We start from the raw sequence: 72,089 nt of genomic DNA, 5'->3' as shown, positions 1-72,089 counted from the left end.
TGTTAATATATTATGCATGTATAACCTAGATTGATGCTATTTAACATGATTTGAAGCCAAAAACTTCAAAATTTTTAGAAATCTAGGGTTTGTGTTCTTGAGTAATTTGGGGCTTTTTGATATAAACAGGTTATGGCCAATTTTTGTCATGAATTATTGCTAAATTAAGTAGTGTAACATGTTTAGGTAGCTAAATGATCCAAACTTTGATCCTAAACATGATTTTTGAGAATTAAAGTGGACTTTTTAAGTCTAAAATTCATGAACTTGATTAAATTGATGTAAATGCCATTTGAAACTTGTTTAATTGATAGTAATGATTATTTTGACATGTTATTTGAGTAGAATGCTTATGAACTTTGTAAACATTTTCATATATGCTTATTTGAAAAAGTGTAGAATTGTTAAAATTGTGAAAATGTGTATAAGTTTAATTTTGATTGAACATATTATTGTAATTGTTTCAAGTTGTTATTTTGCTAACACTAATGCATATTTGGATGCACAAATTTTGTGTTTAATGTGTTTTGCAGAGATTTACCGATACTGATGGTGCATCATCATCATCTAGGCAACTTGCTCCAGAACCTGAACAAGAAATGCAATATGAACCGGAGCAACAACAGGAACAACAACAACCTGATCAACACGTACCATACTATGATCCGCAACAAGAATATGTTAATGCCTACGTAATTTTTCCGATTCATCCGATAATAGAGCACCCAATGATTCACGAAGAACAGGTGCATCCTAATCTGAGATTTGATCGAAGCTGGAGAGATTACCTGACGTATCAAAGTAACAAATTCAAAATGGTAATGAAAAATGTAGAAGTACCGAGGGTAATCGATTGGGAGCCTTTGGAAAGGGTCCAACTAGTTAACTCAGTTAAGCAGCATCTGATATAAAGGTATGGAAGCTCTTCTTTTCCCGATTGGGAACATTTATTCACCATTCGTAGGCCTGTATATAAGGAATGGTGTGTTGAGCTTATGAGTACTATATCACTTAATGCGGATGTAGTTAGGTTAGATGATAGAAGTTTTCTTAGATTTTTTACTTGGCCGTAGAATGTACAGGATGTCCATGCTGGACATGGCCAGGGCTTTACAGATTTACACTCCTGGTGAATTACTACTACCCGATTGTATAAATTTGATTTATCATGGTGAGCAGGTAGATAGGAATTTTGACGCGGACGCCGTCTGGAGGCGTATGTCAAATTATAATGTTTTTTCGCTAGGAGGAAGACACTCCTACTTAGATATTAACAAAGCAGAGCTACGTATTATACATAGATTTTTAGCTAATTCGATTACACAAAGAGGTAAAAACAAGGAGAAGATGACCTTACACGACTTATTTTACCTTAAGTGTATTCGAAACACTAGAAGCTTTGTTAATATCCCCTACTGTGTTAGTTTTTATCTGTCCAAAATAGTAGCAGGAATACAGGACAGGGGAATAATAGGAGGAGGTATTTTTGTTACTCTCATTGGAGAGTATTTGGGTGTAGATAGAGATCAATGAGGCCCACTGATGGTGTGTAGGGAACAGGTTGATACTTTAGGATTGAACGTCTATCAGGGTGCAAAGGTATTAAAGAGCAGACGCAATCAGGCAATACCATATGATGGCCGTCATCCACAGGTAGAGAAAGGTTCAGATGAGGAAATGGAGGAACCAGATGACATTAGGAATGTCATTAGGGAGGCTATGACTGACGTCTACCAGCGTATAGATGAGATAGAAATGACAAACCAGGATAGATATAGTCGGTACGAGCAGTGGCAAGCCGAGAATGTGTACGAGCATTCAAGGCAATGACAACATGATAGATGGTACTATCATCAGCATCAGATCATGAGCCAGCTATCACCTCAGGTACCAAATAACTACATACCAACCCGACCTGCTTACTATCCTCCACACCAGCCCGATATGCGACCACCATTTACTCTCTACGACCCTAACCAGGCCTATCAGTACACCTATAAACAACCGTGGAACCCGCCCGACGACATGAACTGGAACCCCTATCCAGATTGATATAGTTCCGTTGGTGATTTCTATGATTTTTATCTTTTTATTATTTTTATTTATTTATGTTTAAACATATAATATTATGATACTTTTATGTAAGTTTTAACATTTTTATTATGTTGTACTAATATTTCATATTTGATTTGAAAGTGGGATGTTAAGTCCCATTTCAAATTACAATGCATGTTATTATTTGTATGTATGTATTTTGTCAATTGTACACAACAGGGTAAAACAGCGCATTTTCAAAGACTGGCATTAAGTTCAGCAAAAGCTACTAATTTTGACGACAAAACGAAAAACAAATGTGATGTAACAACAAGACGGAATGAACAAATGATGTGCACCATTTATCATTCAACAAACAAACGCCAATATGTTTGGAAACTTTGGTAAAATTTAATCATTTTTCTACGCTAATCACCCTCAATAATTTAAATTGTTACTGATTTCTTGCAAATGAGGGCATTGCAAGATCTTAAGTGTGGGAAAGGGTTAAATTCTTTCGGATTTTTAAAATTTTTAACTTAAACACTTGATTACCATTAAAAAATACTAGTAACGCAGTAGTTGTATTAGAATCTATTGCTCTATGATAATAAAGAACAGCCCTAGTCTTATATACTGACTACCCAATTCTAGTAAAATTTTTCAAAATTTTCAATTAAATAAATTCAAAATCATGTTTATACAAATTTATGAACGATAAAACTAGGTGTTAACACCGAAATTATTGTTACCTCGGAAAGGACATAAATTGAGAAACAACCCAAAATGTTAGAATTCATTTAAAATGGAATAGAGGACAATAAAAAGGCAAAGAAAGGAAAATAAAAGCCAAGTGTGGGAAAAATTTACCAAGTTATTTAGAACATATGTCACATATTTTTGTACAAATAATTGAAGATACTTTTGTTTTGGACAATTTTAATCAGTTTTACCCAGTTTATTGTAATATAAATGAAATTTAAAAGGAAGTAAAGTCTTCCGAAAGAAAAAGAAACGCGCTTCTTGATTTAGGTCAGGAAGTTGTCGTCCAGACCAGTTGTAGAGTCTACGAAAAACCTTGAAAATTTTCTCGAAAATCAGCTGGAAATCCACGGACTTCAGCATCAAACAGGGTCGCCAAGTGGTCAGACTTATCCTAACTATGAGAGGATCTGTCTCGTACAATGGGGGCACCGTGCAAATTAGCTTATAAGACTAATGAATCAGATTCCCAGAAACGATAATCTCCTTAGAGATCAAAAATCAGCTTTTAAGACTGATATTACTCAATTCTTGAGATTGACTTTAAAGATTGAGAATTACAAACTCATGAAATTCGATGATATCTAAACTCGAGCTTGAACGAGAAAATATTTTGATCAAAATTACAAACCGATTTGTTTTCTGAAAACCTATTTTCAATGCGTTCATTACCATTGAACGTAAAATCCTAGGAATTCACCTGGAATTCATTAGGTCACCTGAACCAAATCGGATGTCAACCGTAAGAACGGTGGTTGCATAGCATGGTCGAAGACAGGACCTTGTGCCAGACCGAAAAACTATAGGGTGATCTTTACTATTGCTCCTACAATGGATAGTAATTGCATCCGACACGTTATAGACCATAATCAAAAGCATGTCACGGGACATTGCCTTAACAGTTGCTTGTTCAACGCTTTCCTTTTCAACAGGACGGTAGTTTACTGAAAGGTAATATACGGAGCAAGTATACTGGACGTGTTGCTTTCCTAATACAAGGTTAGCAAGCGGGTGACACAAAACCACAAGTTTTTGAGCTAAAATTTTCAAATCTGAAACCCACAAAACCCACAAAAACAATTTTGCAAACACCGGTGAAGGGTTATTCCAGAAAACTTATCTAGGTTAAAATCTAGATTGAATTTTCAAAAAGATCAAATTTTAGTCATGTGGGACTGTAAACCACATCGTTACTACCATTGTTCATACCGCCGTATTAAAATCATTGATGTACAAAGTGTGAAGAATAAAGAAGTGATTCTAGTAAAGTTATATTCAAGTTCTATATTGCTTGAGGACAAGCAATGCTCAAGTGTGGGAATATTTGATAATGCTAAAAACGAACATATATTTCATAGCATTATCCTTCAAGAAAGACAAGCTTTTAGTTGCAATTGTTCTATTTACAAGTGATATTCTTTTAAATAATAAAAGGTGAAGATAAAAGATAGATTAGACGAATTGAAGACGCAAACGACCAAAAAGCTCAAAAGTACAAAGTACAATCCAAGAGGTTCAAATTATTGATGAGAAACGTCTAAAAATTACAAGAGTACAAGCCGCAAAACGTAAAATACAAGATATTAAATAGTACGAAAGGACGTTCAAAATCCGGAACCAGGACCAGAGTCAACTCTCAACGCTCGACGCAACGGACTAAAAATTACAAGTCAACTATGCACATGAATATAATATAATATATAATTAATTCTTAAAAATTATATATATATTATATTATATATTAAAACCGTTGGCAAACAAGAAAACAAAGTATGTGAGCTGGATCCTACCTCCATGCGATCGCATGGCCTGGAGGCCTAATTTCCATGCGATCGCATGGCCTACTTTTTCTGGCCACATTCCTATAAAAGGCAGTCTGGTGCTCGAGTTCTATACATCTTTTTTTATTCTCTCTATCTCTCACGTAATATATATATATATATATATATATATATATATATATATATATATATATATATATATTATAATTTTAATTTTAATTTTAATTTAATAATAATAAGGGTATGTTAGCGAATGTTGTAAGTGTGTAAGTCGAAATTCTGTCCGTGTAACGCTACGCTATTATTAATCAATGTAAGTTATGTTCAACCTTTTTAAATTAATGTCTCGTAGCTAAGTTATTATTATGCTTATTTAAATTGAAGTAATCGTGATGTTGGGCTAAAAATTAAAATTGGGTAATTGGGCTTTGTACCATAATTGGGGTTTAGACAAAAGAACGACACTTGTGAAAATTAGACTATGGGCTATTAATGGGCTTTATATTTGTTTAATTGAATGATAGTTCGTTAATTTAATATAAAGATTTACAATTGGACGTACCTATAAATAACCATATACACTCGATCGGACACGATGGGCGGGATATTTATAAGTACTAATAATCGTTCATTTAACCGGACACGGGAATGGATTAATAGTCAATCAATGGACTTATTAAAACAAGGGTGAATTACATACAAGGAAAATTAGTGTAATTATAGTTTAAGTCCCCAATTAGTTGGAATATTTGACTTCGGATATAAGAATAATTTGACGAGGACACTCGCACTTTATATTTATGACTGATGGACTGTTATGGACAAAAACCAGATGGACATATTGAATAATCCAGGACAAAGGACAATTAACCCATGATAATAAACTAAAATCAACACGTCAAACATCATGATTACGAAAGTTTAAATAAGCATAATTCCTTTATTTCATATTTCATCGCACTTTTAGTTACTGTCATTTTATTTAATTGCACTTTTAATTATCGTACGTTTTAATTATCACAATTTTATTTATTGTCATTTTATTTATCGCATTTTAATTTATCGCACTTTAATTATTGTCATTTACTTTACGCTTTAAATTAAGTTATATTTATTTTTAATATTTTACATTAGGTTTTAACTGCGACTAAAGTTTTAAAATCGACAAACCGGTCATTAAACGGTAAAAACCCCCTTTTATAATAATGATAATACTTATATATATATATATATATATATATATATATATATATATATATATATATATATATATATATATATATATATATATATATATATATATATATTTATATATTTACAAATATAGTTTTAAAAATATAGCGTTAAACTTGGCTAGCTCCCTGTGGAACGAACCGGACTTACTAAAAACTACACTACTGTACGATTATGTACACTGCCTATAAGTGTTGTAGCAAGGTTTAGGTTTTTCCACTCTATAAATAAATAAATAACTTGTGTAAAATTGTATCGTATTTAATAGTATTTCATAACAAATATATAACTATTTCGTATACACCTCTACGCACATCATCCAGCCGCGTGGTTGTGACTGGTGAGTTTGCCCTTTGCGGTGTAATTCCATCCGGATATATCGGCTTGTACCTTTGGAAAGGCTCGCCGGACACTGGTGGAGGGTAAGGCGTATATCCCGCCCCCGTAGTCATAGCTTACGTCTGCTGATTACCAGACGGCATGTTTTGATTGTCTGTTTGAGTACGTTCTGATGAGTCCCCGGAAGTCATGACACTGTAAAAGAGACAAAAAAATTCAGAAATTTTGTGAATAATGAGCCTTATAATTCAAAACTTTCTAAAAGAAAAAACAATTAAACATGTCTTGAATTAATTTGACTCTCAATGAAAGCACCACTTGATCATGCATATATTTTCCATAGGATCAATATGTCTGTTCAATAAGCTAAAGGGGGGGGGGGTTTAAGGATCTTAGAACTTGACTCTCCGGTCCGGCTACCGTAAATAACCCTGGCCGACATGATGATGCCAGCGGGGTGGCCAAGGAGACGGTTTAAGTGCGAGTAGGTCAGAATTTTCAGCACAACGTTAAAAGGACATAGTGACGTTCGGAGGGCCATAGATCCTAAACCGTAACTCGGATTAAGACGAATCTTAAACGAAAAATTATCTACTCGAACAGAGATAACTGAAAATCAACTTTAAAGTAGCCCAGGTATTCTGATCAGACCCGAAAAACAGTAGGTTTAGTGTTCCGGTGGGTTCTTGGTGCTCGATGCTCATCACGGTTCTCATCTTTGATGCATATAGCTTCAAGTGTACAACTCGTTGATGTGTTTTCATCATCTTTACTAAGTTTTGACCATCATAACACAAGTGTAAGTCTAAGATAAGTAGCACAACTCAATTAAGTGTTGCAAGTAGTTTGATGAACCAAAGTTACATCAAGATCTTAGATCCGACACTTACATGAACTCTAAAAGTAATATTAAGCTACAAACTTGAAAGTAAACTAAATAATCAAGATCTTAAGTTGTAGAACATAGTTATTAGTTAGATCTTGAAGATCCAAGACCCAAAAGTCTAGATCTATAGTTACTAAGTTAAATCCTAAGTCATAACACTTGAATCTTTACTTTAATGAAACCATAAGTTATGAAACTTAGATTCTCATCTTGTAAAGTGTATGTAAGCTCACAAGCTCTTATTCACAACAAAATTAGAAGATCATAAGCTATAGAAACTTAGATCTTTCATAAGTATATGAAGTTATAACTAGAAAGTTATACTTCCATGTTCTTGAACTTATAAAGTTAACTTTTGTTCAAGAAAAATGAGATCAAGACTAACTAGTAGTTCTTGACCAACAAAGCCATAATCACGAATTCAAAGTGCAAGGAAATGAAGTAATAAACTAAATAAATAAGTAATAAGTTCATGGTTGTTCATACTTTTAAAGATTCAAGCCAAGGCTTTGATCTTTAAGAAAGTAAACCTTAAGTTTATAACATGAACTCAAGTATGATTATAACTCATGAACTTTAAATCTTTTAAATCATTAAGTGTAGAACCATAACTAGAAAGTTTAGGTTCTTGTATGTTCTTGTATGAACAAGATGATATGAAGAACAGACTAGAAAGTTTGATTCTTAACAACAATAAACAACTACAAGTAATTAAACAACAAACAAGATCAAGTATTTTGATGATGAAGGTGGCGGTTTACATGGAAGAAAAAGAGAGAAAACTAAAGCTTGATACTTACAAGTTAGAGAGAAAATGAGAGAAAAGAAGTTGCAAGTATTATGTGTGTGTAAAAAGTGAAGTAATACTTGAGAATATGTAACACAAAAATTGAAACAAAACCCCTCTTTACCCACCTAAAGTTGATGGCTCCAAGGGGTGACAAAATAGGAAAATGTCCACTAGTTTCTTTCATGTATCTAGCTTAAAAATGGAAAGAAAGCAAATTGGTATGGGAAAGTGGTGTAAGGATACTTGTAACTAGTCTTTCACTCACTAATTAATCTAGTTTAAGTCCTTAACATGTCATTAACATAATGTTGGGCTAATTAGTCCATTAAGATAAGTAGGGTGGACTTCTAAGTCCATTAACACAAGCCCAAGTCCAAATAACCAACAATTAAATAAAAAGTCCAAGTAATTAACTACTAACCTTAGTTAATTAAAATGACTAATAATAATAATTAATAATGAATGCAAATAATATCCGAAATATTATTCGTGAAAAGTTCGTGTGTCACAAAGACAAGTCGAGACATGTAAAGTCATGTATGGTAACAAGTAAATGTAATAAAATACATTCATTAAACGCAAGCATTAATAATAAACATTATTAATAAAAGATGGAAAAACCAGGCTCGTTACATTACCCACCTGTTAAGGAAAATTTCGTCCTGAAATTTTAAGCTGAGGGAGATGGAGGAGTCGGGAAAAGGTGAGGATACTTCTGCATCATTTGATCCTCTTGTTCCCAGGTAAACTCAGGTCCTCGTTTGGCATTCCATCGAACCCGGACGATCGGAATCTTGTTGTGTTTTAAAGTTTTGACCTCACGGTCCATAATTGCAACAGGTTCCTCCACGAAGTAGAGTTTGTCATCAATTGTAAGTTCCTCCAAAGGTATGACATGTTCCGGTTCAGTAAGACACTTCTTCAAATTCGATACATGAAAAGTAGGATGAACGGAGCTCAATTGAGTTGGAAGATCCAAACGGTAAGCAACGGGTCCAACACGCTCCAAGATTTCAAAAGGACCAATGTATCGCGGGTTGAGCTTCCCACATTTTCCAAAATGGATCACACCTTTCCAAGGTGCGACCTTCAACATTACACGGTCACCCACGTTGAATTCAAAGTCTTTACGTTTTAGGTCGGCATAATGTAGTGACCCGAACTTTTCCATGTTTATATATATATTAAATGAAATTGTTATTTACATGATTAAGTGTTTCCAACATGTTAAGCAATCAAACTTGTTAAGACTTCATTAATTGAAATAGGTTTCATATAGACATTTGACCACCTAAGCTGACCGGTGATTCACGAACGTTAAAATTTGTAAAAACTATATGATGACATATATATGATTATATATATAGTTAACATGATATTATGATAAGTAAGTATCTCATTAGGTATTTTAACAATGAGTTATATACATAAAATTGAGTTTATTGAATTAAGAAACTCGAAACGATATATATAACGATTATCGTTATAACAACTTCTTACTAAATACATATGACTCATATTAAGATATTGATACACTATGTTTAATCATGATAAATGATAAGCAAACATGTCATTAAGTGTATTAACAATGAACTACATATGTAAAAACAAGACTACTAACTTAATGATTTCGAAACGAGACATATATGTAACGATTATCGTTGTATCGACATTTAAATGTACATATATCATATTAAGTTATATTAATATATCATAATATCATGATAATATAATAATTTAACATCTCATTATATATAATAAACATTGGGTTAACAACATTTAACAAGATCGTTAACTTAAAGGTTTCAAATCAACATTTACATGTAACGACTAACGATGACTTAACGACTCAGTTAAAATGTATATACATGTAGTGTTTTAATATGTATTCATACACTTCTGAAAGACTTCAATACACTTATCAAAATATTTCTACTTAACAAAAATGCTTACAATTACATCCTCGTTCAGTTTCATCAACAATTCTACTCGTATGCACCTGTATTCGTACTCGTACAATACACAGCTTTTAGATGTATCTACTATTGGTATATACACTCAAATTATTAGCTCTTAGCAGCCCATGTGAGTCACCTAACATATTTGGGAACCATCATTTGGAAACTAGCATGAAATATCTCATAAAATTACAAAAATATGAATAATCATTCATGACTTATTTACATGTAAACAAAATTACACATCCTTTATATATAATCCATATAACAACGACCAAAAATACCTACAAAAACTTTCATTCTTCAATTTTCTTCATCTAATTGATCTCTCTCAAGTTCTATCTTCAAGTTCTAAGTGTTCTTCATAAATTCTACAAGTTCTAGTTTCATAAAATCAAGAATACTTCCAAGTTTGCTAGCTTACTTCCAATCTTGTAGAGTAATCATCCAACCTCAAGAAATCTTTCTTATTTATAGTAAGATATCTTTCTAATACAAGGTAATACTCATATTCAAACTTTGATTCAATTTCTATAACTATAAAAATCTTATTTCGAGTGGAAATCTTACTTGAACTTGTTTTCGTGTCATGATTCTACTTCAAGAACTTTCAAGCCATCCAAGATCCTTTGAAGCTAGATCCATTTGTCTCTTTTCCAGTAGATTTATCCACAAAACTTGAGGTAGTAATGATGTTCATAACATCATTCGATTCATACATATAAAACTATCTTATTCGAAGGTTTAAACTTGAAATCACTAGAACATAGTTTATTTAATTCTAAACTTGTTCGCAAACAAAAGTTAATCCTTCTAAATTGAATTTTAAAATCAACTAAACACATGTTCTATATCTATATGATATGCTAACTTAATGATTTAAAACCTGGAAACACGAAAAATACCGTAAAACCGGACATACGCCGTCGTAGTAACACCGCGGGCTGTTTTGGGTTTGATAATTAAAAACTATGATAAACTTTGATTTAAAAGTTGTTCTTCTGGGAAAATGATTTTTCTTATGAACATGAAACTATATCCAAAAATCATGGTTAAACTCAAAGTGGAAGTATGTTTTTCAAAATGGTCATCAAGACGTCGTTCTTTCGACTGAAATGACTACCTCTTACAAAAACGACTTGTAACTTATATTTCTGACTATAAACCTATACTTTTTCTATTTAGATTCATACAATAGAGTTCAATATGAAACCATAGCAATTTGATTCACTCAAAACGGATTTAAAATGAAGAAGTTATGGGTAAAACAAGATTGGATATTTTTTGATTTTTGTAGCTACGGGAAATATTAACAATTCTATACAAATCATATCCTAGCTAACTTATATTATATTATACATGTATTCTAGTATATTATGTAATCTTGGGATACCATAGACACGTATGCAAATGTTTTTACATATCATATCGACCCATGTATATATATTATTTGGAACAACCATAGACACTCTATATGCAGTAATGTTGGAGTTAGCTATACAGGGTTGAGGTTGATTCCAAAAATATATATACTTTGAGTTGTGATCTAGCCTAAGACGTGTATACACTGGGTCATGGATTGATTCAAGATAATATATATCGATTTATTTCTGTACATCTAACTGTGGACAACTAGTTGTAGGTTACTAACGAGGACAACTGACTTAATAAACTTAAAACATCAAAATGTATTAAAAGTGTTGTAAATATATTTTGAACATACTTTGATATATATATGTACGTATTTGTTATAGGTTCGTGAATCGACCAGTGGCAAAGTCTTACTTCCCGACGAAGTAAAAATCTGTGAAAGTGAGTTATAGTTCCACTTTTAAAATCTAATATTTTGGGATGAGAATACATGTAGTTTTATAAATGTTTTACGAAATAGACACAAGTAAATGAAACTACATTTAATGGGTGAATGATCGAAGCCGAATATGCCCCTTTTGCTTGGTAACCTAAGAATTAGTAAACCGATCTACTAATTGACGCGAACCCTAAAGATAGATCTATTGGGCCTAACGAACCCCATCCAAAGTACCGGATGCTTTAGTACTTCGATGTTGTTTTTATCATGTCCGAAGGATTTCCCGGAATGATAGGGGATATTCTTATATGCATCTTGTTAATGTCGGTTACCAGGTGTTCACCATATGAATGAATTTTATCTCTATGTATGAGATGTATATTGAAATATGAAATCTTGTGGTCTATTATTATGATTTGATAATATATAGGTTAAACCTATAACTCACCAACATTTTTGTTGACGTTTTAAGCATGTTTATTCTCAGGTGATTATTAAGAGCTTCCGCTGTTGCATACTAAAATAAGGACAAGATTTGGAGTCCATGCTTGTATGATATTATGTAAAAACTGCATTCAAGAAACTTATTTTTGATGTAATATGTTCTTATTGTAAACCATTATGTAATGGTCGTGTGTAAACGGTATATTTTAGATTATCATTATTTGATAATCTACGTAATGCTTTTTTTTTAAACCTTTATCGATAAAATAAAGGTTATGGTTGTTTTTAAAATGAATGCTGTAGCGACCCCGACAAATCGTCAAATGACGGCGTCATCTACGTATGGTCCCATTACATGGTCGTAAGTCTTTATAACAAAGTTTGACCGAAAAGTATGTCGCATTCATTTCATAAATAAGGGTGTTTCAAAGTTTACAAAAGTAGTTTCCATAACAAGTACATAACAATGTTTAAAGTTTGTATGAAACACGTGCGACACGATTAAAAGTAGTCAAAAAGACGCTCCACGTATGCAAGTATACTCGACATCCAATGCAAGTATCAAAAGTATGAGCGGAAGCATATATCACCTAAGTTCAAGGACCTGAGAAAAACATAGAGAATCTGTCAACGAAAACGTTGGTGAAATCACAGGTTTAAATAAGTAAGTGAGTAAAAGTAAGTTGAACCACAAGATTTGCAACATCGATAAAGTCATAGTACATTCTAAAAGTTAATATTCACGAGCACTCAATTATCAAAGCTTAACATTCCGTCCGTTGAACCCCGTAATAATAGTGTTAGAACATACACTGTTTCCCGAAAATATATTTCACCCGTAGACGGTAGCGAACCGTCCGAAGTGAGGGTTTGTCAAACCCATATGGCCATATAACATAAGTTCTCGCTTACACCATCTGATGTAACTAATGATAATCGAATTGAGGATTTGTGTTCAAACTCGTATGTAGAATGTTTGTTTTCCCTGTACTTGTGTTCACGTAGTTTAAAAGAACGTTTATGTTTTCTCATCCCAAAAGTAAGTTCAAAAAGAGTAAAAGTGGGACTATGATCTCACCTTGTATGCACGAACAAAAAGTACTTCGACAAGTAACGTGTGCAAAGAACAATGCTAGTCTTGACCTAAACAATTAGGTTGTATCAATATCGATAGTCACGAAAGGTCAAAGATGTTCAATTAGTCCTATGGCTCAATACGACTCGATTAATATAGCATGTGAAGCAAATTGTCAAGTTTCATGCACGTTAGAAGTAGTTAAACATGTTAGAACGATTGTATAATTGTTTGGTTAAGTTTGACTAAAGTCAAACTTGGTCAAAGTCAAAGTCAACGGGGTCGGGTCGGGTGTCCGACAATTTTCTCATGATGAGAAATCATATATGAGCATAATAGTCAAGTCTCATGGTAAACAGGATTATAGTTAAGCAGGAACATTTTGTGATATGAAAAACAAAGACAAAAATGAGCTGGACCAAATGCGCGGCGCGCTGTGGGTTGCGCGGCGCGCACCCAAGTGTAAATCCTGGTCAGAAATTAACCAAGAAGGCAGACATCTGGGATTTTTGATTATGCGCGGCGCGCAGGTATGTGCGCGGCGCGCACTACCTGGGAAACATGTTGTTTGCAGAAAATTGGTCTAAGTCACGACCCAAAACACAATTTAACACATTTCATGCACCGAAAACATTTAAAACGCATATCATATATCATTAGAAAGGTAATTTGACAAGGAAGATAACTAAATGCATTTACTCAATCAAAACCAAACAAACTCATATCAAAATCACCATTAATGCTCACATTTATTACTTCCAAGTTCATAAATGCAATTTAATGATTCGGAAATTTAATACACCCATTTAATACGCCGTTGTGTAGGTAATCACGCATACAATGTATCTAAACACTTACAAACAACATTACATGTCATTCAAAGCATTACAAAACCATTTCAAGTTCATGAAACCCTAACCCATATTCACCAAATTTCATAATCAAGTTTATGAACTAATCCATGTCAACCTACATACCAATTTGAAGCTAGTGATGTTAGGAACACAATTAAAACATGATCTTTCATCTTTAAACAACATATGAATACCTAAAACTCAAGATTAAGCAAGCATTCTTTCAATATGAATTAGTTACACCAAAATAGCAAGAACAAGCATACAAAACACATAATCATACTAGACTTGAGCCATAGACACTAATTAACAACCTTTTTAACTCAAAAACTCAAGAACACATAAAATTAGTGATTTTAGAAAGTTACCCAAATTTGATGAGATCGGTATGGAATCGAAGAGGAGATCACGAGGAGTTCAAATATGTAATTTGTTTGGCCCGAAGCTTGATCGATTTAATATGGATGATGAATTCTTGAATTGGATAATTGAAGGAAAATGAGAAAGTAGAGAAAGAAAAGATAAAATGAAAATGAAAATGAGAAGAGGTGGGGTTGACTAGTCACATGCTAGTCACCTCTTTAGTGTATTGGCGAAACTAGTCCCTCAAGTTGCAATCGGGTGCGTTAAATTACCTAAAACAAGATAATTGTAACGCGTATTAACGGGAGATGTTATAAACATATAACGGAACTTAAATAGTTAAACGGAAAATTAAACGGAAAAAGGCGGGATGTTACAAATGCAGTCTTTGAAAAACGTCTCATAAAGAGGTCAAAACCTCGCGACGAAATCAATTAATAGGGAACGTTTATAATCAATATGAACGGGACATTTCAGTTAGTATCTGAGCGTTGGTCTTAGAGAACCATAAAATTGCATTGGTGTGTCTTACCGAGTTTGTTAGGATGCATTAGTGAGTCTGGACTTTGACCATGTTTTTCTTCAAAAAAAAAAAAAACGATTGCTTAACATTTTTTGTTGGAAACTATATATTATTAACATGTAAATATTATGTGATATATTAATCTCTTAACGTGTTTGATATTGTGTGATAGATGTCTACCTCTAGTACAAATCTCATTGATTCACCTAATAATAATGAAGAGTCGAATATATTTTGGGAAGATTCACAAATTCCCGAAGAGGAACCGGAAGAGGAGGAACCGGAAGAGGAGGAACCGAAAGAAGATGAACCAGAAGAGGAGGAATCGGAAGAGGAGGAACCAGAAGAAGAAGAGGTTCCGGAGGAAGAAATATTGATACCTATAGTAAATCGATTAAATAAAAGAAAATCCTCAACCAACGGACCAAAGTTAATAATGGTCAATGGTGTTTCCGCCGAGAAAGCAAAATATTGGGAAGATTACCAATTTTCCGATGAATCTAATCCCGATGAGGATTCCGATGATATTATAGAAATTACCTCGACCCAATTTAATAAAGCGAAAGAAAATAATAAGGGAAAAGGTATAAAAATAGAGAAACCCGATTCCAACCCCGATGAACTTTATATGTATCGACAACATCCGTATTTCCTAAAATGTAACAATGACCCGGGAACCTCTAAACCACTAGGTTTTTCTAAACCATTATATAAAACGACGGCTCGTATTAGAGGAACACCATATACTCCTAGAAAATTAGGAAAACGAACCAAGTCCGAAGAAGAAGAAACCAGTGATTCAGATTAGAGGGTTGTAATCATGTTGTGTATTATATGTATTGTAGTGTGCTTGTATTTTTTTTGTTCTATGTAAAAATTGCTTGTATTGTTTGTTAATTATCTTTTACGAATCTAATTCTTGTCTATTTTACAGTATAAAAACAAAATGGACATTAATTGTAGACAACCGAATATTTTAGAAGACCTACCAGAGGATATGATTGAGGAAATCTTGTCTAGAGTCGGTCAGAATTCATCAGCACATTTAGTTATGGCGAAATTAACTTGTCAAACATTTGAAACACTTTCCAGAAATGCCTTAGTTTATAAAAGGCTTTCCTTTGATAGGTGGGGTATATCACATTGGGGAGACCGTAAGTTACGCCGTGTTTTCTTTAAAGTGTTAAATGCGGGGAACCCAAATGCAATTTTACGCTACGGGTTAAGAACCTATTTTGACTCAACATATCCCAACATAGGATTTCGTGAATTAGAAAGAGCTTCTAATATGCAACATAAAGAAGCATGTTATGCTTACGGGTTAGTGATATTCGCTTCTTACCAAAGTGAGAAAAAGAATATCGGATTGTAACTTTTAAATAAAACCTTCCCACAAGTGACGGATTCAGTAGTTGGGGTGAGAAACAAGGTTTTTAGATTATTACGGGGCTGTTGGACATTACGAAACCCTCGTCCTTTTGACGACGTTACAACATGCTGCCTAGCCAATGGTCATAACGGTTATTTTCCACAAGACCAAGGATGGGAAGTCATCTTAGTAAAACCAGAATGCATGACTTGTTTCTGGACTTATGAATTACGTGTCTTTATTTCCTTTGCTAAACAACTTGCGTATTAACTAGATTTATCTTCAAAACTGTCCTGTATCATAGTGTACTATATTTCATGTTATATGTAATATAGCGAAGTTGTAAGTTTGAAGAATATTTGTATGTGATATATTATTATAATCAGTTTTTCATATGGAATTGTAGTAGTTGAATTGTATATTAGCTACTAAGTATGAACTTAACGGGTAGGTAGTACCCGAATTTAAACTTATAAAATGCTAATATGAAGAAAAAGCTTTTATAAATGAGTTCATATTATGCTACGAAATACTATTGACTACTCTTAATATCCTGTATGATTAACAAGATTCAGTTGTCTATTTTGAAGGAAATGGCACCGACTACTCGACACACCATGAATATGAACGAAGAGGAATTTCGTACCTTTCTTGTTGCAAACATAGCCACAGTACAGGCTGCGCTACATACCAACAATAACGCTGAATCTAGCAATGCAGCTAACGGCGCAAGAAATCGTGTAGGATGCACCTACAAAGAATTCATTGCCTGCAAACCTTTGAAATTTGATGGAACCGAAGGACCAATTGGATTGACACGGTGGACCGAGAAAGTCGAATCGGTGTTTGCCATAAGTAAGTGTACTGAAGAGGACAAAGTTAAGTACGCTACGCATACCTTCACAGGTACTGCGTTAACGTGGTGGAACACCTATCTTGAACATGTAGGATAAAATGCTGCTTACGCACTACCGTGGTCGGCATTCAAGCAATTGATGAACGAGCAGTATCGTCCTAGAAACGAAGTCAATAAACTCAAGGCAGAACTTAGAGAGTTACGAACACAAGGGTTCGACGTTACCACATATGAACGACGATTCACAGAGTTGTGCCTATTGTGTCTGGGAGCATTCGAAGATAAAGAAGAGAAGATCGACGCGTTTGTAAAAGGGTTACCAGTAAGGATTCAAGAAGATGTAAGTTCACACGAGCCCGCTTCTATACATAAGGCAAGTCGAATGGCTCATAAACTCATAAATCAGATTGAGGGAAGAATTAAAGAGCGGGCGGCCGAAGAAGCCAACACGAAACAACTCAAGAGGAAGTGAGAGGAAAACGGTGACAAGAGTCACCAGTACAACAACAATAACAATTACAACAACAATCGCAACAACTATCCCAACAACCGCAACAACAATCGCAACAATAACCGCAATCCTAACAATAACTTCAACAAACATCCCAACAACTACAACAACCGTTTCAACAACAATAACAATCCCAACAACAACCTCAATAACAACAACGGTAACAAAAACCAAAAACAGCCATGTCATAGGTGTGAAGAAAATCACCAGGGGTTTTGCACAACATTTTGCAACAGGTGTAAAAGAAATGGTCATAGCGCGACAAAGTGTGAGTTCTACGGACCAAAGTTTAACAGAACTAAGGGAGCAAATAATGCCGGAACAAGTAATGCCGAAACGAATAGTGTTGGAGTAAGTAATACCAACGCTGTTTGTTATAAATGTGGAAAACTGGACCACATTATTAGAAATTGCCTGAATCAGGGGAATACTAATGGGCAGGGCCGTGGAAGAGTTTTCAATATTAATGCGGAAGAAGCACAGGAAGACCCGGAGCTTGTTACGGGTACGTTTCTTATTGACGATAAATCTGCTTATGTTTTATTTGATTCGGGTGCGGATAGAAGCTATATGAGTAGAGAATTTTGTGTTAAATTAAGTTGCCCATTGACGCCTTTGGATAGTAAATTTTTACTTGAATTAGTAAATGGTAAATTAATTTTAGCAAATAATATATGTCGGAATCGAGAAATTAAACTGGTTAGCGAAACATTTAAGATTGACTTGATACCAGTAGAGTTAGGGAGTTTTGATGTGATAATCAGTTGGACTGGTTGAAAGAAGTGAAAGCAGAGACCGTTTGTTACAAAAATGCAATTCGCATTATACGAGAAAAAGGAAAACCCTTAATGGTGTACGAAGAAAAGAGCAACGCAAAGTTAAATCTAATTAGTAACCTGAAGGCACAAAAACTAATAAGAAAAGGTTATTATGCTGTGCTAGCACACGTCGAGAAAGTCAATTCCGAAGAAAAGAGCATCAATGATATTCCCGTCGCAAAAGAATTTCCCGATGTATTTCCGAAAGAATTACCGGGACTACCTCCACACCGATCCGTTGAATTTCAAATAGACCTTGTACCGGGAGCTGCACCAATAGCTCGTGCTCCATACAGACTCGCACCTAGCGAAATGAAGGAACTTCAGAGCCAATTACAAGAACTTTTAGAGCGTGGTTTCATTCGACCAAGCACATCACCGTGGGGAGCTCCTGTTTTGTTTGTCAAGAAGAAAGATGGTACATTCAGGTTGTGTATCGACAACCGAGAGTTGAACAAACTTACCATCAAGAACCGCTACCCACTACCGAGAATCGACGACTTATTTGATCAACTACAAGGCTCGTCTGTTTATTCGAAGATCGATTTACGTTCTGGATATCATCAAATGCGGGTGAAGGAGGATGATATTCCAAAGACTGCTTTTAGGACGCGTTACGGTCATTACGAGTTTATGGTTATGCCATTTGGATTGACTAACGCACCAGCTGTGTTCATGGACATCAAGAACCGAGTGTGTGGGCCATATCTTGACAAGTTTGTCATTGTTTTCATCGATGACATACTTATTTACTCGAAGAATGATTAAGAGCACGAAGAACACTTGAGAAAAGTGCTAGAGTTGTTAAAGAAAGAAAAACTGTACGCTAAGTTTTCAAAGTGTGCATTTTGGTTGGAAGAAGTTCAATTCCTCGGTCACATAGTGAACAAAGAAGGTATTCAGGTGGATCCAGCAAAGATTGAAACAGTTGAAAAGTGGGAAACCCCGAAAACTCCGAAACACATACGCCAGTTTTTAGGACTAGCTGGTTACTACAGAAGGTTCATCCAAGACTTTTCCAGAATAGCAAAACCCTTGACTGCATTAACGCATAAAGGGTAGAAATTTGAATGGAAGGATGAACAAGAGAAAGCGTTTCAGTTATTGAAGAAAAAGTTAACTACGGCACCAATATTGTCATTACCTGAAGGGAATGATGATTTTGTGATATATTGTGACGCCTCAAAGCAAGGTCTCGGTTGTGTATTAATGCAACGAACGAAAGTAATTGCTTATGCGTCTAGACAATTGAAGATTCACGAACAAAATTATACGACGCATGATTTGGAATTAGGCGCGGTTGTTTTTGCATTAAAGACTTGGAGGAACTACTTATATGGGGTCAAAAGTATTATATATACCGACCACAAAAGTCTTCAACACATATTTAATCAGAAACAACTGAATATGAGGCAGCATAGGTGGATTGAATTGTTGAATGATTACGACTTTGAGATTCGTTACCACCCGGGGAAGGCAAATGTGGTAGCCGACGCCTTGAGCAGGAAGGACAGAGAACCCATTCGAGTAAAATCTATGAATATAATGATTCACAATAACCTTACTACTCAAATAAATGAGGCGCAACAAGGAGTTTTAAAAGAGGGAAATTTAAAGGATGAAATACCCAAAGGATCGGAGAAGCATCTTAATATTCGGGAAGACGGAACCCGGTATAGGGCTGAAAGGATTTGGGTACCAAAATTTGGAGATATGAGAGAAATGGTACTTAGAGAAGCTCATAAAACCAGATACTCAATACATCCTGGAACAGGGAAGATGTATAAGGATCTCAAGAAACATTTTTGGTGGCCGGGTATGAAAGCCGATGTTGCTAAATACGTAGGAGAATGTTTGACGTGTTCTAAGGTCAAAGCTGAGCATCAGAAACCATCAGGTCTACTTCAACAACCTGAAATCCCGAAATGGAAATGGGAAAACATTACCATGGATTTCATCACTAAATTGCCAAGGACTGCAAGTGGTTTTGATACTATTTGGGTATTAGTTGATCGTCTCACCAAATCAGCACACTTCCTGCCAATAAGAGAAGATGACAAGATGGAGAAGTTAGCACGACTGTATTTGAAGGAAGTCGTCTCCAGACATGGAATACCAATCTCTATTATCTCTGATAGGGATGGCAGATTTATTTCAAGATTCTGGCAGACATTACAGCAAGCATTAGGAACTAGTCTAAACTTGAGTACTACCTATCATCCACAAACTGATGGGCAGAGTGAAAGGATGATACAAACGCTTGAAGACATGCTACGAGCACGTGTTATTGATTTCGGAAACAGTTGGGATAGACATCTACCGTTAGCAGAATTTTCCTACAATAATAGCTACCATTCAAGCATTGAGATGGCGCCTTTTGAAGCACTTTATGGTAGAAAGTGCAGGTCTCCGATTTGTTGGAGTGAAGTGGGGGATAGACAGATTACGGGTCCGGAGATAATACAAGAAACTACCGAGAAGATCATCCAAATTCAACAACGGTTGAAAACCGTCCAAAGTTGACAAAAGAGCTACGCTGACATTAAAAGAAAAGATATAGAATTTGAAATTGGAGAGATGGTCATGCTTAAAGTTGCACCTTGGAAGGCATTGTTCGATTTGGTAAATGAGGGAAATTAAATCCAAGGTATATTGGACCATTCAAGATTATTGATCGTGTCGGACCAGTAGCTTACCGACTTGAGTTACCTCAACAACTCGCAACTGTACATAACACTTTTCACATCTTGAATTTGAAGAAATGTTTTGCTAAAGAAGATCTCACTATTCTGTTAGATGAAATACAAATCAACGAAAAACTTAAATTCATCGAAGAACCCGTCGAAATAATGGATCGTGAGGTTAAAAGACTTAAGCAAAACAAGATACCAATTGTTAAGGTTCGATGGAATGCTCGTAGAGGACCCGAGTTCACCTGGGAATGAGAAGATCAGATGAAGAAGAAATACCCGCATTTATTTCCAGAAGATACGTCAACACCTCCAACTGCTTAAAATTTCGGGACAAAATTTATTTAACGGGTAGGTACTGTAGTGACCCGAACTTTTCCATGTTTATATATATATTAAATGTAATTGTTATTTACATGATTAAGTGTTTCCAACATGTTAAGCAATCAAATTTGTTAAGACTTGATTAATTGAAATAGGTATCGTATAGACATTTGACCACCTAAGTTGACCGGTGATTCACGAATGTTAAAACTTGTAAAAACTATATGATGACATATATATAATTATATATATAGTTAACATGATATTATGATAAGTAAGTATCTCATTAGGTATTTTAACAATGAGTTATATACATAAAATTGAGTTTATTGAATTAAGAAACTCGAAACGATATATATAACGATTATCGTTATAACAACTTCTTACTAAATACATATGAATCATATTAAGATATTGATACACTATGTTTAATCATGATAAATGATAAGTAAACATGTCATTAAGTGTATTAACAATGAACTACATATGTAAAAATAAGACTACTAACTTAATGATTTCGAAACGAGACATAAATGTAACGATTATCGTTGTATCGACATTTAAATGTACATATATCATATTAAGATATATTAATATATCATAATATCATGATAATATAATAATTTAACATCTCATTAGATATAATAAACATTGGGTTAACACATTTAACAAGATCGTTAACTTAAAGGTTTCAAATCAACATTTACATGTAACGACTAACGATGACTTAACGACTCAGTTAAAATGTATATACATGTAGTGTTTTAATATGTATTCATACACTTTTGAAAGACTTCAAGACACTTATCAAAATACTTCTACTTAACAAAAATGCTTACAATTACATCCTCGTTCAGTTTCATCAACAATTCTACTCGTATGCACCCGTATTCGTACTCGTACAATACACAGCTTTTAGATGTATGTACTATTGGTATATACACTCTAATGATCAGCTCTTAGCAGCCCATGTGAGTCACCTAACACATGTGGGAACCATCATTTGGCAACTAGCATGAAATATCTCATAAAATTACAAAAATATGAGTAATCATTCATGACTTATTTACATGTAAACAAAATTACACATCCTTTATATCTAATCCATATACCAACGACTAAAAACACCTACAAACACTTTCATTCTTCAATTTTATTCATCTAATTGATCTCTCTCAAGTTCTATCTTCAAGTTCTAAGTGTTCTTCATAAATTCTACAAGTTCTAGTTTCATAAAATTAAGAATACTTCTAAATTTGCTAGCTTACTTCCAATCTTTTAGAGTGATCATCCAACCTCAAGAAATCTTTCTTATTTACAGTAAGATATCTTTCTAATACAAGGTAATACTCATATTCAAACTTTGATTCAATTTCTATAACTATAACAATCTTATTTCGAGTGGAAATCTTACTTGAACTTGTTTTCGTGTCATGATTCTACTTCAAGAACTTTCAAGCCATCCAAGATCCTTTAAAGCTAGATCCATTTGTCTCTTTTCCAGTAGGTTTATCCACAAAACTTGAGGTAGTAATGATGTTCATAACATCATTCGATTCATACATATAAAGCTATCTTATTCGAAGGTTTAAACTTGAAATCACTAGAACATGGTTTAGTTAATTCTAAACTTGTTCGCAAACAAAAGTTAATCCTTCTAACTTGACTTTTAAAATCAACTAAACACATGTTATATATCTATATGATATGCTAACTTAATGATTTAAAACCTGGAAACACGAAAAACACCGTAAAACCGGACATACGCCGTCGTAGTAACACCGCGGGCTGTTTTGGGTTTGATAATTAAAAACCATGATAAATTTTGATTTAAAAGTTGTTCTTCTGGGAAAATGATTTTTCTTATGAACATGAAACTATATCCAAAAATCATGGTTAAACTCAAAGTGGAAGTATGTTTTTCAAAATGGTCATCAAGACGTCGTTCTTTCGACTAAAATGACTACCTCTTACAAAAATGACTTGTAACTTATATTTCCGACTATAAACCTATACTTTTTATATTTAGATTCATAAAATAGAGTTCAATATGAAACCATAGCAATTTGATTCACTCAAAACGGATTTAAAATGAAGAAGTTATGGGTAAAACAAGATTGGATATTTTTTGATTTTTGTAGCTACGGGAAATATTAACAATTCTATACAAATCATATCCTAGCTAACTTATATTGTATTATACATATATTCTAGTATATTATGTAATCTTGGGATACCATAGACACGTATGCAAATGTTTTGACATATCATATCGATCCATGTATATATATTATTTGGAACAACCATAGACACTCTATATGCAGTAATGTTGGAGTTAGCTATACAGGGTTGAGGTTGATTCCAAAAATATATATACTTTGAGTTGTGATCTAACCTGAGACATGTATACACTGGGTCATGGATTGATTCAAGATAATATATATCGATTTATTTCTGTACATCTAACTGTGGACAACTAGTTGTAGGTTACTAACGAGGACAGCTGACTTAATAAACTTAAAACATCAAAATGTATTAAAAGTGTTGTAAATATATTTTGAACATACTTTGATATATATGTACATATTTGTTATAGGTTCGTGAATCGACCAGTGGCCAAGTCTTACTTCCCGACGAAGTAAAAATCTGTGAAAGTGAGTTATAGAACCACTTTTAAAATCTAATATTTTGGGATGAGAATACATGCAGTTTTATAAATGTTTTACGAAATAGACACAAGTAAATGAAACTACATTTAATGGGTGAATGATCGAAGCCGAATATGCCCCTTTTGCTTGGTAACCTAAGAATTAGTAAACCGATCTACTAATTGACGCGAATCCTAAAGATAGATCTATTGGGCCTAACGAACCCCATCCAAAGTACCGGATGCTTTAGTACTTCGATGTTGTTTTTATCATGTCCGAAGGATTTCCCGGAATGATAGGGGATATTCTTATATGCATCTTGTTAATGTCGGTTACCAGGTGTTCACCATATGAATGAATTTTATCTCTATGTATGAGATGTATATTGAAATATGAAATCTTGTGGTCTATTATTATGATTTGATAATATATAGGTTAAACCTATAACTCACCAACATTTTTGTTGACGTTTTAAGCATGTTTATTCTCAGGTGATTATTAAGAGCTTCCGCTGTTGCATACTAAAATAAGGACAAGATTTGGAGTCCATGCTTGTATGATATTATGTAAAAACTGCATTCAAGAAACTTATTTTTGATGTAATATGTTCTTATTGTAAACCATTATGTAATGGTCTTGTGTAAATGGTATATTTTAGATTATCATTATTTGATAATCTACGTAATGCTTTTTTTTAAACCTTTATCGATAAAATAAAGGTTATGGTTGTTTTAAAAATAAATGCAGTCTTTGAAAAACATCTTATATGGAGGTCAAAACCTCGCGATGAAATCAATTAATATGGAACATTTATAATCAATATGAACGGGACATTTCACATAACTCTTTTGATGATCACGGGCCGTCTTGAGTCTCGCTTGAATCTGGACAACCTTCTCAGTGGTTTCATGGACTATCTCGGGTCCGGTGATTTGCGTTTCACCTACTTCGGCCCAACAAATAGGAGATCAGCACTTGCGGCCATACAACGCTTCAAAAGGTGCGACATTAATGCTCGAATGATAACTATTGTTGTAAGAGAATTCGGCTAACGACAAATGCCTTTCCCAAGCCTTTCCAAAATCAATGACACATGCACGTAACATGTCCTCCAGAGTCTGAATCGTGCGTTCACTTTGTCCATCGGTCTGCGGGTGATACGCAGTGCTCATGTCGAGACGAGTTCCCATGGCTTCTTGTAAAGAACGCCAAAATCTAGAAGCAAAACGGGGATCGCGATCTGAGATGATCGATAAAGGTACACATCGTATTTGGTATCTTGGTAATGAAATCCATTGTTATCCTTTCCCACTTCCATTATGGGATTTCCGGTTGTTGAAGTAATCCAGAGGGCCTCTGATGCTCGGCCTTTACTTTCGAGCAAGTCAAACACTTCCCAAGATAAGTTGCAACGTCCTTCTTAAGATTGGACCACCAATACTGTTCCTTGAGGTCGTGGTACATTTTACCGGCTCCTGGGTGAATTGAATATATCGACTTGTGCGCTTCATCTAGTATAAGGTTCCGTAGATCTCCATAACGGGGTACCCAAATTCTGCTGGCATAGCATCGGAGTCCAGTCTCCTTAACTTCAAATCGAGAGACGAGTATGTTCAAATGTTCATGAGGTATATTCTCCTCCTTGAGAGCCTCATCTTGGGCTGCTCGGATCTGGATATTGAGGTTCGAATGAATGGTAATGTTCAGTGCCCGAACACGAAGAGGTGCCATCCTCTCCTTTCGGCTCAAAGTGTCAGCTACAACATTGGCCTTGCCTGGGTGATAACGAAGTTCACAATCATAGTCGTTCAGCATCTCGATCCATCGATGCTGTCTCATATTCAGTTGCTTCTGATCGAAGATGTGCTGGAGGCTCTTATGATCGGTGAAAATAGTGCTCTTAGTTCCATAAAGATAGTGTCTCCACAGCTTTAATGCAAAGACAACGGCTCCAAGCTCGAGATCGTGTGTAGTGTAATTTTGCTCATGAATCTTCAGTTGTCGAGAGGCGTAAGCGATAACCTTTGTGCATTGCATCAGTACACAACCAAAACCACTTTTCGAAGCATCACAATAAACGACGAAATCGTCACTGCCTTCAGGAAGTGATAAGATATGTGCGGTGGTTAACGTCTTCTTCAAGGTTTGAAATGCAGATTCCTGTTCGGGTTCCCAAATGAATTTCTTCCCTTTGTGAGTCAGCGCGGTCAAAGGACGCGCAATCAGAGAGAAACCTTCAATAAATCTTCGGTAGTAACCGGCGAGACCTAAAAATTGGCGGATATGAGTCGGAGTAGTGGCGGTTTCCCACTTGCTGATAGCTTCAATCTTTGTGGGATCAACTTTGATACCCTGGTCGCTCACAACATGACCCAGAAATTGGACTTCCTTCAACCAAAATTCACACTTGGAGAATTTGGCATAGAGTTGCTCTTATCTCAAGAGTTCCAACACTAGACGAAGATGTTGTTCATGTTCTTCTTCGCTCTTGGAGTAGATGAGAATATCATCTATGAAGACGATAACGAACTTATCCAGGTTTGGCTTGCATACGCGATTCATGAGGTCCATAAACACGGCAGGTGCATTGGTTAGACCGAATGGCATCACGAGAAACTCATAATGACCATAACGAGTTCTGAACGCAGTCTTCATCACATCACTTTCCTTCACCCTCAACTGGTGATAACTGGATCGCAAATCGATCTTAGAGTAAACGCTTGATCCTTGTAGTTGATCAAAAAGATCGTCAATTCGGGGAAGAGGATACCAATTCTTGATCGTCAATTTGTTGAGTTCACGGTAGTCGATACACATGCGGAATGATCCATCCTTCTTCTTCACAAATAGAACAGGTGCGCCCCAAGGCGAGAAACTTGGTTGGATAAATCCACGGTCTAGCAGTTCTTGTAATTGGCTCTGCAACTCTTGCATTTCTGAAGGTTCGAGTTGATAAGGTGCGCGAGCTACAGGTGCAGCTCCTGGCACTAAATCGATCTGAAACTCTACTGCTCTCGGCGGCGGTAATCCAGGAAATTCCTCTGGAAAGACGTCGGGAAATTCGTTCACAATTCGCACGTCACCCACGCTCTTCTCCTCAGTTTCTAACGTTTTCACATGTGCTAAAACGGCAAGACGTCCTTTCTTCATGATCTTTTGCTCTTTCATGCAACTAATGAGATTCAGTTTCGAGCTACATCTCTCTCCGTAAATAATCAGTGGCTCACCGTCTCCGTGTGGTATACGAAGAGCTTTATCTCTACAGATAATGTCGGCCCTTATCTTGGTCAACCAGTCCATACCGACAATAACATCAAAGCTTCCCAACTTAATGGGTATCAAGTCAATCTCGAAATCCACACCAGCTATATTGATAATAGCACCTCGGCTAATTGGGTCAACTTTCTCAAGTTTTCCATTAGCTACCTCTACATGCATACTCTCCTTTAAAGGAACTAACGACCAATTTATCTTATCGCAAAAGTGTCTACATACATAACTTCTATCGGCACCAGTATCAAATAAGACAGAAGCTAATAGATTGTTGATAGTGAATATACCTGTGACCAAGTCGGGGTTCTCACGGGCATCCCTTGCGTTTACATTGAATGCTCTTCCACGCGGTGGTCCGCCGTCCTTTCGCTTGTTGGGACACTCATTTCTGAAGTGACCCGTTTGTCCGCATTCGTAGCACTTTCTCGGTCCATTGGGGTTCGGATTCCCAGTCATGGTGGTGATCTTACAGTCTCTGCCAATATGCCCGGTCTTTTTGCACTTTTCACAAACAACGTTACAATACCCGGTATGGTGCTTGTAGCACCTCTTGCACTGTGGTAGAGTACCCTTGTAGTTAGGGTTCGAGTTGGTGTTCGGATTCGGATTCCCACCGTTATTGTGCCTCTTATCGGGGGTTTGATCTTAGACTCTACCCTTGTTGTTATCCCACTTACGGTTATCACTACTACCCGCTTCGGATTTTGCCTTTTCTGGTTCATCGATGATGATTTGATTCATTAAAGTGTGCGCCATGCGCATTGCTTCCGGGATGTTTGGTGGCTTAGATGAGGTGACATTTACCTTAATGGACTTAGGAAGTCTCCACAAGTACCTTTCCATGCGCTTAAACTCCGGGGTAACCATGGTAGGACACATCAGGGCTAATTCTAGATACCTGCGGTTGTAACCATCGAGATAGTTTCCCACAACCTTCAACTGCATAAACTCAATCTCCATCTTTTGGATCTCGGTCCTAGGGCAATATTCTTCAATCATGGCCCCCTTGAAATCTTCCCACGGCGTAGCATACGCCTCGTCAATACCCTTTGCTTGAGCCAGAGTGTTCCACCAAGTTAGTGCACCGTCTGACAGCGTACATGAAGCATACTTGGTTTTGTTCGCCTCTGAAACTAAGTCGAAACACAGATTTTAATTTCTCAAACCACCTAGTGAGACCAACTGGCCCCTCAGTTCCACTAAAGTTGTGGGGCTTGCAGCTTTGAAACTCTTTGTATGTGCACCCATTACGAATGGGCTGGATAACCGGTGGTGGTGGAGCTTGGGGGTTCATTTTCGCTAAAGCTGCGGTGACTCGTTCATTGACCATTTCCTTGATTTGGGCTATGGTGGGTGTTGATCTTCCGTTGGCCATTGATGTTCTAAACAAAAATTTTGACTCAAGTCAAAATCCGGTATTCAAATAGTAATAATACAGTATATGGTAGCCAACATGGAATTAACACATCACATGTTTATTAAGTAATGCAACTAGGTACAAATACCACAGAATCATCATACAATAACGTAAATAGAACACTGTGCAAGAATTAAACAACACAAAGTTCCATTCATTAATAATAAGTTGCACACATCAGCATAGGTTCGTACAATACATAAGTGAAATATGAAACTACAACTAGATTACATAATGAAATCTTCTACAAAAGCCCTAAGGTGATGGTGGGTGTATGATGTCCAATACATGGGACATCTGGTCCTCGAGCTCAGCTACCCGAGCACGGAGGATCTCCACCTCTCTTGTCAGTTCCTCGACAGAGGGAGATGGTGGGGCAGGCGGTGCAGTCGGTACGGGTGGTGCTGGTGGTGCAGATGGTCCGGCTCCAGAAGTGGATGGTGCACAGCGGTAAGGCTTACGGATGAAGGGATCAGCAGGATACGGCACAAGCCGCTTACGGGAGGTAACCCTACGACGCCGACTATGAGCGTCAACGAATGGTCGACCTCCATTAATCCCTGGAATGACGGTACCATCGAAACGGTACCGCTTCTTCGGCGGGGTGGAGGGTGGATGTACAGGTGCATCATCAGGGTCCTCATCTGAATCCTCGTCACTAGAGTCGTCAGAGGATGAGTCGTCAGATGAAGAATCGGCTGATGATGGGTCGTCTAGATCGGCTGGGGGTGGCTGCACGGGTAGCTCTCCTCGGGCGGCCATCATCTGTCGGTATCTGGCAGGTCCAATCGGCACGAGACGTCCATCAGGAAGGCGTCGGCACCAATGGTTATGCTCATTACGGACTGGACCTTCCCCAAGTTCCGCGGGAATCACAGCACCACCGAGATGGTGCTGTGGCTCCGGAGGTCCTGGGGCAAGTGGAGATGGAATCTCCGGTGGGTCCACGTGTCTGTCTGAGGTAACCACTGGGTCAGGCGTATGGCTACTGGCTCCAGAGGATGAAGCGCCTGAGTCAATGGAAGGTGTCGACGACGGCATCTGAGAATCGGCAACAATGGTCGGTGAGGTAGCTGATGAGTCTGTTTCGCTGTCCAAAATGATGACAGGTGGAATATCCGACATCTGAACAAGGAAAAATAATTTTTTCAATGTTAGTAAGTCATAAAGCAAGCACGTATTAGGCAAAGTAACTACGACAGTCTAAATCATGTGTAACAGTAAGTAGCATGGCAATAACGGTAAGTATCATGCAATCGAAAATAGATAATAGCATGCAGTAGTGAAGTCATGTAGTAGCATACGCCATATAGCAGTAAAAGTAAGCAGCAGCATGCAGCAAATTCCGCAGAAACAAGTAAACTAGCAAGTTGTAGATTAGTCCTATTAGTGAATCCTACTTGGTCCGGTCTAGACTCACTAATGCAACCTAATTCCCTACAAGCAATGCTCTGATACCAAATGTGATGCCCCGTACAAAACCATCGTGTACGAATCATCAACAACAGGATCATTACAAGGTCAAATACTATATGCGGTTTCAAAAGAAGTTTGCATTCGTGAATAAAGGTGATGTCTTAACCAACATCAAATGTCTTACAACAAAAGTATGCTTCAATGAACAGAAGCAATTAGTAATAGTACGTAACCCAATGGTCGTTACAAATCATTGTTTCAAAAGGTAACATAGTTTGAATGCAAATAAAACGTGTCATGCGGTGACAACTCTAACAAGCGCAGCGGGTGTCTACAAGGCATGACTAGTACAACAGCGGAAGCAAGCAAACCTTAAGCACATGAGAAAAACATGCTTAAAACGTCAACACAAAGGTTGGTAAGCTATAGTTTAAGTATAATAGTAATGTAAGGTAGGCCACGAGATTTCAGTGCTACAAAGAGCGTTTCAAAACAGTATGTAAAGTATATGTTTAACCGTGGGCACTTGGTAACTAACTTAATGTTTATCACCCCCTAAAAGTACACTTGGCGAGTGCGTATGTTTACGAAGTATTAAACACCCGTTAAATGCTAGCGCTACTAGCCCGAGTGGGGATGTCAAACCCTATGGATCCATATCTAAGATTCGCGTTCACCGGTTCAAAGACCAATGACTAAACATTACCGAGCTAAGGGGAAAGTTTATGCCGTTGTATAACCCACACATATATAAAGTTTAAGTACTCGTTCCTAGTATGTAAAACGTAAAATGTGCATGTATTCTCAGTTCCCAAAATAGTTAAAATAAAAAGGGATGCTATAACTCACAGTGGTAAAGTAGTAGTAAAGTTGGTTCGTGAAAGTAAGCAAGTATGTAGGTCCGGAAAGTCCTCAACCTAAGTCAAAAGTTACTAAGTCAGTAAATCGTCCCAATAGGTTTAAATTTATGTAAATTAGGTCTTAAGTATCATCATCATTCATCATCAAATAAAAAGTATAAAGTAAGTTTCATTCTAGAAAAGAGTTTAAAACAAAGGCTAACTTCGATCAGTCGCCACGGCCTCTATACAAACTGAATTGATTTGGGACCAGTGTCCATGGCTCCGTATATGAGTCCTTTAGTTGCTGTAAAAATTTCAGAACCAAACTCGTCTTTGTTTGACCGTGGAGACGGTTTAAGTGCGAGTAGGTCAGAATTTTTAGCACAACGTTAAAAGGACATAGTGACGTTCGGAGGGCCATAGATCCTAAACCGTAACTCGGATTAAGATGAGTCTTAAACGAAAAATTATCTACTCGAATAGAGCTAACTGAAAATCAACTTTACAGTAGCCCAGGTATTCTGATCAGACCCTAAAAACAGTAGGTTCTTGGTGCTCGATGCTCATCACGGTTCTCATCCTTGATGCATATAGCTTCAAGTGTACAACTCGTTGATGTGTTTGCATCATCTTTACTAAGTTTTGACCATCATAACACAAGTGTAAGTCTAAGATAAGTAGCACAACTCAATTAAGTATTACAAGTAGTTTGATGAACCAAAGTTACATCAAGATCTTAGATCCGACACATACATAAACTCTAAAAGTAATATTAAGCTACAAACTTGAAAGTAAACTAAATAATCAAGATCTTAAGTTGTAAAACATAGTTCTTAGTTAGATCTTGAAGATCCAAGACCCAAAAGTCTAGATCTATAGTTACTAAGTTAAATCCTAAGTCATAACACTTGAATCTTTACTTTAATGAAACCATAAGTTATGAAACTTAGATTCTCATCTTGTAAAGTGTATGTAAGCTCATAAGCTCTTATTCACAACAAAATTAGAAGACCATAAGCTATAGAAACTTAGATCTTTCATAAGTATATGAAGTTATAACTAGAAAGTTATACTTCCATGTTCTTGAACTTATAAAGTTAACTTTTGTTCAAGAAAAATGAGATCAAGACTAACTAGTAGTTCTTGACCAACAAAGCCATAATCACGAATTCAAAGTGCAAGGAAATGAAGTAATAAACTAAATAAACAAGTAATAAGTTCATGGTTGTTCATACTTTTAAAGATTCAAGCCAAGGCTTTGATCTTTAAGAAAGTAAACCTTAAGTTTATAACATGAACTCAAGTATGATTATAACTCATGAACTTTAAATCTTTTAGATCATTAAGTGTAGAACCATAACTAGAAAGTTTAGGTTCTTGTATGTTCTTGTATGAACAAGATGATATGAAGAACAAACTAGAAAGTTTGATTCTTAACAACAATAAACAACTACAAGTAATTAAACAACAAACAAGATCAAGTATTTTGATGATGAAGGTGGCGGTTTACATGGAAGAAAAAGAGAGAAAATTAAAGCTTGATACTTACAAGTTAGAGAGAAAATGAGAGAAAAGAAGTTGCAAGTATTATGTGTGTGTAAAAAGTGAAGTAATACTTGAGAATATGTAACACAAAAATTGAAACAAAACCCCTCTTTACCCACCTAAAGTGGACGGCTCCAAGGGGTGACAAAAGAGGAAAATGTCCACTAGTTTCTTTCATGTATCTAGCTCAAAAATGGTAAGAAAGCAAATTGGTATGGGAAAGTGGTGTAAGGATACTTGTAACTAGTCTTTCACTTACTAATTAATCTAGTTTAAGTCCTTAACATGTCATTAACATAATGTTGGGCTAATTAGTCCATTAAAATAAGTAGGGTGGACTTCTAAGTCCATTAACACAAGCCCAAGTCCAAATAACCAACAATTAAATAAAAAGCTCAAGTAATTAACTACTAACCTTAGTTAATTAAAATGACTAATAATAATTAATCATGAATGCAAATAATATCCGAAATATTATTCGTTAAAAGTTCGTGTGTCACAAAGACAAGTCGGGACATGTAAAGTCATGTATGGTAACAAGTAAATGTAATAAAATACATTCATTAAACGCAAGCATTAATAATAAACATTATTAATAAAAGATGGAAAAACCAGGGTCGTTACAGTCTCAAAGGTAAACATCAATCGTCAATCCACTCCATATCAAAATGTATTCACTGAAACTTCCTTTCTAAAGTATCAAACAATAACTATAACTATATTATATACATAAAAGTATATATATTCACATAACTATAACTATATTGTATAAATCAAAATATTGTATAAATCAAACAATAACTATAACTATATGCTTCCAATAATTATATTATATTATCTAAGTGTCACAATCAAAATATCAAATAAATCTATACTATATAAATCAACAATATTGTCAAGTCTGTTAGTAAATAAAAAATAAATTGACTAATAAGTTACATATTGGGATTGAGAGTTTTAAAATTAGAATTAAAATAAGGAGAATGAACGATATCATATATAAGAATTATTGATTAGAATTGTAGTTCCAAATTTTGTCAAAACTGGAGAACATAAGCGTAATTAGGTGTTCTGGTATTGAACAAACGCGTAATTGCGTAAAGGGTGAGTTTGTTACCCTCAATGAGAAAACAAATAAATATGTTCACTTTTTCATTATATATTTATATTTATATATTAGTTATCAGTGACACATACTATAATATTATAAGTGGGTGAAATTTAATTATATTTAGTGGTCGTACAATTAATTATAAAGATAAAAAATTTATGAGGTCCTACAATTATATATAACGGTGTCTTGTAAAAATGTCAATGATCATTTATAAAAAAAAATTTCCGTAATTAGTGGTGTTTCAAGACCTAAGGACTTTAGGGTAAGTTCGTCACTGAATGTATGAAATGTGAACAATATACGCGTATTATATATTTCATGAAATTAAAAAGCATATTGTAGTTGTTGTAAACAATATTAAACTTATGTGATGTTAGACAAATATATTTTTACATTCAACTTTATATATCTTATATTTTATTTTGGATGATGATATTTTCATTATCAAAATTGATAGATTCACCATAATTGTACATTATATATTTCTATTGTACAAGTAAATAATGCACATTTGTATTGCATTTATCAATTTTAGTGATGGAAATATCAATTATCTTTTTGTATATATACATTCGGTAACTTTTTTTAGAACAAAAAAATATAATAAACCTTATTCATTAGGTCAACTATATATACACTGAATGACATGCACATTGTACACCAGTCATAGGCGGAAATAGCATATGGCAAGGGGGGGCAGATGCCCCAGATGCCTCCAGTCAATTTTCAATTTTTAGTGTAAAATTTTTGAATTTTTTGATTTTGTCACCGGTGAATTTTTTTTTGCCCCACAACCTCCATATTTTGCCCGAAAACCTCCGTATTTTACCCCAAAACCTTCATATTTTGCCTAAAAACTTTCACATATTGGTCAAAAATCACCATATTCTTTCCACAAAACCTCCATATTTTACCATAAAAAATTTGCTATGCTTTAAAAAAAAATTTCACCCCCGATGAAAATTTTTCTGTTTTATGAATACACTTAATGACATGCACAAAACTTAACTGCACTTCTTGCTTTTCAAAAAAAAAAAAAAAAAAAAAAAAAAAAAAAAAAAAAAAAACAAAACTTAACTGCATCAACATCTCATGGGCTCTTTATACAGGTATGCCGAAATGCCTAAGGACGAAAAGAATGACATTTATCAATTATCATCGTCGAAGACCTGTTGCACTTGTGAAATCACACTTTGCTTAACATGCGTATGTATCTTTATACATGAAAACATGCAAATTACTCCATGGTTTTATCATACATCCGAGTCTGCTTCATATTCTACTTCTTAACTAGATATTGATCATGATAGTTATGAGTATGATTTGATCAATATGTACTAGTCGATGTAAAAATTGGTTTTAACAAATGAGATTTTTTATTTCGAATTTATTGACCCACATTTTTTCTATTTTGTTGAAGTATGTTAATAATTATAAATAAATCAAGTATCATGTCAAATGTGTCAAAATTAAGCTTCACTTGCACTTATACAGTTATACTTATATATTCTTTGTAGGTAGAAAAATGCCTTCGTCCAAATGGATGCTCATTTTGTGGTGTAGCTCAACTAACTTCGATTAAATGAACATAAGTATGCAGCTTATACTTTCTTATGCATCATCACGGTTCAAAACTTTTAATCACTAAAGTATTGTGGTTGTCCATTTAAACACTTTGAGCCGTTATGATTCTTATTGTTTTTTGAAGTCCAACATGTTGTAGAAAAATGACTTGATCAAAATAGGATAATTTTAGTTATAAAATGTAATTTACTTTTTAATCTCCGTATGAATTACTTTGCTCATTTAAAAGCTTAATTTCAATTTTAACTGTTTATAGTAACAACTTACCTCTTTGAATAAAACATTTTTTATTACTTATGTTGTATATTGTCACACAAATTTGAAAAAAATATAAAGCCTTGATCAGAACAAGGTAATTGCATTAATGATTTGTTTCATCATTGTAAGTGTATAATACAAGTAATCGGTACCAACATAAACGCATTTTAATATATTTCTTAGAAGCCGTGCAACGAACGTGATCTTAAATCTAGTATCACATATTTTTCGTATGGAAGATGATATTTCCATTATCTAAAATTGATAGAATCACCTTAACTATACATTATATATTTCTATCGTACAAGTAAATAATGCACATTTGTAGTGAATCTATCAATAGTGGTGGAAATATTAATTCTCTCTCTTTTTTTTATATATACACTCTATAATTCTTTGGAACAAAAGAATATAATAAACCTTATTCATCAGTTCCATAACTAAAGGGTCATAACTAATAATAGAAATAATAAATAATTATTATCTTGTTTATTTTGATCGATTTGAGTTAACAAAAGGTCAAAGTTAATAAAAGAAACAATTAATAATTATTATTTTATTTCTTTTGATATATTCGAAATATATGTTGTTTTTTGTTTATAACTTGTGATGTAAGACCTGCTCCGATATTGTGATGTTTGTAATATCATTGTTGAATATACAGAGAAAAAAAAAAATTCAATAACATTATTACAGGTAATTTGCGAGCATCTACTTAAAGGGAGTTCCTAGACTCGACATTGTTGTTCGTTAGGTATGCATATCAAACAAGATCAAATTGATTTCTTAATCACCTGTTAACCCTGCATCACAAAGTATGTCGTACGTTTCCTTAAGACATCTTCGAAATACGATTAAATGTTCCTCAAAATCAGACAAGCACTAGGCCTTGACCGTTCACCATTAGTGCCATTTGAAGACTTTAAATTTATTTGATTTTAAATTCACATTCATATACAGATGACGTTCTTATCTGGCATGAAAGACTTCCAAAAAAAAAAACATTTGAAACACATGTGCTATTGAAGTAGCATGATCAGATATAAATGTCAGATTTGAAATACGTTCACCCATACCAACAGATTATAGATGGTCTCAGAGATTTCCCCAAACTCATGACTAACCTTGGATTGTCACGGCTTCACCAATTCTATATGCAAGTGGCTGAAAGCAGTTATTTCCATCGATTGTACGAAAACTAGGTTGGTACCAAGTACCTCAATTTTAAATGCGCAACGTCAATGATAATTATGGGGTGTGTAAAGTTTACGAGTTTGCTTGTTTTACAAAGTTATTAAAATATTTATCGACGAATATCAAATAAAATACAAAGTATATTGAATTACTTACAGCAACCCCAATGACATGTAACTCATTACAAACTTATCCTCGTCGTCTGTAAGGATATTTGTAACGCTTCTATGATTATGAACTTTAAGGTTATGAACGTACAAGGGAAGCATTAAAAAAGAGTAATCCATACAACCCCGAAGCATTTCTATAGCCTCACACTTTGCCCTCCATGCATGGTTGTACGATATGCTCACATGAACCAGTCATTAACATCACATTGTATTTTCTTTCCCTTATACACTATGTTTTCTAACTTCCTAGCATTCATCAAAAGGTAACCCATAACATTTTTGTTTATATGCAGGTCCATTATTTGGGTTCGTGAGTAAGTGCGTGTAGCAACCAACTTTCACACGATAAAATTGTTTGTCATTTATATTCTTAATGCACTACGATTCCTCTCACGGCCGAGCAGTCACATTTAGCGGTATACCTATTTTTACCGGTCTTTACGAGCTTAATCTTGAAGTTTTCTTTAGATAATTTTATATAGTTGGCGCAAAAATTCCTCCTTACTCGTGAAGATTTTACCCACTATTATCAAATCATATCTTTGATACATGCTTATCATAAGGGGTGTATTTTCAGGCACATCTGCTCCTAGTAATGGTGGCATATCTAAAATATGTATTTATATATGAATTCATCGTCCTCATCTCATTCATTAGATTCGTCCTTCGAATCTTTCAACAATGGGATCGAATAGGCAATCAATATGTTTTCTTTGCCATAGTTGCCCAAACCAAACTCTTTCGCGTTTATTAAAAGCACGTTTAATGTTGAGGTGTACTGTTGTGGTTCAATTGGTGTATGTTGTGGCTCAATGAGATGTAAGCATTGTTGTGGTTGATATGTTTGTTGGGGGTTAATATGTAAGTTATAGTTGATATGTTTGATGTTGTTGATTGTCAAGCTATGTTGATTGATTACCAACTTCGTACATTTTCGAGGGTGTTATTTGTTGGTGATTTTAGTGTCATCAAATAATCATTTTGAGTCATTGTGATTTACTATAAAGCATGAGTAATCGAGTTATACTTAAAAACATGTTAAGAGAGTGTGTGGTACACGTCCGTAATAGTTAACCTGGTAGTGTCGCGGAATTGTGGGGTATCAAGGGGGCAGCGCCCCCTTTGCAGGGGTAAAGGGGCAACGCCCCTCGGCGAGCGGTTTTACAGAGCAACACCCCCATCCAAACCAATCCAAACAGTATATTACTTACTATACACATTTATCGAAAGGTTGGGTCCAAACGAAATTTCCTGCTAAAAGGTGTGATGTTTCGTCAACAGATTTTCCCGCCAAAATGAAGGGTTGTCCCCTTTCGTTTTCAATCGATTAAACTATTTTTCCCTCCAGAAAAACAAAGATTGCTTTCATACGAACAACATAGACAATTTAACATTTCCATTAATATGTTCTAATTTGATTTGTTCTTGCCTACAATCAAATTAATTTCTTGTCTTATCCAAATTTGAGATTTCGTGCAACCCAAGACTTGTAAGTGTCGATATACTTAATTATGAAAGTGATCCATGATTAAAGAAACAATTATAGATTATCAATTTACAACTTGTGTTCTAACATTATTACCACTACTATTGGTATTTGTTTTGTTACTACCCGATACAGTTTAACTTTCTCGACAACATAAATTTCAATTGAGGCATTGCTAATTGCATGATATTTGAATTCTTTAAAATTATTAGCATCATCCATAACATCAAAAAAAAAAAAAAAAAAAAAAATTCTACCTTGTATTTTATACAAAGAAATGAATAAGTGGTAGCTCTAACTTTTTGAAACTCTTTTTAACAAAAAAAGAAAAAAAAAAAAAATTAGTTTATCGCCTTTTTTCTGGATAAACAAATTAGAGTTTCAAAAGAGTTCTAAATACTCAATTGACATATAAAAAGGAGTGCTATGAATGTATTCGAAAACACATCGACAACATATAAGAATAACTAATTTTCATTACATAAACTCATTGTAAAACAAATTGCTAAAATCGTACCATAACCATAGTTTAATCTCTAGAAGTTTGTTGAAAGAATTAGTTGAAAGAATTAGTTGAAAGTGTATGTGTGAAATTAGTAACTAAGGTTTTTATATAAGGGACAAATCATCGTCGAAAAAATCCATGAAATGATAGCAAATCTTATTCGGAAATCTTATATGAATTAGGTTATCCATATATACACAAATCGCAAGGTTGCAAGTCGCTTTCGCCTTGCGACATTGCGCCACCCGCTCACAAACCTACCATGCGTCCTTTGAGACGAGCGGCTTTCGATTAAACTAAGTCAGTCGCAAATCGCATGGTCATTTTGACCGAAGGAAGGCAGCCATGGCCGTAAATTTTGGATCGTGACCAGAACATGACTGAATATCATTTTTGACCGAAAGAAAGTAATCATGGCGGGTAAATTTTCGAGCAGGACTTGAACATGACTGATACTATCAATTTGCAAGTTCACAAGTTCACAAGTTCACAAGTAGACCTTGCATTTTGCGAGGTTGCAATAACTTCTCTTGTCGTCTCGTTATTGAGAAAATGGTTCTTCTCGTTAATAACCATCAATCTTTCCTATCCTACTTAGCAAAAATTTTGGGCGTAGTATTATTAAAGCCCAAATATAGAAAGGCCCAAATATTAAGCGTTATTGGGCTTAGCGAAAATATTACTCGGTACAAAACAAAACCTATCCTTTTCAACTGGGCTTTAAACTTTCTGGGTTATATATCGACCTAGGGTTTCAATTCCATTGAACATCACAACTGCAACTACGCAGAACCGCAGTTATCGTCTCCGGAATCATCACTCAATCTCCACAGGTTATTTTCCGGTATTTGATCGAATCGCTATCATTTCTTCTTAGTTTTTGGTTAATTACTTAGTTATACATGTTTTCAATAAAGTTAATTTTATTATATTCTCTTTGATTTCATTCTATTTGTTCAAAATTGACTTTGTTCTGCTGTTTATGTTTGTTCATGTAGGTTTATTACTTTGTTATAAGCTTTCTTTTCCAGAAATGATATAGTTTATGGCTGGGATTTATTTTTACATTGTTTGCTGCTATAGTGTTGATTTTCTGTTGTAATTACATATTTTGTGTTATGTAGCACTTTGATTACTGGATTGTAACATTACATATAAGGTAGTTACTGGTTAAAAATTAAATTTTTTATTCCAGATGGCTTATTTCAATGGTGCTATCCAAAAAAAAAATTACAGTATCCACCGGTGTAACTAGTTAAAAACCCAAAAAAGTTTCCACTACATCGCGTATTTCAGTGTTGTCATGTGCAACCACTAGTAGTATACTAGGTCCGCCCCTGAATTTGTCAATGATTTATATAAAAGGTGTTAGAATGTAAATATTCAGTTTGACTGAATATATTATGTTTATTGTCGATACAACGTTGCTAATTAGTGTGCAGCTGTGATTATGGTGTAATGTTAGGTTGGTTTGTTTTATTGATTATTATTTGTATCTTACAGAAGCTAGAAGATGGCATACGCGATGAAACCGACAAAGCCAGGGCTAGAAGAGCCACAAGAACAGATTCACAAGATTAGGATTACTCTTTCATCAAAGAATGTTAAGAATCTTGAGAAAGGTTTTTGTTGTTTGTACTTTTGTCAATAGTATAAAGCCATTATTATAGTGTGTTCTTATTTGGTAGATATAATATTCTAATTTATTTGATGGTTGTATTAGTGTGTGCTGATTTGGTTCGTGGTGCTAAGGACAAGAAGTTGAGGGTCAAGGGTCCTGTTAGAATGCCTACAAAGGTTCTTAACATCACAACCAGGAAGTCCCCTTGTGGAGAAGGTAATGATTATTGGTTAATGGGAGGCTGGCATATTCATTGTGAACTTGTACATGCATTTGTTTTTAAAGATATATCTTGATTTATTGTTATATACAGGAACAAACACATGGGACAGATTCGAGCTTCGTGTCCACAAGCGTGTTATTGATCTTTTCAGCTCACCTGATGTTGTGAAGCAAATCACCTCCATCACTATTGAACCTGGTGTTGAGGTTGAGGTCACCATTGCTGACTCTTAGATAGTCACCAATCTTGTCCTTTTATATTATCATGTTCTATTTTGGGTAATAACTACTTTTTCTCATGTAATAGTTTCAATTGATGTAGTATTAATACCTTTACAATTTTGAATTTTTTGTTTGGAAGAAAGTCAGAGTTGTGTTTAATTTTTGTCTTTCTTTTTTCTTTAAAATGAAATGAAATGCATTTTTCATACTGTGCTCAATATCTCAGTTTGTTTTAGTGTCTCTAGTTTGATCAGACATCTTGTAACTTCAGTTGCTTCATAAGTTCATATATTCTACAAAAGTCTAGACTGAGCGCCTAATGTTGTCTAAATTAAGTTTTAAATGCAGTTTTTGAACAAACAAATATTTCAAGTTCCTAAAGCTACAGTGCTTGAGACACTTTAAATACTTGCTCTGTTTTGTGCAACATAAGTTCAAAAAAACAACAATGCACCTTCAAACTCCTGTATTTTTTTGGTACATCTATGAATTTTCACTATGAACAGTGTCCTATATAAAACATAGCGGACTTCATCATCACCCCTTAGTGCTCATTATTCCGAAGATAATCATACTGCGAGGGTATGCTATTGATGCAATGCTTAAAAGAAGGAACATTCCGCAGGAGCTCGAAAAACGGGTCGCATTAAGTTAGCTAATTCTAAAACTCTAGCTGATTTGGTCCCTCTTTTCGCCTCTGCTGTAGCTCTCTCTTCTGATTTCCTTCTCGCTTTTGCTATGTCATTCTGCATTTTCTACCATAACGTTTCAAACACAGTCAATCATATTATCATACCATAGAGCCGATCCTTTGAAGTCCAATGAATCAAATCTTGAAACATCTTATTAGTAACAAAACGTTTATGGCAGGAACAAATGTTTCAAAGGCAACAACCCGTTTGGTATGAAATCGGGTTGGTTGTAGATGAAATCCTGGTCTAGGTGTGTCGCATGTGTTCTTGGTTTTTGCTAGTCCTATTGTCGATGTGTAGGTTCTAGCGAGGTTTTGGATGATAATATTAATCATGTAAAACCTTTCAAAAAAATGAGAGATTGAATAAATTGGTCACGTAGCACATTTTGGTACACCATTTTTTTATTAGATTATAAAATGCATCCTTTAATCTTTTTTAAGTGTTCATGTTTATAAATGGTAATTTGAGATCAAGGAGCATTACTCAACAAAAACAAATTACTCCGTTTTTGTTTTTAGACTGCTAGTTAAATCATTATCGTTTATATATTTTTTTAAACACGATTATCGTCTTTAAATTCCTTTCCGTACATTTTTAGGCTTTGTTCCCGAGTTTGTTTTTGGAGAGAAAAGAGGGTAAGTGAAAAGAAACTAAAAAAAGTTCGTGTTCTCAAGTTTTGACAGAGAGGAAAGGAAATGAAACGGATGAATTATATTATAGTGTATTTTTCCTCAATATTTCCTTTCAATTATTAAAAGGATACCACTTCTCATCTTTCACTTCATTTCTTTTATAATTAAACCGGTGAACAAACCTTAGAGTGTCGGCCAATGGTGAAATGTTTGTCTAGTGGTTCCCACAATATTTACATTCAACTTCGATATGACAAACTAAAATGCGTTCCATCGTCGATGTTAATGTTGCAACAAACACGTCACGTTAATGTTGCTGCTTATCTACAATCAGAATTTTATAACAAATACTTGTCAAACATATTTGCTTAAACGATACAACACAATATCAGCACCAGTGGTCTAGTGGTAGAATAGTACCCTGCCACGGTACCGACCCGGGTTCGATTCCCGGCTGGTGCATTTAAAAGCTATGATGTAAATTGCACTTACTGTCGAGGCTGGTCCCTCACAATATTCTGATTCTCAGATTATAATAACAGTGCTTCTGAGCTTGCTTTTTTGCTCCCTTTAAGAAAAGTCTTTTGTTAATTAGTCCACTACTGTTTATAGTTTTCGAGAGAACTGGTACTTCATTGTATACAAAATACTGGTTACCACATCACACACTCACATGGTCACATGTACTAATTAATTTCGTTTGTGCAGCCACTTGTATTGTATTTCATCAAATCAAATGTCAAACTCAGGGTTGACATTTTCCACTTAATATTTATCTCCAACGTTAAAAACTCAGGGTTGACATTTTTCCGGATGTTTATATTATTTTTGTTATAATTACTGTTTTCTGCTCATAATCAACACTCTTATTAGAACTTGCGAGCATAACCAAACGGTTCTCCCCATGTACTTTGTGTCATGGGATAGGGAGAGGTCATGGATTCGATTCTTAGGGATGACATGATTTTCTTTAAACCAATTGAACACCAATAATGGTGGTATATATTGAGCCTATAGGGAGGTTTTACCGGATTCGTTCACGGACCTCTACCGGAACCACTGCCCGAATGGATGTGTTCCCGGGTACCGTCCATCGGGTTCGGGTTTCCGCCCGAACATGTGTGTTACGTGCAAATGATGAGGGTCGTTGAAAGAAATAATTTACTGATGCCAAAAAAATCGCCGTTCAAAAAAAAAAAAAAATCAACACTCTTATTATTATTCAGCAGATATATTATGCAATGAAAAAGATGTGTTTGCTTGTCAGATCAATCTGATCTAAAACATTTTGACCCATATTAAACAAGACCCATTTCAACCTGTTACCCAACCTGCACATGTTGATATATATATCTAGTCAAACTGCCGTGCTTACTACTTTATCATCCATTGAAAGAGGCTGAGTTTCTTTTGCGTAGACGTTAGACAAGCTATCATCAATTACAAAACGGGTAAACATATGAGGTTTTTCTTGTTCAGTCATCAATTATAAAAGGAACCACAAAGAAACTTACGGGATTATTCACCCACAGGTACTCGACAACTTAGAATTTGCATTGCTGCAGCAGATATATAATTAGCCGATCATTTTTTTTTTAAAAATTACTGCACATAGTATGTAAATTTTCAGCCGATCGATAACATTTTGTATGTTGATATAATGACAGTATGTAATTTTCAACTTGTGGTGATAATCAAGGTAGGATGATGTTTTAGAAACTTATGTTGAGATTGCTTGGTTTCTGCATTTCTTGCAAATAGTCAATAGTCGCCATTATTATGTGATTATATGATAAATATATTCAGAGGCGTCCCTTCGATTCCAAATTTTCATATGGGCACTGTTCAATTAATAAAAAAAGGTCTTTTGTATACAAAAAATTTAAATATATGTAAGAATAAATTCAGTAAATACTAAAAAACTAGGTTAACTACCGGCATCAGTAATAACAATATTTTCCATAAGTACTACGCATTGTGGTTAATGGGCCCCTTTGGATTATGGGCCACGTGCAAGCGCACGAGTTGCACGCCCTCAAATCCGACCCTAATATATTTACGTTGTGAAAGGTGTTAACAATTATTGAGACGGAGTAATATTTACCAACTATTATTTCGTGATTAGTCAGTCGACTACATATGATATATTTAGTAAATGAAGTATTCTCTGAGACAACATATACTATTTTCATTTGTTAATTGCTGAGAAGCTAGGTCATGAACTTGATATTAACACTGTTTTGATAACTTATCAAATCGAATAGTACTTACTGTAAGTATTTTAACTTTTTACCTACAAATGAAGAACATAATCAACACAAAGTTTATGATATCATGAACAACTAAATGTACCACTTCTTCATACAATTGACTTGTTACTTTCATATGATAATGAAGTGTTAAAAGAAGCAAATGTAGGAGTAACATACTGGTCTACTTTACATAATTAGTTGGTCTAGTTATCTGATAAGAGAAAAATATTTGATGAACTCCTAATAAGCACCAGTGGTCTAGTGGTAGAATAGTACCCTGCCACGGTACAGACCCGGGTTCGATTCCCGGCTGGTGCATTAAAAGCTATGATGAAAATTGCGCTTACTGTTGAGGCTGGTCCCTCACAATATTCTGATTCTTAGATTATAATAAGAGTGCTTCTGAGCTTTCTTTTTTTCCTTTGTATAATAATACATATACATACTATAATTAACATATATAATAAATGAATATATGTCAATCTCTTTTTCGTGTTTACAAGTTCTTGTTAATTCATGGTTTTTATAAAAATGATGGTAGGTTTTTGCAACTGGCTCGCTTGTAACTTGACGTTGAAAGTCTGATTACCTGGTTTTTAATCATCAAACAATCTAACTATACGAAATAATATGACGATGGTGTGTGCGTTTTTGATCTAATATTAATGCTAAAAAATACACGATAATAACGTAAGTTGAACCAATTTCCGTAGTAAACTATTTCTTTCGTCGTACAAGATAACAAATACGATCCATCTTCTGATTATTTTAGAGCAAAAAGGTTCTTTCGCTTTACACCTTAAGAGCAATTACAAATTACGATCATCAAAATTCGATACAATACACCTTATATTGAAAGTTCATCATTAATGAACAAGAGTTTCAGAAGATGATACTTAAAATTATAACAATACATCCTATATACTACTACGTATCAACAAGTTTTCTATAGTTATTATCAAGAACATGAAGCATAATCTAATAAATTTTTGTTCCAAGTTCAACCAATATACACTACAAAAGGTTGAAATACCGGTAACCTCATCCGGTCCACGTCACACTGTCTTAAACACATCACAGATAAACTAAATTTGTCTAGCGAGACCCCTCATTTAATGAACAGTTGAACACCGTTGACCCATGCCATAAGTCATTTGAGTTGGGTAATGTAAGTTTTTATGGTTTTCTACTAGTGACAGCATAAAATTAATTAAGTCATTATTGTTCATTTAGACATTAAATGTACCGTCTGCTAATCGTTTATACAATGCAACGTATGCTTGATATGTTGTTCATTCATATGGCACGGTCCTGATTATAATACAGTACTGTTCCAAAAACTAAATTTGAGGAAAACTTAAACTACAATCCTACTTGATGACTGACTTTTGAACTCGTGAATTATGACTATTTAAATCTAATCTATGTGGCCCATATTTGAAGAAAACTTATAACTATTTATATATACACTAACACACAAAACAATGTTTCACTATTCATCAATAGTAATCAAGGGTATTCTCGTCATTTCACTTTTTTTTGGTCCCCAACGATAAAATAAGCAACTTTCGTAAAAGAACAAACCCTTCAATGTTACCAAAAGATGTCGACAAAATTTTTTTTTACAAAAAAATCAACTAACTTTTTTTTTTTCTTCTCTTTTCTTCCTCAACGATAAAAGAGACAACTTTCATAAAATGAACAACCCTTCAATGTTAGATGTCGAAAAAAATTATAGATCAAGAGTTTTTTTTTTAACTCGCATTCAAAACGGAAGCGAGGCTCCACAACTAGTTGAACCTAAAAGTTCAAGTTCTGGATAAGACTTACACACGTCATCTCAAAACTAAATGAATCTGATTTAAGCCCACAGTAGTTAAATATAAGAGATTTAGCCCATCTTCATTTTTCTATCTAAAATATAAACCATTCATTTTATTTATTTCCAAAATCATCATATCTATCTAAAAATATCCGCCTTATATTCACTTCCACTGGCTTCACCATAATCCCATTTTTGCTCCCTCTCTGTTCTTACACTTTATCAACTGTGTGATTCAGTGAGGGAGATAGACCCAATTACTAATGGAAATGGCTGTTGGAATACATAATTCTGCTGTTCCGATACTAAACCCTAATAGTTTTAAGGGTTTTTCATCATCTTTTTTAAAACCCCAACTCAATGTTAATCATACCCTATCTTCTTATTCAACTCCCGTTATCAAGTTTCAATCTTTTTCAAATTCAAGAAGAACCCCACTTCATAAATCTATCAAATGCTCTGTTTCTGAAGCTGAAGCCACTGAAACCCCAACAGGTATAATTATGCATTCATATAGTATAATACTTGGTTAAATGTTTTTAATTAAATATTCTATAATCCAATTAAAAATATTAATGTGGTGCTTGAATTAGTCTCAATTTTGTAATATCTGAAACTGTTACAAAAAGTGAGTAATCATTGCAAATGTTAGTGTATATGTTGTTAGGTTTTTGTTTGCACTCTAGCTGTTCGATGAAACGTCCTAAAGAAGAGCGAATTCATGAACTATATAAAACACAACAACAGTTATAAATTTAACAATTTGACACCTCACACATGCCAGAAACACACCACAAAACCAAAAGGAACCTTTACTAAAAATTAGTTTCAAGTTAGTGTTAGGTTTGTTTGAAATATATCTTATGGTGGCAAGGGAAAAGGGTCAGAAACTGTCACGGGATAACCCGGTTAGGCCGCGTACATCTGAGAAAATACTCCCCTTACCTGGTAGTCTGAACAGGGAAACCTTATACGTTTGTTTTGAACTATCATGTTTATGTTGATGCAGAGAAGAAAAGTACATTAGTTAGGAGAAACGACATTAGAAATATCGCAATTGTTGCTCATGTTGATCATGGAAAAACAACTCTAGTGGATGCTATGTTGAAGCAAGCAAAAGTAAGCTTACCCTTTTCTTAACTAATATAGCTTTTAATTTCATCCTGGAAATACCTTTTTATCCAAGTTATGTATTACATATCGTTGTTTTTTAAAACTTATTTGGTAATGAACTAAAAGTTTACTACTTTATTTGCAGGTATTTCGTGATAATCAAGTTGTGGAAGAAAGAATAATGGACTCGAATGACTTAGAGCGTGAAAGAGGAATTACAATTCTCAGCAAAAACACATCAATCACGTATAAAGATACAAAAATGAATATTATAGACACTCCGGGCCATTCTGATTTTGGCGGTGAAGTAGAACGTGTTCTTAACATGGTTGAAGGAATTCTTTTAGTGGTAATCTTATTTTGTAACCAAAATGACATTCAACAACTAAAAGTCGCCATTTTAATAACATTTTTGTACTGTAATTATAATTACTAACATCTAAATACGTTGTTCGGTTTCAGGTAGATTCTGTTGAGGGCCCAATGCCACAAACAAGATTTGTTTTAAAGAAAGCTCTCGAATTTGGCCATGCTGTTGTTGTTGTCGTTAATAAAGTTGACAGAGCTTCTGCTCGTCCCGAATTTGTCATCAACTCCACTTTTGAACTTTTCATTGAACTAAATGCATCTGATGAACAGGTACCTTCTTTTATATCAATTCATGTTCTTAGTACCTCTTTGTTAATTATGTTTTTATATCAATTTGGTATTAAAATGGTTAGAAATTCTTTATCTTATAGAAGTTTTTGATTTTGGTTGCAGTGTGATTTTCAAGCAGTATATGCTATTGGGTTAAGTGGAAAAGCTGGACTTTCGCCTGATAATTTAGCAGATGATCTTGGACCACTTTTCGAGACGATAATTAGATGCATACCAGGACCTAAAATCAAGAAAGATGGTTCACTCCAAATGCTTGTTAGTTTTCACTTACTCTTATAATTTTTTTAATTTTTAATTTTTTGTGGGTCCCTACCTAATGAAATAAAAACCATGTAGGTCACGAGCACCGAGTATGATGAACACAAGGGAAAAATTGCGATCGGACGCTTACATGCTGGAGTTTTGAATAGAGGAATGGATGTTCGTGTAAGTTTGTTTCAGCCTCTTTACATTCGTAACTCGTAGAAAGATACTAGTCCTCGAATAGTGGTATCTTTATTAAAAATTTGAGCTTTTTCTTATTGACATGAGCTTTTTCTTATTGACATAATTATTATTATGTTGTGATCAGATATGCACATCAGATGATGCCTGCAGATTTGGAAAAGTCAGCGAACTATTTGTGTTTGAGAAATTTTTTAGGGCTCCTGCCGAAAGTGTCGAGGCCGGCGATATTTGTGCTGTCTGTGGTATTAATGATATTCAGGTAACATTAGTCATTTTCTATTTGTTTGAACAAATTTAACCATTTGCAGATCAATCTTTTCTTAAAAAAAAAGTATAAAAATCAATTTAATATACAAGGCTAGATTTCTACTCCCTCCGTTCCATATTTATTGTCACCTGACAAAAATCACACAGTTTAAGAAAAAATGACTGTCACGTGTACTTTTTGAACTTTCCAGTTTTTTGATATCCACTTTTTTGTTTTATATGCATAAAAGCAAGGGCATAAAAGAATTTTGCCTTATTATTCTTACCTATTTATGAAAGTGGACAAATAATTTGGGACATTTCAAAAAGGAATATTGGACAATAAATATGGGACGGACTAAGTACTTCTTAAAACTTTAATCTATTTTATCTGTCTTTGTAATACAACATTGTTTCATTAAGAAGTATCTTGAAATGATTAAGTCTAATTCATACTCAGATTGGGGAGACGATTGCTGATAAAGCGGATGGTAAGGCGTTACCTGCCATTAGGGTTGAAGAACCTACAGTGAAAATGGCTTTCTCCATCAACACTTCACCATTCGTTGGCCGTGAGGTATTATTACAAAAAATAATAAATAAATAAATAAAAACTAATCTTTGACTTGCATGTAGTACAATAGAAATTAAAGTGAAATGTCTGAAACACCCTTATACAATGATGTCTAAAAATAGAAACTTTTCAATGGATAACAGGGAAAGTATGTTACAAGTAGGAATCTAAGAGACCGACTCTACCGTGAGATCGAAAGAAACTTGGCTATGAAAGTTGAAGATGGAGAAACTGCTGATACGTTTCTTGTTAGTGGACGCGGTACTTTACACATTACGATACTGATAGAAAACATGTAAGAATAATATAATTTACTAATTTACTTTACTACCCTTTTATATCATATATGTCATATTCACATATGCTATGCATTTTAGGCGAAGAGAAAATTACGAGTTCATGGTGGGACCTCCTAAAGTAATTAACAAGAAAATTGATGATAAGTTGCTTGAACCTTATGAGGTACATATATCTTTGTTTTCATATGTTTGATTAGTGTATGTATTTATGTTAAAAAAGTTTTATAAATTTTCCACATGATATTTCAAGATTGCGACAGTGGAGGTACCGGAAGTACATATGGGTTCGGTTGTTGAACTTCTTGGTCAAAGGCGTGGTCAAATGTTTGATATGCAAGGACTTGGGTATGTGTATTTTCATTCACTATTCGAAAATTTGTTCGATTTTGATAATAACAGCTTACAAGTGATTGTTAATAATTTTGGCGTTACCCTTTTTTTTAGCAATGAAGGAACAACAATACTCAAATACAAGATACCAACTCGTGGACTTCTTGGATTGAGAAACGCGATTTTGACCGCATCTCGAGGAACCGCAATCCTCAACACGATATTCGATAGTTACGGACCGTGGGCTGGCGAAATGTCGACTCGTGATCTTGGATCTTTGGTAACTACAATGTATTTTGAACTTTGATTATTTGATATCGTATAACTATTTCTAAACAAACATTGAAACATCCTTCAAAAACTAGTACTTACTTCATCGCGTAATGTTCAATTTTTTTAAGATGTCAAAATTACTTATTTTTTTATGTATTTGTTACAAATAGGTTGCGTTTGAAGATGGAACGGTGACTTCTTACGCTCTAGCTAGTTCTCAAGAACGGGGCCAATTATTTATTAAACCGGGAACCGAAGTGTACAAAGGTCAGATCGTTGGCATTCATCAACGCCCAGGTGATTTATCCCTCAACGTATGCAAAAAGAAAGCCGCTACAAACGTGCGTTCAAACAAAGAAGTGTCGGGTAATAATTCTTTATCCAAAAAAGATAATTTCTTTTTAGTTATTTTTTTTTTGCCAATTTAACATATTTGGATTTTGTGTATGCAGTTGTTCTTGATACACCTTTGGATTACAGTCTTGATGACTGCATAGAGTATATCCAAGAAGATGAACTTGTGGAAGTAACTCCCAAAAGTATAAGAATGTGCAAGAATCCAAAGATGAACAAAAAGGCGCGTTAAACGCAATATATTTAAAATGAAAACAAAAAGGTATTAACTTTATATCAAGGTTAATATGGGAGTTAGTACACCTCATATCGCTTTCTTAGCTCTACGAGGTGTTACAAGAACGTCGAATTTTGACTTTTTTGTACCTCTTTAGATAAATTGCCTTGAGAATACGATATATGAAGTTGAGTATTTTTGCGTGTTTTGTAGTTGGTGATGGATGGATGGATGTATGTAATAGTCATGAAAAAACCTCACATTTATAATTGGCGATGTGTATCGCGCATAATGGTGATATGAAGAACATAACTTGTATTTGCAGATTTTAGTTATGATGCATCATATAGGTTATATCTGTGGTAATATCGTATGCTCATTTTACTTTTCAAGCATCTAAATTAAGATGTTTATAGAACAGTTTGGTTCTTTTTCAATATGAGACAAGTTTGCAACAGCCTGAATAGTATTCTTCCAGCAGCAACTAAAACATGTGTGTGTGAAATTAGTTATTATGTTGTATACTTTAAAGGTTTGATCAATAGAACCAAAAACAGTTATTTATTTATTTATTATTATTTTTAAATAAATGCTCCAAAATAAGTGTGCGACCATTCCCGATGGGTAAAATGACTCCGTCATTTTTCTTACATGCCACTAAAACGATGCTACGACGGGCATAGGGCGTCGTTCTTCATTTTCGTTAGGGTCTGCTCATCGAGGTGTTTTTTACCATTTAATTACTTTTTATTTCTCGTTTCATTCAATCATATTTTCCAACATCACTTGAAACCTTTTTACAACACTTAGCTACTACATTCCCTATTCCACCCCAACATCCCACGACATCGTCAGGTCACAATCATCTCACTCAAAAAAAAAGCACTCCACGTCACGGTCACTGTTGCGAGTCAGAGGCGAAGTTAAGTTTTTAAATGGTTGGTATCATAATTTAATATCGTAAAATACGTCATGAAAATTTAATTGGCCAACTGTGATAGGAATAAACACAAAAAAGATAACATTATAGCATAAATGTCTCATGTTATATTTCTTTTGTTGGAAACAATTCACAATTACTTGAAGATCCTTCGACATCATATGATACTTTTCTAACAAAAATGTCTTATACTTTTCATTTGTGATAATGACCTGTAATATAAACCAAATTTTACACCACTTCCACCACATATATTAAGGTACGTTTAGAAATTAGAATCATGTATCTCCTTCAATTTTAATTAGCCATGTTTAGACTGTCGATGGCCAAAGATATAAAAAGGGATTACTAAAATGACTTTCAGAATTTAGAAATGACATGTTGATAAAACGTGAAAATACATGGACGATTTAAATAATTTATAATCTATAAAACCTTTAACTTAACATTTCTTATTCCTGTTCTATTCTTGGTTCAATAACACATGTTTAGTTGTTTACTAGTAAACCAATGTACTATTTGTTTGCATTATAACAATCATTAAGCTTTAAGTAAGGATAAAATAACTTATTTATATTATATAATCATCTAGACCATTATTCCAACTATTGTATGCCAACATTGACTTACTCTTTTTTCAAATTAACGATGGACTAATTTACTGAAAAATAAAAGAGAGCATGGGTGAAAACAGTCCACGAAATAACATTAACCACCATCGATGATAGGTGAGCTATTCCTACCTTCAAAATTCCTACTTTCATCGTCTTCTTCAAAACCCTTTCCTTTATTGTTCCATTTTTGTTCACCCCATCTATCAATCAACAATCTTTCTTCTTTTTTTTTTTCAAGTTTTCATCAAAATCTGATTTCTTGAAAACACCCTTTCAGGTTCCGGATCAAAGATCTGATTTTTAAGGTAAATCTGATTGACCCACTTCAACCCTTTTGTTAATTTATTGTAATATACAATACCCATATTTTATTTTTTTGTATATTGATCGTATATCTATATGGGTAACTGCTGTGCTGTACCATCTACTACTGATGAATCCGAGATCAAAAAAGGGAAAAATAAACCAAACCCATTTGCTTCAGATAATGGTGGGTCAATCCCAGCAACTAGAGATGGGTATAAACCTTATGTTTTAGAAAATCCTACTGGAAATCAAATTGAGCAGACTTATGTTCTTGGTAAAGAATTAGGTAGAGGTGAATTTGGGGTTACTTATTTATGTACTGATAAAGTAAGTGGAGATGTTTATGCTTGTAAATCGATATCGAAAAAGAAGTTAAGAACTAGAGTTGATATTGAGGATGTTAGGAGAGAAGTTGAGATCATGAAACATTTGCCTGCTCATCCTAATATTGTGAGTCTGAAAGATACTTATGAAGATGATAGTGCTGTTCATTTGGTTATGGAGTTGTGCGAGGGCGGAGAATTGTTCGATCGGATCGTTGCTAAAGGTCATTACACTGAAAGAGCAGCTGCCGGTGTTATTCGCACCATAGTTGAGGTTATTCAGGTGACAAACTATTCACAAATGGTTTATATAATTATATTTATTGAATGGATACTAGAAACTGTGATGAAGAAGTGTTTTAGTTGTGGCATGTAGATCATACTAATCAACTTGTATTGATCAAGGCTGCAAATTTATTATGTTTAGTGATTATATAGTAATGTTACTTACATGTTTTAACAACTGGCTTAAGGTTGGTAAGGTTCTTGTTACAAATTTCACGAATTTGATTTGCTGTTACACGTATCTTTTGTTACTACATTTGTAATCTAGCATACAAGCATGTGATAATACTTTGATTCCTTCGAATTTGTTGATATTTGTACATTCTTTAATAAGTTTGTTGTTTGGAAGATAACAAATTTACTCAGTTTGATAACAAAATTGAAAATCACTGTTACCCCGTTTGTGTGTTCTCGACCATTTCAAGCACGAGATATTTTGGTTTTGCAATGAGAAAAAGGTTGTTTTTTTTATTTTTTTTTAATCTTATTTCAGACGTGCCACAAACACGGTGTTATGCACCGTGATCTTAAACCTGAGAACTTTTTGTATGAAAACAAGAAAGAAACCGCTGCCTTGAAAGCTATTGATTTCGGATTGTCTGTTTTCTTCAGGCCAGGTACAAATAGATTTGTCACATATTCATATGAACATTTTCATATGTCATTGTTGTTGCTTAATGCCTTTTTTTTTTCTCTTTGCAGGTGAGAGATTCAATGAGATTGTAGGCAGTCCATACTACATGGCTCCTGAAGTCCTAAAACGAAACTATGGACCCGAGGTTGATGTCTGGAGCGCTGGCGTCATCCTTTACATATTGCTTTGTGGGGTCCCACCATTTTGGGCGGGTCAGTTGTATTCACTCATTATATTAGATATGTGGAAAATTAGTAAGTTCAAGATTACATTTATTGCCAAGGTTCTAATTTGTAACTAGAGGTTGGCAGGTTGCAAAATGGGAAGGTTTGGTAATTAGTCGAAATGTGTAGTATTTTAAAGCCGCTATGGGTTGCATAGTTGATGGTATTAAATGTGATTTTTTAAGAGGTAATGCATTTTACAAGCTTTTATACATTTTCCGGAAAAAAAACTATTTTTTTAGAGATGGAACATAAACCCAAATCAACCTGTTTAGATGTAAATGGCTCAAAAATGGCCACCTATATATGTTGATTGCATTATAAATTTGATCTTTTCTTCATTAATTAGAAGTATTTTTACTATTAGACTTATATTCATTCATACAGTGCCATAAAATGTAATTAAAGAATAAGACGTGTTTTGATTGCAGAAACCGAGCAAGGGGTTGCACAGGCTATCATAAAATCTGTGGTTGATTTTAAAAGAGATCCATGGCCAATGGTGTCTGATAATGCAAAGGATCTTGTCAAGAAGATGCTCAATCCTGACCCAAAGTTGCGTCTTACTGCTCAAGAAGTACTCGGTAATCTTTAAATACATTCTTTTTGGTAAATGTGGCAAAACGGGCCCAAGTTTGGGGTAATGGGTCAAACTGGGCACTTTCTTTTAGTACGATCCGGGTTTTGGTTCACTTGAATTACTTTCTTCCAAATATTTAAAGAACTACCTTAATAATTATTTGCGTGTGAAATATGATGCACAAATGCTATAATTTTTAATAGTAATCTAGGCTTTCAAGTAAATGATTTGCGAAAACTTAATGTTGCATTAACTACGCGTACACGTGGGATTCTCGAACACGTGCGAAATCTTATATCTTTTTGATCTGTTAGAGATAGAATATACACATATCGTCCAATTTATAAGTAAATGGTCTAAATATCAATATTATTTCTCAGTGATCGTATTTCCTTTTTTATTTGCTGTTCTACAACTATGCAACAACACGTTCATTTAAATCAATTGTTTCAGATCATCCATGGATACAGAACGCCAAAAAGGCTCCAAATGTTTCTTTAGGTGAAACCGTTAAAGCAAGACTCAAGCAATTCTCAGTGATGAACAAACTCAAGAAGAGAGCTTTAAGGGTATGTATAATTTTCTAAGTTATTTTTTTTTACATGTTATTTAGCAGTACAAAGTTACAGGTTTTTTCACGTATTGCGTTATTTCGTGTTAGCTATTTTGGTGGTTGTACACGATATTCAAGTCTTTTTGATAAAATTTTGTAGGTAATTGCCGAACATTTATCTGCCGAAGAAGTGGCGGGCATAAAACAGGGATTCGATTTGATGGATACTAACAAACAAGGTAAGATAAATATCGTTGAGTTGAAAGATGGCTTGCAAAAGCTTGGTCAACAAATCCCGGATGCCGATCTTCAGATGCTTATGGATGCTGTAAGTACTGCTTTTTACATCAATTTTCTCAATACTTGGATATCTATATCTATATCTATAGATTGTTCGAGATAAATAATAAGGGTCTATAAGTGTATACATGAGTGCGATATCTATTTATAGGAAAAAAAAAGTTTAAGGACTGAGCGCGTAATCTGTGCAAACGACAGGGACTGTCGTCCGCTTAATTATATCATTTTTTTTTTCAATAACTCATACAGTAATAAGATATTGTGAACCCTCAAGTATATGTGTAAATATTATTAGTATTACTTCGAACAATAGAGGCAATCTAAACATCCCTTACGTAATTGTCGGCACCAATATTGATGTGGAGATTGGACCCGCATAAAAGAAACAAAAGCAAAAAAAAATAAAAAATGGTACAAAAAAATGGATTGCTTGCTAACTTAAAGTTTTACAAAGAACTAGTTTCTTTATGTAAAGAAAATTAACATGATCTAATATAACATGGAGTACTTCGTAGATAGTAATAAATACTTGAGATTGAAAGTAGACTTTTTTTGGGCTGTGGATTAAGGAAAGATTTTTTTTTTTTTTTTTTTTTTTTTTTTTTTTTACAGGGTGACGTTGACAAAGACGGGTACTTGAACTACGGAGAATTCGTTGCAATTTCAGTTCACTTGAGAAAGATGGGTAACGATGATCATCTTAAAGATGCTTTTGCGTTCTTCGATCAAAATAAAAGCGGATACATAGAGATCGATGAGTTAAGGGAAGCTTTAGCCGATGAACTTGAACCCAATAACGAAGACGTTATTTCTGCCATTATTCATGATGTCGATACTGACAAGGTTTGCTCAACTTATGTATAATCTACCACTTTATGTCCCGATTCAACCAACCACTATGATGAAAACAACACAATTGTAACAATGTGCTCCACATGGGTATATAATTATAAGTTCAAGCACCTTAGAGGCCTTAAATTTTTGGCAGGGGTGGGAAAAAAGGGGTTGGTTGAAGGTTAAAATGGATCATTTTGGGTGCATGTTTAAAAGGTCAAAACGGGTAGGCCTGGGTTGACATGAAACACCTATTGGTCCAAAATTGTAGTTTTCTTAATAGATACTTGGTGTGTCAAATACGATTACAGAAGTCATAGTAATTCGGTAAAAATATATTTTTTGAGTCAAAATGATATTGGAAGTTTTATGTATTGGGTGTGATCTATACACCACCATTTTTTGTCTGTACACCACTAAACATGTTTTAACTTGATGTGTTGTAATGTACAACATCATAAAGCACATTTATTGGTATACGGATAACAATTGGTGGCGTGCGGATCATCACCATGTATGTATTAGTAATAAATTTGGGCGACGTTTAACCTGTTTGACCCACTTTTCACCCCATTTGACATGTTTTATTTTAATTGAAATGTGTTGGCTTTTCTCTTGCTTGATCGTTTAGAGATAAAAATTTACCCGAATCAGCCAGTAGTAAATGGGTGGAAATGTGACCTTTTGTAATGGGTTACAAATGAACTTCCATATTGATTTTAAGTTGATTTAGAAACAAAACAAAGATTAATGTTCACTTAATTTTGATGCATGCAGGACGGCAAAATTAGTTATGAGGAGTTTACAGCAATGATGAAGGCAGGAACAGATTGGAGGAAAGCATCTAGACAATACTCACGAGAGCGTTACAATAACCTTAGTTTGAAGTTATTTAAAGACGGATCAATGCACTAATAAACTGATAATTAGAGACGATAAACAAAAATCTGGTAACAAAACACGATTATTGTTCTATATATCATGGGCATTTTCAGCCATTGTAATATTTTGTTGTGGCCTTATTCATTTCATTTTTAAATTTGAGACATGTATCTCTTTGAGAGTTAGGCCAAATTTCCCATGTGTTGAATGTGTTATATTTTTCTTTTCATGAGTCTGAGATTATGGGGGAGTTTTAGAAGGGTTTATTCTTTTAAGGTACTGAGTATTGTTTATGGTTGTAAATATGTATGTTGTTGGCACTTCATGCTTATGTAATTACTCAGAAGTATAAAGATTTTAAGGGTTGTAAGTTACAATGTAATGATATTGCGCTTTCTATTTTCGGCTTTTATTGTGTTTGTTCTTGCAAGTTGTAGTTGTTGCTCGCGCTTTTCTATATGAACGAAGGAGTTGATTGTCCCAATATCATTTATTTTTATTTTGTCCCTCGGAAAAGAGTTAAGGCTTTGTTCTTTTGTCATGAAAGAAAATAAAAGAAGCGAAGAGGAATGAAAGGAAGAAAGTTGCATCTTTTCAATTTTATGGAAAGATATGAAGAAAAACTATATTTATATAATCAGTTCACTTCATTTCTTTTATTTCTCTTAGAGCACTATTGTCGGTCCGTGCTTGGAGCCGCCATTGGCTCCGTCATCCAACGGCTCCAATATTAGCAACATGTTGTTGGTTAGTGCTTGGACTACCGTCCTTCACTTTTTCGTTGGATGAAAAAATGGATCACGGAACACTTGTTATTTGTTGTACATTTTGCCTTATTACTTGTACTTGTTATTTGCTGTACATTTTGCCTTATTACTTGTACCCGTAACTAATTAATTAATTTAGTGGGTGTGAGAAATTGTGTAATGGGTACGTCATGGTTGTTAGCAGTTAGTCTTTGGTTAGTGATAAGAAGAAGGTGTTGATGTGGCGCTGATGTAGCAGTAACGACATGGTTAAAAGTGGTCTAATAGTGTGTAGAAGCTCATTGGATTCTTGAATACGATGAGAAAATGATTGATAACATAATTGTTAGGTCTCAATAGTAAGTAAAAAATGAAGTTAGACACGTAACTAATTTAATTGTAAATATAAGAAATTATAAATTGTTAGTTAATTAGATCATTGTAAGACGTGACTTTTGATCTAATAAGAATCAACATGATGTAAATTTTTAAGCAATTTGTCTTTTTCTATATAAATTTAAAACTTAACAAGAGAGTCCTACTCACTCCAATTATTGAGATGCAAACGTACAAAAATCTAAACAATTTATATGGGGTGAGTTTTTCAAAACAACAAAGCTTGATTACATAACTACAAAATTAGGCATCCTTCCTAGATTTGCTAAACTTACTATATCAAATACCATTAGAAATGCATTCAAAATAATAAAAATGACTAGAGAGAGTAGGTTTACTATGTCAGGCTAGTGAGTGAGACCGGTTATTTAATATGATTCATTCACCATTAATTGAATATACTTATATGTTACTATATTAACCCGTGCATCTTTTGGATGACAACTACGCATCGGGTCATACGTAACCTTGGACAAGTGTCGTCGGAACGAACCCCTGTCTTAGCGCCAAACACAAATGGCTCTCCCGAGAATCGAACCTGCAATTTATTTGAGGAAAACCTATTTAACTGGTCAACTAAGCGTTTGCGGGACACCCTGGCCAACATGTATATAGATTATTATTTATTTATTTATCGAACTAATATTATTAATCGATCGGGAACACTTCATCCAAAAGATGAAACCCGGATAAAAACTTGCAAACCGAAAGCGTCCGAGCTCAAACCAAACGCAAGATCCACAACCTACAAAGTAGATAAAACAAAGACCATCTAGCGCGCGATATTAGTATGTATATAGATTATTGATCATAATAACACTTGCTCATAACTTTTTACAAGCTTAATAGATTATATTGATTTTAAAAGTGTTCTTTGAGATGAAAAAGATGAGGATTGGAGCACTTGGGCTCAATGATTGAAGAATCAATCATAGAGTGAAAATTAATTTTGTATTTTGTATTTATATATTATATATTTTTATCATAATAAACTTAATATTTAATAACTAGTCATATCATATCAAATGACAACTAAGTTTACCATTATTAGTAAATTGAATCTAATGATTATTGAAATAGTGGTGGTATATCCTAGTCAATAATTCAAATAAATTATATTGTGGTATATGTGTGTATAATATATAAGTTCATAATACATGGTTATTTTTTATTTTTATTTTTTTTTGAAGTGCAACTTTTATATATATATATATATATATATATATATATATATATATATATATATATAACATTTACAAATTTACATTTGCGATCCATAACTTCAAATTTTGAAGAATGGATAGGACTTCAAAAAGTAGATATATTAACACACTTGTTATAATAAATTCCAAAAAAAATTATAGTGGAAGTATTAACACTCCTGTTGATAGTAAAGATATTAACAATTCTATAACAAATAAGTAATAGACATAATCATGGTGAGAGTAGTGGGAAAAACAGTAAATACTAAACAAATGAAGTTAAAAACAACAATACCCCTATGATTAGAGGTAGAAAGACTATTTTTAATACTGTGAACAGTAGAAGTTCATGAAGTTAAAAACAAAAATACCCCTATGATTAGAGGTAGAAAGACTATTTTTAATACTGTGAACAGTAGAAGTTCATGTTATTTAGTATTATTGGATAATGGATAATGGATAATGGACAATGGATAATGGATAATATACATAATGATATGTATACTCATATACTAAACACATTAACTATGTATATATATAAATATACTAAACCCAATGCAAATCGAATCCATTTGTCTTGTGTTTATCGGGTAGAATTTCTTGACCATATTCTTTTTTATCGTACCACCGAGCCTTTTGCAGAGTGGCATGCAAGGTTGAACTTTGAGGATTTTGTTCCAGGTTCGAATCCTAGGAGAGGCAACTTTGAGGATTTTTTTCGGGTATAATTCTCCTTGGGGTTTTTTCGTACCATGTTTCCGGCTGGGTTTCCTCCGTAACGTGTGTGAGTGGCAATGATCGCGAAGGTGGTTCAGTGCTCTCTGGGTGATGTTGAAATAGTCGTTCAAAAAAAAATCCTTTTGGTATTGTTGAGAATATATGGCGTAAGCTTCGTGTTTGGTTGAACATAACGATGCCTTCCTTTTCGAATTGAGAAGAGTTCGTTGTTTGATTAGATGGATGGCGAGCTGGAGCATCTTGTAGAAATATCGTTTACATGGTGGTGGCTAGTTTGTTGTGACACATATGGAAGTGGCGTTATGGAGTGATTTTCATTTCAAAGAAGCTAAAGAAGGGATGTATTTTTGATTACGTTTGTTTATATTCGTTTAATTGGTACACAAGTAAAGGCAAGTCAAATATAAGTTTGAATGAGTGGCTAATTATGTCATTGTAACTGTTGGCTTTTAAGCCGCTGTAATTGTTGGTGTTTAAACCCTTTGGCGTCTTATTAGAGGGTCTCGTTTATTAATAAATTTGCGACTCAATTTTTTAAAAAATTACTAAACTCAATGATTAGTGCTCAAGAGAAACTATTTTGTTTGTTTCTTTAATTCATCTAACAATGTACGTAATAAATTTAGTTTAGGTTATACGAAAGCAGTGTTGATTTTAGAGTTGTTTATCTTCAAAAAAACGACAAATTCGAAAAATATATGTGGTCCGAGTAGTTAAATTTAGCGGTGTCTATACAATTCAAAGAAAATAACTATAAATTCGAAAAATATCTGAGATCCTGTAGTTAAATATAGTGATGTCCTATACAATTTAAAGAGTATTTTTTATATAATAAGTTTATATTAGCGGTGTTTCGTGATCCCACTAGACTCGCCACTGAACGAAAGTCATGTAATTGGGTGGTAATCTTTACACTATTTTGATTGAAAATATATATATATTTTCACTATTTTATCTTTATTAGCCTAAATAAAATCATTGTTTTAATTACCCTAAAAATAAAACCCATCATAGATGGTCTATTTAAACGCGAATTGGACTAATATAATCACATTTTAGTAATGTATGGTAAAAATTTACTCGTAGTAACATAAGGATCACCATCTCATCAGGGCTGTCTTGTCAAATTTATGGGCCCTGTGCGATAAATAAAAGTGGGCCCTTATATACACAAAATTTTCAATTATATAATAATCAAGTTTAATAATACTAATAAAGTCATAATTACTATGATCAATCAAAATAACAGACGTTAAAAACGTAGTATCAAATCCAATAGAAAACGTAGCATGGTGTATTTTCTGTTTTAATTTTTATATTATTAATTATCAAATGGACTCATGTATGGATAATGGACCTGGGTATGCAACATTAGAATATATTTTTTGGGCCCCTAAAGATTTTGGGCCCTGTGCGACTGTACAGGTTGCACGGCCCAATATCCGGCACTGCATCTCATCTAATTAAGTTCAAAAAATAGTATCAGATTTGATTTGATGTATCATAAAATCGTAGAACTTTGGATTATTCTATATTATATCATTTCTATATTTTTCATGGTAATTTTCCGATAATGAATTTCTAGAAGACGTGTATTCCTAGAATTAGAAGGCAAGACGATATCTATCAATCGAAAAACATTGAATCTAACAAGTTTAATCATTAATTGATTATATTATTGTTTAATACAACCTATTACCTTAATTTACGTGACAACTTTTCATATCACAACCTAAAATATCATATAAGTGATTGTTACAATATTTGTATAAAATCATAATTTACTTAGATCTATCCTATACTACGTATCTAAATCATTGTTTATTGTCGTCATATGTAACTTATGATAATTTTAATTGTGTGTGGCTATATAAAGGTACAACATGATAAGAGTACAACTGGGAGATACAATAACGAGAGGCGATGTTATTAGAATGACATGTAAGACTTACGTGTCACATCTAGGGATAACATACATATACATGCCTAGAATAATGTTTGATATCGGAGTGTGGATATGTTAGCCGAATTGGCGAATTGCTAATCGAGCATGTTAGATGATAGGACGTACGTCGTCGTACTGCTACGTGTTTATGGTTTGCAATTCAGCAAACGTAAGACACGAGCCTCTGAACCGAGTTTTCATTTTACGGTACGGAATTAACGATCCGTCTTCTATAAATAAACAAGGTTAACAAGTTAAAAAATATTACGAAGTATATCTTAATGTACAAAATATAAGATAAAAAGTATTACGAAGTATATCTTAATCTTAATGTACAAATATAAGATAAAAAGTTAAGTAAAAGTAATAACTCTCGCGATTAGTTGTCAAGCAACCCGGTCAGGAGTTTTCTTCTAGCGTGTGTGGGTGCAAATGATGAGGGTCGTTGAAATAAATGATCTACTGATGCAAATTCGCCGTTAAAAAAATAGAGCAAATAATATTAAAATGGACTTTTCTAATGACGGTCTTAGGGACTTAACATTCATCATTTATATGTACTACTACTAGTTTTTGAATAAATTTATTTTTTAATGACAACTCACTCAAAGCGGTCATTATAATAATTACTCCCCCATGTTATATTATGACAACCCGGAAATTTTCGACAAAATTTAAACAAAATCTATACACGATTTCACTTAACCTCGACTAGTTTCCGACGATTCACGAACAATTATTCGTAAATAATTACGTATTAGTATTATTATTAATATTGTTTTAAAACAATATTATCATTAATTATTTTTACAATCATTATCATTATCAGTATTAGTAATATTACGATTATTATTATTATTATTATTATTATTATTATTATTATTATTATTATTATTATTATTATTACTAACATTATTATCATTTCTAATATTATTATTATTACTAGTAATACTATTAGTACTTAACATTTATATTAATATAATGAAATATCATTATTATTAATATCAATATTATTATTACTAGAATTATTAAAAATTCTATAATTATTGATATAGTCATTATAAAACAACTTATTAATATTTTCATTAATATTATTATTATCATTAATTAAAATTATCATTTTTATTATTAATATTGTCATATTAATATTACTATCATTATTTTTATTTATCATTAATAATATTATTATTATCATTATTATTACTTTTAATAATATTATCAAATTATTATTCATATATTTATTAATTAGTTATTAATATATATATTAATATATATTCTATAATAATATCAAAAAAAAATTAAAAGTCAAAATACATGAACGAACCTGTATTATTTTTTTTTTTTTTGTTTTGTTTTCTTCAAGCTGGATCGAATAATCCTGTCTCTAATCTTGTTAACGTATCGATTTATTTCACAATACAAATGAAATTCAGTAGCACATCACAATAGACTTTAATTTTTTTTTTATATATAAATAGCTCGATGAACTCTGTGTTGAACCAAGAATTTCAATAGCCCGAAATCAAATCCATTTCAAAAACTATTAATGGGGTCTTGTTAGGAATCATCCACTTAATCTTTCTGTAAAATCCCAACTTCCAATTCTTCATAACCATTTCGAATTTTCGAGTCAAACTTTCAAATTAAAAAGTCAAAGTAATTGTTCTTCGCGAAATTCGTTCTCATCTTAATGTTTTCAGTTAAATTGATGATTTGGAAACATTCTAGGAGAGATTTGAAACCTATTGGGTATTATAATTATTGTCCAAAACGATCTCGAAATCAAAATTCAATTATTATTTTTTCTTTGTTAACCGTCGAACAGCAGCATATTGCTGTTGTTATATATATATATATATATATATATATATATATATATATATATATATATATATATATATATTTTGATTCTAAACTATCATAACCGTTTGTTTATGTTTCAATTAAAATCCTAAATCAAACTAGTAATTCGTTATGTTGATTTGTTGTCCTCTGGTCGAATTAAAATTTAAAGAAGAAGAAGAAGAAGACACAGAGGTGTAGGTTAAATAAAATAAGTTGTGTAGTAAATCAGAAAAAAAAACGTGACAGAGCAGATGGATAAGGGTGTTTGTGCTAAGCGAGAGGTCTCGGGTTCGAGCCCGGTTCGGGGTATTTTTTTTAGAAAAGCTTTTCAAGGTAGTTCTTATTCTTAAAATTATTATTATTATTATTATTATTATTATTATTATTATTATTGTTATTATTATTATTATTAATAAAATTATTATTATTATTATTATTACTAATATAAGAATTAAGGATCGTTTATTATTATTGTTATTATTAGTTATTGTTAATATAACTAGTATTATAATAATTACTATTGTTATTATTTAACACATATTATTATTATGATTATAGTAAGTATTATTATTTAGTATTATCATTATTATTACTAATATTAATAAGTATTATTATTAATACTATCAGTTTTATTGTAAGTATTATTATTATTAATAAACTATTATTAAAATTATTATCATCAATAGTGAAATGGTTATTTTTACAGTTATTATTATTATTGGTATTATTATTAACATAAGTAATACTAAAAGTATCATTATTTTTTAAATCGATCCATTTATTTAAAATTATCATTTGTATTAAAATTATCACATTTATTAAAATTACCTTTATTATTAAAACTATCATTATTATTATCATTAATAGAATCATTAATATTATTATCATTATTATTGATATTAATATTATTATTATTATTATTATTTTTACCATTACTAATATTATTTTAATATTATTACAATTACTATTTTAACAAAAAAATGATATATATATATATATATATATATATATATATATATATATATATATATATATATATATATATATATATATATATACCCATAACATAATAAAATTTATATTCTTAACTATTTAGGATATATAAAATGAATATAAGAAACTTATATATTATTAATATAAAAATGGTATAACTAATAAATTTATATATATATATATATATAAATTTGTTCGATTACGAATATATGTGTTAATACATATACTTGATATAGGTTCGTGAATCCGAGGGCAACTCTACATTTGTTCAGTACCGTCATTTACTACAAACTATCGTATCGTATCGTGAGTTTATTTGATTCCCTTTTACTCTTTACATTTTTGGGCTGAGAATACATGCACAACTTTTATAACTGTTTTACACGCTAGACACAAGTACCAACTTTAAACTACGATGTACCCGGTTATGTCCGACTAAGTCCCTAACCGACAAGTATAAACACAACTTGTCTTTGGGGCAAACTTTGAACAACTTTTGGATCTACGTGATCTACTAATTAGTCCATGTGAGACCAAGCTTATGAATAACTTTTGGATCTGCGTGATCTACTAATTGGTCCATGTGAGACCAGGCTTATGAACAACTTTTGGATCTGCGTGATCTACTTTTTGGTCCCTGCGAGACCAACTTTATGAACAACTTTTGGATCTGCGAGATCTACTAATTGGTCCCTGCGAGACCAAGCTTATGAACAAAAATCTTGTGGTCTAACACTATTACTGAAATCATTATTTATGACAAACCTATGAACTCACTCAACCTCGTGTTGACACTTTAAAGCATGTTTATTCTCAGGTACTTAAGTATTGCTTCCGCTGTGTATTTGCTAATTGAAAGCAACATTTCAAAGAGTCACTCATGGATAATTTGAAAGATTTGCATTTGCTAACCTGATGATAATTGCTTGCTATGCTTGGAGTCTTCATCACATATCATATCAACTAAAGACATTTAATGCGTTGTTCATTATATACAACGTAACTTATTTATCTTCCGCTGCAAAACTCAATATAACGTCTCATATAGAGTCGTTCTCGTTTATACAACTGTAATTTGATATATTTAGTGACGTTATTCTTCCAGGCCCTATCTGGAGGACGTCTCATATATACAATGTTGAAAATACTATTTTGAAATATTTCACTTGTGTTACTTTGTATTTCAATTAACCATCATAGATCATAATAGAAAGAAAATATATTGTATACGTGAAGAAATTAAGTTAGTGAAATTTATAAAACTTTGTACAGTTTTATAGTAGCCACTTAGAGTATTCGTTATGGGGATGGTGTGGGTTGGTAGTGTGAATTTGCTTTTAGCATTTTTTGATAACATGTCAGTATGAATTGAAAATGTAAAGTTATGGTGTGGGTTAGGAAGTTGTAAGAATTGTTGTGATAATACAATAAAATATAAGTGTTTTAGTAATAAGAAAATAAAAAATAATATATTAAAACTAATTTACAAAAAAAATTGAAAGTCAACAAATAAAAATGATCCGACAACGTTTCAAAATTGTGTGGGTTTTTAACCCATGCCCCATGTTGGGGGCATTTAACGCACATAACAAATCAATTGATTAGGCGTGGCTTTTATTCCGCATCGGATTCAACGAGCAAAACTTACACTCGTAAGACCATTTATAACCGTGATCTCAAGCGACAGTGACGTAGAGTCAGATTTGGCACTTTTCAGAGAAAAAAGTGGTTTTGTGACTGTGACTTGCCAATGTCATATGGAGTTAAGTACTCCGTAATAGTGAGTATTAAATTTGAGTAAGTTGTAGTGACCCGAACTTTTCCATGTTTATATATATATTAAATGAAATTGTTATTTACATGATTAAGTGTTTCCAACATGTTAAGCAATCAAACTTGTTAAGACTTGATTAATTGAAATAGGTTTCATATAGACAATTGACCACCCAAGTTGACAATTGACCATTCGAGTAAAATCTCTGAATATAATGATTCACATTAACCTTACTACTCAAATAAAGGAGGCGCAACAAGGAGTTTTAAAAGAGGGAAATTTAAAGGATGAAATACCCAAAGGTTCGGAGAAGCATCTTAATATTCGGGAAGACGGAACCCGGTATAGGGCTGAAAGAATTTGGGTACCAAAATTTGGAGATATGAGAGAAATGGTACTTAGAGAAGCTCATAAAACCAGATACTCAATACATCCTGGAACGGGGAAGATGTACAAGGATCTTAAGAAACATTTTTGGTAGCCAGGTATGAAAGCCGATATTGCTAAATATGTAGGAGAATGTTTGACGTGTTCTAAGGTCAAAGCTGAACATCAGAAACCATCAGGTCTACTACAACAACCTGAAATCCCGGAATGAAAATGGGAAAACATTACCATGGATTTCATTACTAAATTGCCAAGGACTGCAAGTGGTTATGATACTATTTAGGTAATAGTTGATCGTCTCACCAAGTCAGCACACTTCCTGCCAATAAGAGAAGATGATAAGATGGAGAAGTTAGCACGACTGTATTTGAAGGAAGTCGTCTCCAGACATGGAATACCAATCTCTATTATCTCTGATAGGGATGGCAGATTTATTTCAAGATTCTGGCAGACATTACAGCAAGCATTGGGAACTCATCTAGACATGAGTACTGCCTATCATCCACAAACTAATGGGCAGAGCAAAAGGACGATACAAACGCTTGAAGACATGCTACGAGCTTGTGTTATTGATTTCGGAAAACAGTTGGGATCGACATCTACCGTTAGCAGAATTTTCCTACAACAACAGCTACCATTCAAGCATTGAGATGGCTCCGTTTGAAGCACTTTATGGTAGAAAGTGCAGATCTCCGATTTGTTGGAGTGAAGTGGGGGATAGACAGATTACGGGTCCGGAGATAATACAAGAAACTACCGAGAAAATCATCCAAATTCAACAAAGATTGAAAACTGCCCAGAGTCGACAAAAGAGCTACGTGGACAGTAAAAGAAAAGATATAGAGTTTGAAATTGGAGAAATGGTCATGCTTAAGGTTTCACCTTGGAAAGGCGTTGTTCGATTTGGTAAACGGGGGAAACTAAATCCAAGGTACATTGGACCATTCAAAATTATAGATCGTGTCAGACCAGTAGCTTACCAACTGGAGCTACCTCAACAACTCGCGGCTGTACATAACACTTTCCACGTCTCAAATTTGAAGAAATGTTTTGCTAAAGAAGATCTCACTATTCCGTTGGACGAAATCCAAATCAATGAAAAACTTCAATTCATTGCAGAACTCGTCGAAATAATGGATCGTGAGGTTAAGAGACTTAAACAAAACAAGATACCGATTGTTAAGGTTCGATGGAATGCTCGTAGAGGACCCGAGTTCACATGGGAGCATGAAGATCAGATGAAGAAGAAATACCCGCATTTATTTCCATAAGATACGTCAACACCTCCAACTGCTTAAAATTTCGGGACGAAATTTATTTAACAGGTAGGTACTGTAGTGACCCGAACTTTTCCATGTTTATATATATATATTAAATGAAATTGTTATTTACATGATTAAGTGTTTCCAACATGTTAAGCAATCAAACTTGTTAAGACTTGATTAATTGAAATAGGTTTCATATAGACAATTGACCACCCAAGTTGACCGGTGATTCACGAACGTTAAAACTTGTAAAAACTATACGATGACATATATATGGTTATATATATAGTTAACATGATTTTATTATAAGTATATATCACATTAGGTATTTTAACAATGAGTTATATACATAAAAATGAGACTATTAATTTAAGAAACTCGAAAACGATATATATAACGATTATCGTTATAACAACGTCTTACTAGGTACATATGAATCATATTAAGATATTGATACACTTGGTTAATTATGTTAAATGATAAGTAAATATATTATTAAGTGTATTAACAATGAAATACATATGTAAAAATAAGACTACTAACTTAATGATTTCGAAACGAGACATATATGTAACGATTATCGTTGTAACGACATTTAACTGTATATATATCATACTAAGATATATTATATATCATAATATAATGATAATATAACAATTTAACATCTCATTTGTTATAATAAACAATGGGTTAACAACATTCAACAAGATCGTTAACCTAAAGGTTTCAAAACAACGTTTACATGTAACGACTAACGATGACTTAACGACTCAGTTAAAATGTATATACATGTAGTGTTTTAATATGTATTCATACACTTTTGAAAGACTTCAAGACACTTATCAAAATACTTCTACTTAACAAAAATGCTTACAATTACATCCTCGTTCAGTTTCATCAACAATTCTACTCGTATGCACCTGTATTCGTACTCGTACAATACACAGCTTTTAGATGTATGTACTATTGGTATATACACTCTAATGATCAGCTCTTAGCAGACCATGTGAGTCACCTAACACATGTGGGAACCATCATTTGGCAACTAGCATAAAATCTCTCATAAAATTACAAAAATATGAGTAATCATTCATGACTTATTTACATGAAAACAAAATTACATATCCTTTATATCTAATCCATACACCAACGACCAAAAACACCTACAAAAACTTTCATTCTTCAATTTTCTTCATCTAATTGATCTCTCTCAAGTTCTATCTTCAAGTTCTAAGTGTTCTTCATAAATTCCAAAAGTTCTAGTTTCATAAAATCAAGAATACTTCCAAGATTGCAAGTTTACTTCCAAGTTTTCTAAATCCATTCCAAGTAATCATCCAAGATCAAGAAACCTTTGTTACTTACAGTAGGGTATCTTTCTAATACAAGGTAATAATCATATTCAAACTTTAATTCAATTTCTATAACTATAACAATCTTATTTCGAGTGGAAATCTTACTTGAAATTGTTTTCGTGTCATGATTCTGCTTTAAGAACTTTCAAGCCATCCAAGGATCCTTTGAAGCTAGATCTATTTTTCTCATTTCCAGTAGGTTTATCCAAGGATCTTGAGGTATTAATGATGTTCATAACATCATTCTATTCATACATATAAAGCTATCTTATTCGAAGGTTTAAACTTGTAATCACTAGAATATAGTTTAGTTAATTATAAACTTGTTCGCAAATTAAAGTTAATCCTTCTAACTTGACTTTTAAAATCAACTAAACACATGTTCTATATCTATATGATATGCTAACTTAATGATTTAAAACCTGGAAACACGAAAAACACCGTAAAACCGGATTTACGCCGTCGTAGTAACACCGCGGGCTGTTTTGGGTTAGTTAATTAAAAACTATGATAAACTTTGATTTAAAAGTTTTTATTCTGGAAAAATGATTTTTATTATGAACATGAAACTATATCCAAAAATTATGGTTAAACTCAAAGTGGAAGTATGTTTTCTAAAATGGTCATCTAGACGTCGTTCTTTCGACTGAAATGACTACCTTTACAAAAACGACTTGTAACTTATTTTTCCGACTATAAACCTATACTTTTTCTGTTTAGATTCATAAAATAGAGTTCAATATAAAACCATAGCAATTTGATTCACTCAAAACGAATTTAAAATGAAGAAGTTATGGGTAAAACAAGATTGGATAATTTTTCTCATTTTAGCTACGTGAAAATTGATAACAAATCTATTCCAACCATAACTTAATCAACTTGTATTGTATATTATGTAATCTTGAGATACCATAGACACGTATACAATGTTTCGACCTATCATGTCGACACATCTATATATATTTCGGAACAACCATAGACACTCTATATGTGAATGTTGGAGTTAGCTATACAGGGTTGAGGTTGATTCCAAAATATATATAGTTTGAGTTGTGATCAATACTGAGATACGTATACACTGGGTCGTGGATTGATTCAAGATAATATTTATCGATTTATTTCTGTACATCTAACTGTGGACAACTAATTGTAGATTACTAACGAGGACAGCTGACTTAATAAACTTAAAACATCAAAATATATTAAAAGTGTTGTAAATATATTTTGAACATACTTTGATATATATGTATATATTGTTATAGGTTCGTGAATCAACCAGTGGCCAAGTCTTACTTCCCGACGAAGTAAAAATCTGTGAAAGTGAGTTATAGTCCCACTTTTAAAATCTAATATTTTTGGGATGAGAATACATGCAGGTTTTATAAACGATTTACAAAATAGACACAAGTACGTGAAACTACATTCTATGGTTGAATTATCGAAATCGAATATGCCCCTTTTTATTAAGTCTGGTAATCTAAGAATTAGGGAACAGACACCCTAATTGATGCGAATCCTAAAGATAGATCTATTGGGCCTAACAAACCCCATCCAAAGTACCGGATGCTTTAGTACTTCAAAATTTATATCATATCCGAAGAGTGTCCCGGAATGATGGGGATATTCTTATATATGCATCTTGTTAATGCCGGTTATCAGGTGTTCAACATATGAATGATTTTTATCTCTATGTATGGGATGTGTATTGAAATATGAAATCTTGTGGTCTATTGTTACGATTTGATATATATAGGTTAAACCTATAACTCACCAACATTTTTGTTGACGTTTAAAGCATGTTTATTCTCAGGTGAATACTAAGAGCTTCCACTATTGCATACTAAAATAAGGACAAGATTTGGAGTCCATGTTTGTATGATATTATGTAAAAACTGCATTCAAGAAACTGATTTCAATGTAACATATTTGTATTGTAAACCATTATGTAATGGTCGTGTGTAAACAGGATATTTTAGATTATCATTATTTGATAATCTACGTAAAGCTTTTTAAACCTTTATTTATGAAATAAAGGTTATGGTTTGTTTTAAAAATGAATGCAGTCTTTGAAAAACGTCTCATATAGAGGTTAAAACCTCGCAACGAAATCAATTAAT

At 33.5% G+C, this 72,089-nt stretch overlaps 3 protein-coding genes and 4 non-coding genes across 8 annotated transcripts; all 7 read left to right on the top strand.

Moving 5' to 3' along the window:
• The first annotated feature begins 39,612 nt into the window (after positions 1–39,612).
• On the top strand, positions 39,613–41,146 carry LOC139840251 (small ribosomal subunit protein uS10y). Of its 2 annotated transcripts, none has more exons than XM_071830495.1 (4): positions 39,613–39,705; positions 40,376–40,494; positions 40,596–40,709; positions 40,807–41,146. In XM_071830495.1, the coding sequence occupies exons 2-4, from the start codon at positions 40,386–40,388 to the stop codon at positions 40,947–40,949; spliced, it is 366 nt and encodes a 121-aa protein (XP_071686596.1). In that variant the 5' UTR covers positions 39,613–39,705; positions 40,376–40,385; the 3' UTR covers positions 40,950–41,146. The 2 variants fall into 2 exon arrangements, with proteins under 2 accessions (XP_071686596.1, XP_071686597.1); XM_071830496.1 differs by having other exon boundaries at positions 39,614–39,716.
• Positions 41,147–42,655: 1,509 nt separating this feature from the next.
• On the top strand, positions 42,656–42,726 carry TRNAG-GCC (transfer RNA glycine (anticodon GCC)). Its single transcript has one exon. It is a non-coding gene; the product is annotated as a tRNA-Gly (tRNA).
• Positions 42,727–42,731: 5 nt separating this feature from the next.
• On the top strand, positions 42,732–42,819 carry LOC139846301 (small nucleolar RNA snoR114). Its single transcript, XR_011759026.1, has one exon. It is a non-coding gene; the product is annotated as a small nucleolar RNA snoR114 (small nucleolar RNA).
• A 1,944-nt stretch (positions 42,820–44,763) lies between these two features.
• Positions 44,764–44,834, top strand: TRNAG-GCC (transfer RNA glycine (anticodon GCC)). The gene has a single exon. It is a non-coding gene; the product is annotated as a tRNA-Gly (tRNA).
• Positions 44,835–44,838: 4 nt separating this feature from the next.
• Positions 44,839–44,926, top strand: LOC139846298 (small nucleolar RNA snoR114). Its single transcript, XR_011759024.1, has one exon. It is a non-coding gene; the product is annotated as a small nucleolar RNA snoR114 (small nucleolar RNA).
• Positions 44,927–46,477: 1,551 nt separating this feature from the next.
• LOC139845529 (putative elongation factor TypA-like SVR3, chloroplastic) lies at positions 46,478–51,308 on the top strand. The gene is made up of 14 exons (XM_071835780.1): positions 46,478–46,833; positions 47,348–47,457; positions 47,597–47,800; positions 47,914–48,090; positions 48,214–48,366; positions 48,448–48,537; positions 48,683–48,817; positions 49,265–49,381; positions 49,522–49,673; positions 49,756–49,840; positions 49,928–50,022; positions 50,122–50,287; positions 50,451–50,646; positions 50,733–51,308. Exons 1-14 carry the CDS (start codon positions 46,602–46,604, stop codon positions 50,864–50,866), a joined length of 2,046 nt encoding a protein of 681 aa, XP_071691881.1. The 5' UTR covers positions 46,478–46,601; the 3' UTR covers positions 50,867–51,308.
• A 1,229-nt stretch (positions 51,309–52,537) lies between these two features.
• On the top strand, positions 52,538–57,725 carry LOC139840250 (calcium-dependent protein kinase 7-like). The gene is made up of 8 exons (XM_071830494.1): positions 52,538–53,317; positions 53,813–53,936; positions 54,022–54,165; positions 54,609–54,761; positions 55,211–55,326; positions 55,471–55,638; positions 56,223–56,453; positions 57,222–57,725. The coding sequence occupies exons 1-8, from the start codon at positions 52,805–52,807 to the stop codon at positions 57,357–57,359; spliced, it is 1,587 nt and encodes a 528-aa protein (XP_071686595.1). The 5' UTR covers positions 52,538–52,804; the 3' UTR covers positions 57,360–57,725.
• The last annotated feature ends 14,364 nt before the right edge of the window (positions 57,726–72,089 follow it).

Source organism: Rutidosis leptorrhynchoides, chromosome 4 (assembly GCF_046630445.1).
Source record: "Rutidosis leptorrhynchoides isolate AG116_Rl617_1_P2 chromosome 4, CSIRO_AGI_Rlap_v1, whole genome shotgun sequence".
In the NCBI taxonomy this organism is placed as follows: Eukaryota; Viridiplantae; Streptophyta; class Magnoliopsida; order Asterales; family Asteraceae; genus Rutidosis; species Rutidosis leptorrhynchoides.
This window is presented reverse-complemented; position numbering and strand designations above follow the sequence as displayed.

Bases quoted from the DNA above. Each gene is read 5' to 3' on its own strand.
- LOC139845529 (XM_071835780.1), top strand. From the start codon at position 46,602: ATGGAAATGGCTGTTGGAATACATAATTCTGCTGTTCCGATACTAAAC. The intron at 48,538-48,682 runs GTAAGTTTGTTT...TGTTGTGATCAG, and splicing joins ATAGAGGAATGGATGTTCGT to ATATGCACATCAGATGATGC. The intron at 50,288-50,450 runs GTAACTACAATG...TGTTACAAATAG, and splicing joins CTCGTGATCTTGGATCTTTG to GTTGCGTTTGAAGATGGAAC.
- LOC139840251 (XM_071830495.1), top strand. From the start codon at position 40,386: ATGGCATACGCGATGAAACCGACAAAGCCAGGGCTAGAAGAGCCACAA. The intron at 40,495-40,595 runs GTTTTTGTTGTT...TGGTTGTATTAG, and splicing joins TGTTAAGAATCTTGAGAAAG to TGTGTGCTGATTTGGTTCGT. The intron at 40,710-40,806 runs GTAATGATTATT...TGTTATATACAG, and splicing joins GAAGTCCCCTTGTGGAGAAG to GAACAAACACATGGGACAGA.
- LOC139840250 (XM_071830494.1), top strand. From the start codon at position 52,805: ATGGGTAACTGCTGTGCTGTACCATCTACTACTGATGAATCCGAGATC. The intron at 53,318-53,812 runs GTGACAAACTAT...ATCTTATTTCAG, and splicing joins CCATAGTTGAGGTTATTCAG to ACGTGCCACAAACACGGTGT. The intron at 55,327-55,470 runs GTATGTATAATT...AAAATTTTGTAG, and splicing joins TCAAGAAGAGAGCTTTAAGG to GTAATTGCCGAACATTTATC.